Raw genomic sequence first — 72,089 nt, 5'->3', positions numbered from 1 at the left:
TAATCTTTAAAGAAACTAAAAAATCTAGAAACAGAATTTTTGATAGCATGCCTCATCAGTAAACAAATTTGAGCATATTCCATCTAATACTACCCTAGCAGCTGTGAAGAGATGGTTGAAACCACATATAGTAAGCCTAGAGCTCCAAGATCTCAGAAAAAGTACGAGAACTGAGAAAAACACGTGTGAGTCAGAAGAAAAGAATATTCCCAAGACTATGGAGACATAATAAAGTATTCCCAGAGACTCCAGATCACCTAAAGAATCAGAAAAGTACAAAAAAAGAGAAAAAAACACTTCAGTTAAGAAAAACATCAATATTTCCAAGACTCTGAGGAACACTAGTATAAGCCTGTAACTCATGACAGACCTGGCTGGCATAAAAGATGGTATGAACCCACTACAATAACCAGGTGAACCAGGTGAAGCAGAAAACCGATTCCTTAGTAAGCCCAAAAGGCAAGAAACTGATGAAATCATCATTGAAGTCAAAACATCCCCAATGACAACAGTGATATTAAACCTTTTAAAAACTACACAACAAATCGTGAAATCAGATCACCAGCAGTCAACAAGAAATTTGGTAGTGCTACCAGAGAGAAGCCAGAGCCTCTGAGAAGCATCAATAAACATCTAAGGAATTCTACTAAAAATAGCCCCAACAGAAGATCCCCATGAGAGTGCCAGAGTGGCCAGGTGGATGGAAATCTGGCAGGTTAGAAGAGCCTTGTGAAGACTCCTTGGGTACACCCAGAGATACACAGATATTACCATGCTGTGACAGAAGTTGACCCAGGCATTCCCATCGATGCAGACACATTACAAGAAAGGCAGTTTCCTAAAAGACCTGTCGTAAAAGAATTGCAGATGAACCTTGAGGATGCAAAAGCCAATGGAAGGTGACTCTACCAAGTGTAAAGAAAGGTTGATTCACCAACTAAAAATAAGGTAAGAGCATTAATTACATTATCATAAAATGTCATCTTGACTGTATATTCTCAACTTCTGTATATTAATTTGGAAGAATATAATTTATAAAAATTGGATACTCCTTTTCAAAGGAATTTGAATCCAAACTAATTCTATGTGATAGTAAAGGAAAAAAAAAAAAATGTGATTTTTAGAGAGACTATAGTAATTTGAAAAAAAAAAAAAAAAACCTAGCTAACATTATTTTTCACATTTTAAGAAGAATATCTAAGGAAGGGAAGGAATGGTATTTATCTTCAAATGTGTGAAAAAGGGCTCAGAAAAAGGGCGGGCAGATCAATTCTGTGTATTTCCAGTCACTGCTACCAGGACCACTGCAGAGAAATAGTATAACAAATCCCAGGAATTTTAAAAATTAGAGCAATATAAATAAAGGGTGGGTATCCTTGAGAAGTACATAACTATCAGGATTGTTACAGAGATTTCTCCATTATGAGAAGTCTGACTAAATTCCAGAAATCAGGTTTTTCCTATTTAGATTTAGAAATTTTTTTTTTTATAAATGATTTCTAAACAATTAGGAGTTCATGTATTGTCCATTTAATATGGCATTTTACTACAGTGGAAATTGTTGTAATTAGATTTGACTTAGATCACTTTCAAGCTTGGTGATTGAAATTTATCTGAAATTCCTTATTTCTGGTTTATCAGTAGAGATTTTTTATTTTCATTTCTTTGTAGGAACATACTGTCAAGGCATTACCTTGAATATCTTAGATTACTTAGAAAATAAATTAGTGTAAAGTTTTGAAATGAATTCCCCCTTGAATTTACATATGATTAGGTTGTACTTCATGTTGGGTTTTGAAAATTCCTTTGCTTATGATCAGAATTTTCTAGACATCTTCTGGTATCTTTGGGATGGACAAGAAGACATCAGTCAAGAAAACTCCTTTGGTAATCTTTGTGAAGATGGTAAGTAGTCAGTTTCCTTTACATGTTATTTTTCTAACACCATATTTAGGAGTTTGGGTAAAATTGGAGGGTTTTTTTTTTTTTTTTTTGGAATCACTGAAATCCCCGAGGTATAGGTTACTGTTGTAGCTGTTCATCTGTAATCTCTTGCCCCCAGTGTAGACTCCCTGAGATTTCCAGGGACTAGCTGAAATCAAAGACGAGTTGTCATTTCTGTATGATGCTTTTGAGAAATTTACCGTGTATTCAGCATTCGGCAAGGCATGGCTGACCCTGTTTCCTTAGACTACAGCCCACCCACTTCCCTCCTTCCTACGTTACTGTGGAGCACATCCTGGACGCCTTGCTATTGGAACTGTAAATACTCTGGCTATATCTGAAAAGTAAGCCTCTTAATGCATAGAACATCATTATCATACCTAAAACATGAGCAGTAATTCCTTAATATCATTAGATCGCCAGTCAAAGAACAACTTTACAATTTTCCAGTGAGTAGCAGGATGCAAACAAGTTTCACACAGTGTAAGTGGCTGATATGTTTCTGAAATCTCTCTCTGTTTAAATCTCTTCCTCCCTCTCCTCTCTCCAGTTTATTTTCTATTTAAGGAGCAGGTTTATTTGTCCTGTGTAGTTAGTCACATTTTAGATTTTGCTGTGTCCCTGTGAGGGTTTTTCACACCCTTCTCTCTTCTCTGTATTTCCTATGAGTGGTACTTAAAAGTAGGACTTGTTCATTTGCTTTTTTCTTGTTACCAGAGGAATTATTCAGTGTAACACTACAGTCCATTCAGAAGAATAAAAAAAAAGTGTAATAGGACATATTCTTGTATATATTTTATACTATCAATGTTGTTCTTGTTTTTTATTGTGGTTTAAATGAATTTACAACTTACAATTCAAGTCAGTTTCTCATTCAAAAAAGTATACACACACATGTTACCCTAGTTGCTCTCCCTACAATGTGACAACACACTCCTCCTCTTCAACCTGTATTTCCCTTGTCCATACAACCAGTTCCCATCCCTCTTTGCCTTCTTGTCTTGCCGTCAGACAGGAGCTGCCCACATAGTCTCATGTGTCTACTTGAGCTAAGAACCGCACTCCTCACCAGCATCATTTTACGTCTTATAGTCATGTCTAATCTTTTTCTGAAGAGTTGGTTTCAGGAATGGTTTTAGTTTGGGGCTAACAGAGACTCTGGGGGCAATGACCTCTGGGGTCCCTGCAGTCGCAGGCAGACCATTAAGTCTGGTCTTTTTCCAGAACTTGAGTTCTGCATCCCACTTTTCTCCTGCTCCATCAGGGATTCTCTATTGTGTTCCCTGTCAAGGCAGCATTGGTGGTAGCTGGGCACCATCTACTTCTTCCAGTTTCAGGTTGATGGAGTCTCTGGTTTATGTGGCCCTTTCTGTCTCTTGGGCTCATATTTTTCTTGTGTCTTTGGTGTTCTTCATTCTCTTCTGCTGCACGTGGGTTGAGAGCAATTGATGCATCTTATATGGCCACTTGCTAGCTTTTAAGACCCCAGACGCCACTCACCAAAATGGAATGCAGAACGTTTTCTTAATACACTTTGTTATGCCTGTTGACCTAGATGTCCCCTGAAACCATGGTCCCCACACCCCCAACCATGCAACTCTGTCAAAGTGTTTGGTTTTATTCAGGAAACTTCTTAGCTTTTGGTTTAGTCCAGTTGTGCTGACTTCCCTTGTATTGTTTGTTGTACTTCCATCCACCTAAAGTGATTATTGCCTACTAATACCCTTTTCCCTCCCTCCCCATCCTGGTAACCATCAAAGAATATTTTATTCTGTGTTTAAGCTTTTTCTTGAGTCCTTATAACAGTAGTCTCACACAATATTCGTCCTTTTGTGACTGAGTAATTTCACTCAGCATAATGCCTTCTAGGTTCATCCATGTTGAGATATTTCACAATTTATCATTGTTCTTTATCTTTTTGTAGTATTCCATTGTGTGAATATACCATAATTTCTTTATCCATCCATCCGTTCAAGGACACCTTGGTTGTTTCCATCTTTCTGCTATTGTGTACAGTGCTGCAATGAACATGGGTGTGCATCTATCTATTTGTGTGAGGGCTCTTATTTCTCTGGAATATATTTCAAGGAGTGGGATTGCTGGATTGTATGGTTCTTCTGTATCTAGCCTCTAAAGTAAGTGCCAAATCTATTTTCAAAGTGCTTGTACCATTTTACATTCATACCAGCAGTGTATAAGTGTTCCAGTCTCTCCACAACCTCTCGAACATTTATTATTTTGTGTTCTTTGGATTAATGCCAGCCTTGTTAGGGTGAGATGGTGTCTCATTCTAGTTTTAATTTGCATTTCTGTAATGGCTAATGATTATAAGAATTTCCTCATGTATCTTCTACTCTGTCCTATAGGGTCGCTATGGGTCGGAATCGACTTGACGGCACTGGGTACTGGGTTGGGTTATGCGTTAGCCACCCAAATATCTTCTTTGGTGATAGTGACTGTTCATATCATTTGCCCATTTTTAAAATTGGGTTGTCTTTTTGTTGTTGAGGTTTTGCAGTATCTTGTAGATTTTAGAGATTAGACTCTGATCAGCTTTGTCCTAGCCAAAAATTTTCTTCCAGTCTGTTGGTTTTTTTAACTCTTTTGGTAAAGTCTTTGGCTGAGCATAAGTGTTTCATTTTTAGGAGCTCCCAGTTATCTAGATTCCCTTCTGGAGTTGGAGTATTGTTAGAAATGTTTCATATACTCTTTATTCTAAGTATTAGGGTTCCTAGCATTGTCCCTATTTTTTCTTCCATTATATGTGTCGTTTTAGATTTTATATGTAGGCCTTTGATGCATTTCGAGTTAGTTTTTGTGTATGATGTGAGGTATGGTTCTTGTTTCATTTTTTTGCAGATGGATATCTAGTTATGCCAGCACCACTTGTTAAAGAGACTATCTTTTCCCCGTTTAATGGACTTTGGGCCTTTGTCAAATATCAGCTGCTCATAGGTGGACGATTTTATGTCTGGATTCTCAATTCTGTTCCACTGGTCTATATATCTGTTGTTGTACCAGTACCGGCTGTTTTGACTATAGTGGAATAATAATTTCTAAAATCAGTTAGTGTGAGGCCTCCCACTTTGTTCACTTTCAGTAATGCTTTACTTATCCGGGGACCCTTCCCTTTCCATATGAAGTTGGTGATTTGTTTCTCCATCTCATTAAAAAATGCCATTGGAATTTGGATCAGGATTACATTGTATCCATAGATTGCTTTGGGTAGAATACACATTTTCACACTGTTGAGTCTCCCTATCCATGAACGAGGTGTAAGCTTTTCCAATTATGTAGGTTTCTTTTGCTTTCTTGTGGTAGTGTCTTGTACTTCTCTTTGTATAGGTCTTTTACATCTCTCGATAGATTTATTCTTAAGTATTTTGTCTTCTTGGGGGCTATTGTAAATGGTATTGATTTGGTGATTTCCTCTTTGACGTTTTCTTTGTTGGTGTAGAGGAATCCAACTGATTTTTGTATGTTTATTTGTATCCTGATACTCAGGCTCAGCTCTTCTATTAGTTCCAGTAGTTTTCTTGTGGATTCTTTAAGGTTTTCTGATCATATGATTTGCAAATAGAGATACTTTTACTTCTTCCTTACCAATTTGGGTCCCTTTCTTTCTTTTTCTAGCCCATTTGCTCTGGTTAGACCTCCAGCACGACGTGGAATAAGAAGAGTGACAAAGGGCATCCCTGTCTGGTTCCTGTTCTCAAGGGGAATGCTTTCAGACTCTCCATTTAGGATGATGCTGGCTGTTGGCTTTGTATAAATGACCTTTATTATGTTGAGGATTTTCCCTTCTATTCCTATTTTGCTGAGAGTTTTTATCACGAATGTTGTTGGACTTTGTCAAATGCCTTTTCTGCATCAATTGATAAAATTATATGGTTTTTTCTTTTGTTTTATTTATGTGATGTATTACATTGATTGTTTTTCTAATGTTGAACCATCCCTGCATACCTGGTATAAGTCCCACTTGGTCATGGCGAATTTTTTTTTTGATATATTGTTGAATTCTATTGGCTAGAATTTTGTTGAGAATTTTTCTGTCTCAGTTCATGAGGAATTATTTGTCCATAATTTTCTTTTTTTGTGCAGTGTCTGCGCTTGGTTTTGGTATCAGGTTATGCTGCCTTCATAGAATGAATTCGGGAGTATTACATGGTTTCCTTTGCTCTGAAATACCTTTAGTAGTAGTGGTATTAACTCTTCTCTGAAAGTTTGGTAGAATTCTCCAGTGAAGCCGTTGGGGCCAGGGCTTTTTCGTTGTTGTTGGGAGGTTTTTAGTTACCTTTTCAATCTTTTCTTTTGTTATAGGTTTATTTAGTTGTTCTATCTCTGTTTGTGTTAATTTGTGTAGGTGGTGTGTTTCTAGAAATCTGTCCTCTTCCTCTAGGTTTTCAAATTTGTTAAGAGTATAATTTTTCATAGTATTCTGTTACGACTCTTTTAATTTCATTTGGGTCTGTTGTATATTGCCCATCTCGTTTCTTATTTGGGTTATTTATTTCTACTCCTGTTTTTCTTTAGTCAGCTTGGCCAGTGGTTTATCGATTATGATGGTATTTTCAAAGAACCAGTTGTTGGTCTCTTAACTCTTTCAATTGTTTTTCTGTTCTATATTTCATCTACTAACTCTCCAGTTTTTATTACTTGCTTTCTTCTGGTACCCGAGGTCTTCTTTTCTTGTTCTCTTTTTATTTGTTCAACTTGTAGAGATAATTCTTTGATTTTGGCCCTTTTCTTCTTTTTGGATGTGTATTTCTATTGCTATAAATTGACCTCTGAGCATTGCTTTTTCTGTGTACCAAAGGTTCTTGTAGAAAGTGTTTTCATTCTTATTTGTTCTATGAATTTCTTTATTCCATCCTTAACTTCTTCTATAACCCAGTAGTTTCTGACCAAGGTGTTGTTGAGTTTCATGTGTTTGATTTTGTTCCCTTACTTTTTCTGTTATTGATTTCTACTTCTGTAGCTTTGCAGTCAGAAAATGTGTCTTGCAATATTTCGATGTTTTGGATTCTGTTAAGGCTTGTTTTATGACCTAATATGTGGTCTATTCTGGAGAATGTTCCATGTGTGCTGGAAAAGAGAGTATACCTGGCTGCAGTTGGGTAGAGTGTTCTGTATGTGTCTATGAGGTCAAGTTGGTTGATTGTGGCATTTAGATCTTCCATGTCTGTACTAAGCTACTTTCTGGATGTTCCATCCTTCCCCAAAAGTGGTGTGTTGGTCTCCTGCTATTAATGTGGTGCTGTCTATTTCTCTTTTCAATGCTGTTAGAGTAGGTTTTATGTATTTTGGAACCCTGTTGTTGGGTGTGTAAATATTTATTATGGTTATATCCTCCTGGTATATTGGCCCTTTAATCGTTACATAGTGTGGTGGATTTTACTTTAAAGTTTATTTTGTCTGAAATAAATATTGCCACTATTGCTCTTTTTGATTGATGTTTGCTTGATATATATTTTTCCATCCTTTGAGTTTTAGTTTGTTTGTTTCTTTAAATATTAGGTGTGTCTCTCGTAGGCTGCATATAGACAGATTTTTTTTAATCCATTCTGTCACTCTTTGTCTCTTGATTGGTGCATTTAGTCCATTTACATTCAAGATAATTATTGATAGGTATGAGTTTAAAAAAAATGAGTTTAGCTCTGTCATATTGATGTGGTTTTTTGTGTCTGTTGTTGACTTTTTCCACTTAATTTTCTGTGCTGAGTTGTTTTTCTTTATATATTGTTTTTTGCTCTTTTTCAGTGTTCTTGCTTTTGTATTTGCTGAGTCTTTATGTTTCTCTTGTTTTTTTTTTTAATTTTTATTTTGATGTGTAGGATTGTTAGTTTTCCTTGAGGTTGCCTTAATATTTACCCCTATTTTTCTAAGTTTAAGTTCTAAGTTTTCTTTATATCACCTTGACTTCCTCTCCATATGAAAGATCTATGACTACGTTTTTTAGCCCCTCTTTTTTTGATTTAATGTTGTCATCTTTTACATAATGTCATCTCTCTTTCCCTGCTTTGAGGGTTTTAGCTTTATTTTTGTGATTTCCCTAACTGCATTGGTATCTGGTTGCTCTGTCCTGTGTTCTAATTTTGGTTTGTTATCTGATATTGATTTCCTAACCAGAGGACTCTATTATTTATTGTAATTTTGGTTTTGTTTTTGCAAATTCTCTAAACTTCTGTTTATCTGGAAATGGCCTAATTTTGTCTTCATATTTGAGACAGTTTTGCTGGACATACAATTTTTGGCTGGCAATTTTTTTTTTCCTTCAAGTCTTTATATATATGGCATCACATTGTCTTCTTGCCTACATGGTTTCTGCTGAGTAGTCCAGGCTTAGTGTTATTACCTCTCCTTTGTAGGTGACTTTTCATTTATCCCTAGCTGCTCTTAAAATTCTCTCTTTATCTTTGGTTTTGGCAAGTTTGGTTATAATATGTCTTGGTGACTTTCTTTTGGGATTTACCTTGTGTGGGGTTCAATGAGCGTCATGGATAGCTATCTTCTCATCTCAAGTTTTCTGCCAACAAATCTTCAACAATTCTCTTTGTATTTTCTGTAATCACCCCCGCTTCTTGTACTCCAATCACTCGTAGGTTATTTCTTTTCATAGAGTCCCAGTTAATTTTTAGAGTTTTTTTTTAATTCTTTTATCTGATTTTTCTGCAAATACGTTGGTTTCAAGTGCTTTATCTTCAGCCTCACTAAATGCTGACTTCTATTTCCTCAGTTCTGCTTCTATGACTTTCTATTGAGTAGTCTAATTCTGAAATTTTATTGTTAATCTTCTGGATTTCTGGTTGCTGTCTCTCTATGGGTTCATGCAGCCTATTAAATTTGTCATTTTGCTCTTCTCTCATCTTCTTACATTCCTCTAATGTTATGTCTGTGTGGTCCTTGGCTTATCCTGCGTTTTGCCTGATCATCTTCCTGATAGTTTGAAGAGCTCTGTATATTAATCTCTTGTATTCTACCTCTGGTAATTCCAGGAAGTTGTCTTCGTCTGGGAGATCTCTTGATTCTTTGCTTGGGAGCTTGCTGAAACAATCATGGTCTGCCTCTTTATGTGATCCTATATTGACTGTTGTCTCCAAACCATCAATAAGTTGTATTTATTTATTTATTTAGTTTGCTTACTGTGTTCTAGCTTCTTGTTTTGTTTTGCTATGCCCTGATAGGCTGCTCAAGTGAGCTAGTTTGATTACTAGTGCCCTTGAAGCTCTAACATCTTGTCCCCAGATGATTAGAGCTGTTACTAGGTTTAGGAGCTCAGGAGTCTGTTTACTTTTCTTGTATGGGTTCAGCTCAGGTGTCCAGGTAGTTGGTCACCAAGTGTGTGATGCTGGCTCTCACCCACAGTCTTAGACAAGCAGGGGTGATTGCTGTAGGCACTGGTATCTGGCTGCAGTAGGTAGTCACATACTAAACAAGACGGGTAAGAACTGTCCCTGTGTGTGAGGAAAGCGTGTCCCTGTTCCCTAGAGCACCTAGGTTGGCGTGTTTTGCCACCAGATTATGGGCACCCAGTGCTGTTGTTTTTAAGGACTGGGAGGCAGCACTTATCCTTGGACCCCTGTTGCAGATGGCTAGGTGGCATGGGGAAACCACCAGTCCTCAAGCCCCTGATGTGGGTAGATGAAGACCCTGCTTAACAGGCAGAGCAGTCTGAAATGTCACAAACCTGCCTCTACACCATATAACTGAAACAGTTGAAGTTAGACTTCAGGTATATACCCTGTTGTACCATGCTAATGAGGGCCTATGCTGTTGAAATGGGCTCACCCAAGTCTATGCAGGGGTGAAGGCATTCAAAGTCTGTCGGCTGCTTATGCCTGTGCCTAGGCAAAGGAGCTGTTTATGCCCTGAGTTCCCAGCTTAAGGGAGCCCGCAGATTTTTTTTCCCATTTGTTAATTTGTTTCTTCTCCAAGGGCAGGAAATGGCTCAGGACATGAAGCAGTTCCTATTTGCAGTCCAGGGAAAGCTTCTATCACTGATGCTGGCTTGGGACTTGGTGCAAAGCAAGGAATGGTCAGTTAAATGGGAGAGAATTTATTCCAAAGGGGTGTTTTTTGGTCTGTGTGTTGGATTAGATGGAAGTACTTATCTTTTACTGAAAGCGTCACTTTTTGCTGATTCTGGAGGCGTGACTGAACTCTCCACCGCTCAGTCTCTCCCAACGTGGAAAATGCATCCTGAATGTCACACTTGTGTTACTGTGATGACGCCAGCAGATCCAGCCTGCAGGGTGCCAGTTCCTGCAGGGTCAGGTCTGGCCACTCCTCTCTGCTTCTGAACCGTCTCTCCCTCCCCTTGCCACTCAGTCTGATTCCTCAATTTTGCCTTTGATGTTCAGGGCTCCTAGATTGTCATATATAACCAATTCACTTGTTTTTCTGTGGTAGTTGTTGTAAGAGGGCCCACCAGAAGCATCTACTACCCCACCGTCTTGGCCCAGCATCTTTTTATTTTTTCATAAAATGCAATCATACAGCACACGCTTGGTTTAGAAATTGAGTTTTTCCTTCACATAAGACAATAGCATCTGCATTGCTCATTTAATCCTCTCATTCTCCCTGAGCTGGGAAGAATGGACTTGGTGGTCTTTCTGAGTCTTCATTTTATTACAGCAGCTTCTCAATATGAATTCAAGTTTGAATAGGTTGTCTGAGTTGACACCACAACTTGTATCAAGTTGAAGAAAAATTTTCTAATTTGTACATTCCAGATTTCAGCATTTAAATTAATAAATGTCATAATTTCTTTTGAATATGGGTGATGGTTTCTTATACATGATGAGAAAATAGTGGCCTAAGCCTTGTGTGGTCACATCTGCTTTCCCCTTCCCCCCTACTTATTATTCCCTTCCTAATTGTTTGCAGGCATTCATATAACATCCTGGCTGCAGGGGAAGTATGATGGTCAGAGCCACAGTGGACACAGCTATAAGGTAGGTCTAACTAGAGGATACTGAGCCTGAAATGCTGGACCAAGACGTTAGAATTTCATTTCACATGCGCTGGGGGCTGTTGAAATGTTGTGAGGAGCAAAGTGGCATACAGAAAATTCTGTTCTAAAAGCCTTAATCTGGGAGCCTTGTGTGGGGCTCAGGAGAAGAAAGACAGATGGCTAAGAAGGACATTAAGACTGTCCAGACTTGTGGCCACGAGGGCCTGAGCTGAGAAGGGGACAATGGGATGAGAAAGATGGGAGGCAGTATGGGACTGTGGATGGAGAAATGTCCAGATTTTGCTGAAGAGTAGACAGCATGCCCTTCCCATTGTGCACCACTGGAGAATTATAGGAGTCTGGCCCTCCTATAAGAGTGGCACATGGGTGAAGGGTGGCACTACAAATGAACACAGGGAAGTTCAAGGAAACAACTGACCTGAGGTTAAGGTTGATGGATTAGATTTTGGAGATAGACCCATAGACCCAATGAGTGCAAAAATTGTGAAGGATGTTAGGATTCATCTGGGTTAGTAGCTGGTGAAAGGATCCCCACGGTCTTCTAGTGAGGACCAGCCTGGAGCTGTGGTACATGGCTACCAGGGAAAGGCTAAAATGCCTGGGGTCTTCTTTTTGCCCCCTCTATGACCTCACCCCACTCAAAACACAACCATATGTTTATTCATTTGAATAAAGCACTATAGGTTAAAAGAGGACATTTAGAAAACCACATCAAATTTTAAAGTTTGGAATCTGACTTCCTTGGAGGAGAATAATTTTTCCAAAATCACACAGGGCCAGTGCTTCCTCCCCTAACACAACTGATTTGGAATAATTTCAAAAGACCCAGTGATAATGTCCAGGAGTCAGTGTGAAACACACAACTGACCATTGAGGCAGCCATGGTGTGCTTGTTTGTTTCATCACAAACATAGGATGTGGACCTGCTGTTCCCTGTCCCTGCCAGGAGCTAATAGGATCCCAGACACATTGTGCATATCCTACCACAGGAAGGCTCAAAAAGCCCATGCCTGCAGACAAGTGAAGAAGAATGTGAAAGAGAAAGGGTACTTGAGAGACAGGAGGCTTAATAAGAAATTGAGGGATGAGGGAATGGTTTCAACACTTTTTTTTTCGCTTGTTTGTTTCAACTCTTTCGAGCCTAATTTCATTTTTCTATGTTTTCTTCTGAGCAAGAATTTATAACATATCCCGTTTTCAGGAAGGAGCTGCAGCAGAGAACAGGGTTCATAGGCATGATTTTTCAAATCAAAGAGTTCACTAAACTGCACCCCTACTTTGAAAACTCAGATCTAGATTCCCATTTCCCAGTACCTTTTTTTTCCTTGAGAAATAATTATACCTAATGCCCTATACCCCTTGCTGTCGAGTTGATTCTGACTCATAGTGACCCTACTGATATTAAAACATATCACAAGCTATACACAAGGAATCAGAATTTCTTAGGAAGGAACCAGATATAGACAGAAAAACGACAGACAGCTAGATATATAGAGAAAAATAAAGAGACAGATTGACTGACTGACAGATATGCTTATCAAGTCAGGGAGTGGTTTCAAAGTCTGGTAGGGAAAAGAAAGAATTTCTGTGCTGAAAACACTCTTAGAGTTGCTTGTGATAAATTTAAAATTATTTTATTTTATTATGGATGTAAATTTTTGTGTTAATGTCCAAATTCTAACGTAAATTTTATTTTATAAACTGTACTCATTTTATAAATTTATTTTCACTCATTCAAATCTACTTTTATGGTAGAAACAAATTAAAAAAATGACAATTGTATATCCAGGTGAAATGAAACAGCTAAGTAGAGACCAAAAATGAAAGCTCACAGAAGAAAAGCAGAATCAGAAAGATGTTTACCTGTGTTTTATTGACTATGCAAAGGTGTTCAACTGTGTGGATCATAACAAATAATATATAACAGTGCAGAAAATAGAAATTCAGGCACACTCAATTGTGCTCATGAGGAATGTGTACATGGATCAAGAGGCAGTCATTGGAATAGAACAAGGGGATACTGCATGGTTTGAAGTCAGGAAAGGTGTTCGTCAGGATTGTATCCTTTCACCATACCTATTCAATCTACATGCTGAGCAAATAATCTGAGAAGCTGGACTACATGAAGAAAACGGACCATGAGGATTGGAGGAAGCCTGGTTAACAACCTTCGTTATGGAGATGACACAACCTTTCTTGGTGAATATGAAGAGGATTTGAAGCACCTACTGATGAGGATCAAAGACCACAACCTTCAGTATGGATTACACCTCAACATAAAGAAAACAAAAATCCTTACAACTAGACCAATAAGCAACATCAGATAAACAGAGGAAAGACTGAAGTTGTCAAGGATCTCATTTTACCTGGATCCACAATCAACACCCAGGGAAGCAGTAGTCAAGAAATCAAAAGATGTGGGAGGCAGGGCCAAGATGGCAGAGTAGTCAGACACTTCCAGTGGTCCCTCTTACAACAAAGACCCGAAAAAAACAAGTGAATCGGTTATATATATGACAAGCTACAAACCCTAAGTGTCAAAGGCAAAGTTAAGAAATCGGACTGAGTGACTGGGGAGGAAGAGACAGTGCAGAAGCAGTGAGGCGAGGCTAGTGGTAGTATTCCAGGACACCGCTGCTTCAGCAACAGAAAGCACGCGAAGTGGGGCACCCCGACCCACTCACATGACTGCCACAGGGCTGGCGGTGGCATTTAGGACACAGCTGCTTCAGTGAAAGAAGGCAAGCGAGGTGCCACAGCCCCACCCCCTGGTGCGACTGCAGAGCCAGTGCACACCATCTGCACATGCCTCTGGAATCTGAGATAAATCAGCGGTCCCAGCACATAATAAGTGATTTTCTCTAATTTACCACGTGGATCTAATAGCTCCTCCTTTTGACAGAACTCTCTTCTATCTATCTGATCCCTCCTCCCTCTGCCCCAGCCAGCTTCATTAACACTTGATTTCCCTGGGCCTGAGATAGGTCCTGCTGCTCTCCCTGAGCCATTCCCCTGGCCTTGGAGAAGGAACAAATTAACCAAAGGGGGAAAAATACTCTGCCGACTCCCCTAATCTGGAAACTCAGAGCAGAAGTGGCCCCAGTCCAGGCACAGGTGGTCCATAGATTTTGTCTTCACCCCAGCATAGATCCATGTGGTCCCATTATAGCAGATAGGATCTAGCAGTTATATTGCAAGGGTGAATCTGTTTGAGGACTGGCTGTAACTGTTTCAGCTGTGCGGTGGAGTGGCAGAGTTTTTGACGTTTGATACCGCTCTGCCTATTAAACAGGGCCCTCACCTACCCACAGCAGGGATCTGAGGGCTGGATGCCACCTAGCCACCTGTGACGGGGCTCCAAGGATAAGTGGTGCCTACCAGACGTTACAGTTAGAAGCACTGGATGCCTAGAGTACGGCTGCAGAGTCCACCCACCAGAGCTCTCTAGAGAACAGGAATGTGCCTTCCTCACAGACATTCGGGGGAAGATTGTCAGCCCCCTACCTTCCTCAGAGTGTGACCCCCTACAGCTACCAGAAACCTGTGCATACACCAATCACCACTGCTCCTCTAGGATTGTAGATGAAAGCCTGTACCACACACTTGGTGAGCGACTACTGGGACACCTGAGCTGAATCTATACAAGAATAGTGAATGGATTCCTAGACTCATATACCTGGTAACAGCTCTAGTCATTGGGTAACAGGACGTTAGTTCTTCAAAGACTCCAATAATCAAGTGAGCTCACTCTAGCAGCCTATTTGGGTCTATCAAAGCAGAACAAAGCAAGAAGCTAGGACACAGTGAGCAAACATAAAACTGATTAATGCAATAAATTATAGATGGCTCGGAGACACCTGTCAATATCAAATCACATAAAGAAGGAGACCATGATTGTTGCAACAAACTCCCAAAACAAAGAATCAAGGACTCTTCTGGATGAAGACGTATTCCTGGAATTACCAGATGTAGAATACAAAAGATTAATATACAGAACTCTTCAAGACCTCAGGAAGGAGATCAGGCAAAATGCAGAACAAGCCAAGGAGCACAAAGATAAAGCAGTTGAGGAAGTTAAGATTATACAAGAACAGAATGAAAAATTTAATAGGCTGCAAGGATCCATACAGAGACAGCAATCAGAAATTCAAAAGATTAACAATAAAATTTCAGAATTAGACAACTCAGTAGGAAGTCAGCAGAACAGAAGAGAGGAGATGGAAGTCAGAATTAGCAAGATTAAACATGAAACTTGTGGCAACAATACACTCAAAGAAAAATCAGATAAAAGAATTAAAAAAAATGAAGAAACCCAGGAATCATGTGGTACTCTATCAAGAAGAATAACCTATGAGTGATTGGAGTACCAGAACAGGGAGGGATAACAGAAAATACAGAGAGAATTCTTGAATATTTGTTGGCAAAAAATTTTCCTGACATCATAAAAAGTGAAAGGATATCTATCCAAGATCCTCATCGAACCCCATATACAGTAGACCCCAAAAGAAAAGCACCAAGACATATTATAATCAAACTTGCCAAAACCAAAGATAAAGAGAAAATTTTAAGAGAGGCCAGGGATACACGAAAAGTTACCTACAAAGGCGAGTCAATAAGGATAAGCTCAGACTACGCAGCAGAAAAACTACAGGCAAGAAGGCAATGGGATGACATATATAAAGCACTGAAGGAGACAAACTGCCAGCCAACAGTCATATATCCAGCAAAACTGTCTCTCAAATATGAAAGTGAAATTAAGACATTTCCAGATAAACAGAAAGTTAGTTAATTTACAAAATACCAGATCAAAACTACAAGAAATACTAAAGGGAACTCTCTGGTAAGAAAATCAATAATATCAGATATCAACCTAACACTGGAACACAGGATAGAGCAACCAGGTATCAACCTAGATAGGGAAGTCACGAAAATGAAACAAGATAGAAAAACGCTCAGAGAATCAGTGATGTCATTGTGTAAAATATGACAACATTAAATCAATCAAGAGGGACTACATGAACTAGTAGTTACAGATCTTCCATATGTAGAGGAACTCAAGGAGATACAGGGAGATACAAGTAAGGTTTAAATTTACAAATATAGGGGTAAATATTAATGTAACCACAAAGGAGACTAACAGTCCTACACATCAAAATAAAATACAAGAAAAACATAAAAACTCAGCAAAAACAAAATCAACAACAATGAAAAAAAGCAACACCCAATTTACAAAGAAAAACTACTCAGGACAAAAAACTAAGTGAAAAAATGAAACTGTCAACAACACACAAAAAAAGACATCAAAATGACAGCACTGAACTCATGCCTATCTATAATCACGCTGAATGTAAATGGACTAAATGCACCAATAGACAGTTGCAGAATGGATTTAAAAAAATGATCCGTCTATATGTTGCCTACAAGAGACACACCTTAGACTTAAAGGCACAAACAAACTAAAGCTCAAACGATGGAAAAAAAACATATCAAGCAAACAATAAACAAAAAAGAGCAGGAGTGGCTATACTAATTTCTGACAAAACAGACTTCAAACTTAAATCTACCACAAAGGATAAGGAAGGTCACTATATAATGATTAAAGGGACAGTATACCAGGAGGATATTACCATATTAAATATTTATGCACCCAATGACAGGGCTTCAATATACATAAAACAAACTTTAATAGCATTTAAAAGCAAGATAGACAACTCCACAATAATAGTAGGAGACTCCAACACACGACTTTCAGTGAAGGACAGAATAACCAGAAATAAGCTCAATAAAGACATGGAAGATCTAAATGCCACAATCAACCACCTCGACCTCATAGACATATACAGAACACTCCACCCAACAGCATTCAAGTATACTTTCTTTTCCAACACACATGGAACATTCTCTAGAATAGACCACATATTAGGCCATAAAGCAAGACATAGCAGATTCCAAAACAACAAAGTATTACAAAGCATCTTCTGTGGCCATAAAGTCATAAAACTAGATGTCAATAGCAGAAAAATCAGGGAAAAGAAATCAAACACATGGACACTGAATAACACTTTGCTCAAAAACAAATGGATTATAGGACAAAATTAAGGATGGAATAAAGAATCCAATGAGAATGAAAACACTTCCTATCAGAAACTTTGGGATACAGCTAAAGCAGTGCTCAGAGGTTGATTTATGTATAAATAAATGCACACATACAAAAATAAGAAAGGGCCAAATCCAAGAATTATCACTACAACTTGAACAAAATAGAAAGAGGGCAACAAAAGAAAGCCTCAGGCACCAGAAGAAAGCAAATAGTAAAAGTTAGAGCAGAATTAAATGAAATGGAGAACAGAAAAACAACTGAAAGAGTTAACAATACCAAAAGCTGGTTATTGAAAAGATTAACAAAATCAATAAACCACTGGCCAGACTGACAAAAGAGAAACAAGAGAAGAAGGAAAAAAACTGAGCAAGAAATCAGATGGGCAATGTCACAACAGACCCAACAGAAATTAAAAGAATCATAACAGAATACTATGAAAAACTGTACTCAAATAAATTTGAAAACCTAGAGGAAATGGACAAATTTGTAGAAACATATTACTTACCTAAACAAACACAAACAAACAGATACAGAACACTGAAATAAACCCATAGCAAAAGAAGAGATTGAAAAAGTAATTTAAAAATCTCCCAACAAAGGAAAGCCCTGGCCCTGACAGCCTCACTGAAGAAGTCTACCAAACTTTTATAGAAGAGTTAACACCACTACTACTAAAGATATTTCAGAGCACAGAAAAGGATGGAATACTCCCAAACTCATTCTATGAAGCCAGCATAACCCTAATACCAAAACCAGGTAAAGACACCACAAAAAAAAAAAAAAAAGAAAGAAAGAAAGAAAATTACAAGCCTATATCCCTCATGAACTTGGACAGAAAAATCCTCAACAAAATTCTAGCCAACAGAATTCAACAACATATCAAAAAATAATTCGTCATGACCAAGTGGGATTCATACCAGGTATGCAGGGATGGTTCAACATTAGAAAAACAATTAATGTAATCCATCATATAAATAAAACAAAAGACAAGAACCACGTGATCTTATAATTGATCCAGAAAAGGCATTTGACAAAGTCCAACACCCATTCCTAATAAAAATTCTAAGCAAAATAGAAACAGAAGGAAAATTCCTCAACATAATAAAGGGCATTTATGCAAAGCCAACATCCAATACCATCCTAAATGGAGAGAGACTGAAAGCATTCCCCTTGAGAATGGGAACCAGACAAGGATTCCCTTTATCAACACTCTTATTCAACATTGTGCTGGAGGACCTAGCCAGAGCAATTAGGTTAGATAAAGAAATAAAGGGCGTCCAAATTAGTAAAGAAGAAGGTATCTCTGTTCGCAGATGACATGATCTTATACACAGAAAACCCTAAAGAATCCTCAAGAAAACTACTGAAACTAATAGAAGAGTTTAGCAGAGTATCAGGATACAAAACAAACATACATAAATCGGTTGGATTCCTCTACATAAACAGAGAGAACGTCAAAGAGGAAATCACCAAATCAATGCCATTTACAATAGCCCCTAAGAAGATAAAATACTTAGGAATAAATCTAACCAGAGACATAAAAGACCTACCCAAAGAAAACTATAAGAAACTACTGCAAGAGACCTACCTAAGTGGAAAAACATAACTTGTTCATGGATAGGAAGACTTAACATTGTAAAAATATCTATTCTACTCAAAGCGATTTATAGATACAATTCCAATCCAATTTCCAATGACATTTTTAATGAGATGGAGAAACAAATCACCAACTTCATATGGAAGGGAAAGTGGCCCCAGATAAGTAAAGCGTTACTGAAAAGAAGAACAAAGTGGGAGGCCTTACACTACCTGATATTAGAACCTATTATGATGCCACAGTAGTCAAAAAACCTGGTCCTGGAACAACAGACGCATAGACAAATGGAACAGAATTGAGAATCCAGACATAAGTCCATCCACATATGAGCAGCTGATATTTGACAAAGGCCCAAAGTCAATTACATGGGGAAAAAGACAGTCTCTTTAACAAAAGCTGCTGACAAAACTGGATATCTATCTGCAAAAAAATGAAAGAAGACCCATACCTCATACCATGCATAATGAGAAACTCAAAATGGATCAAAGACCTAAATATAAAATCTAAAACAATAAAGATCATGGAAGAAAAAATACAGAAAACACTAGCAGCCCTAATACATGGCATAAACAGTATACAAAACATGACTAACAGTGCACAAATACCAGAAGAGAAACTAGATAACTGGGAACTTCTAAAAACCAAACACCTATGCTCATCCAAATACTTCACCAAAAGAGTAAAAGGATTACCTACAGACTGGGAAAAAGCTTTTAGCTATGACATTTCCGATCAGCGTCTGATCTCTAAAATCTACACGATACTACAAAAACTCAGCTACAAAAAGACAAATAATCCAATTAAAAATGGGCAAAGGTTATGAAGAGGCACTTCACTAAAGAGGACATAGAGTTAACTAACAGATACATGAGTAAATGCTCACGATCATCAGCCATTACAGAAATGAAAATCAAAACTACAATGGATCCATCTCACTCCAACAAGGCTGGCATGAATCCAAAAAACACAAAATAATAAATGTTGGACAGGTTGTGGAGAGACTGGAACACTCATACACTGCTGGTGGGAATGTCAAATGGTACAAGCACTTTGGAAATCGATTTGGCATTTCCTTAAAAGGCTAGAAATAGAACTACCATACGATTTAGCAATCCCACTTCTTGGAATATACCTTAGAGAAATAAGAGCCTTTACACGAACAGATGTATATACACCCATGTTCATTGCAGCCCTGTTTACAATAGCAAAAAGATGGAAGCAACCAACGTGCCCATCAACGGATGAATGGATTAAAAAAATATGGTATATTCACGCAATGGAATACAACACATCGATAAAGAACAATGATGAATCCGTGAAACGTTTCATAACATGGAGGAATCTGGAAGGCATTATGCTGAGTGATATCATTCAGCTGCAAAAGGACAAATACCATATGAGACCACTATTGTAAGAACTTAAGAAACAGTTTAAATATAGAAGAAAATATTCTTTGATGGTTACAAGAGTGGGAGGGAGGGAGAGAGAGGAGTATTCACTAATTAGATAGTAGACAAGAACTATTTGAGGTGAAGAAAAAGACAACACACAATACAGGAGAGGTCAGCATAACTGGAAAAAAAAACAAAAGCAAAGAAGTTTCCTGAATAAACTAAATGCTTCAAAGGCCAGCATGGCAGGGGCAGGGGTTTGGGGACCATGGTTTCAGGGGACACCTAGGTCAATTGGCATAATAAAATCTATTAAGAAAACATTCTGCATCCCACTTTGGAGAATGCATCTAGATACTTAAGTGCTAGCAGGCAGCCATCTAAGACAAATCAACTGATCTCAACCCACCTGGAGCAAAGGAGAATGAAGAACACGAATGACACAAAATAATTATGAGACCTAGAGACAGAAAGGGCCACATAAACCAGAGACTACATCAGCCTGAGACCAGAATAACTAGATGGCGCCCAGCTACAATCGATGACTGCCCTGACGGTACACAACAGAGAACCCCTGAGGGAGCAGGAGAACAGTGGGATGCACACCTTAAATTCTTGTAAAAAGACCAGATTTAATGGTCTGACTGAGACTAGAAGGAACCCAGAGGTCATGGTCCCCAGACCTTTTGTTAGCCCAAAGAGGAACCATTCCCAAAGCCAACTCTTCAGACAGGGATTGGACTGGGCTATGGGATAGGAAATGATACTGGTGAGGAGTGAGCTTCTTGGATCAAGTAGACACATGAGACTATTTAGGCAGCTCCTGTCTAGGCGACAGGAGATCAGAGGGCAGAGGGGGTCAGAAGCTGGCTGAGTGGACACGAAAATAGAATGGAAGGAAGGAGTGTGCTGTCTCATTAGGGGGAGAGCAACTAGAAGTACATAGCAAGGTGTGTATAAATTTTCCTAGGAGAGACTGCCTTGATTTCTAATCTTTCAGTTAAAGAACAATAAAATTTTTTTTTAAAACGAGACTTAAGAGGCACACCAGCCCAGAAGCAAAGATCAGAAGGCAGGAGGGGACAGGAAAGCTGGTAGTAGGGAACCCAAGGTTTAGAAGGGAGAGTCTTACCATGTCGTGGGGTTGTTAACCAATGTCATAAAAATCTATACTGTTTAATGAGAAGCTAGTTTGTTCTGTAAATCTTCATCTAAAATACAACAAAAAACAAAAGAAAAAATGAGCATGCAAAATAAAAAAGGTACTGTAGTGTACATGAAGAATAATAATTATTTTTAGTAATAAACCATATAGTATTATACTACTGTCAACAATAAAAATGCAAAGTGCTATGCATGAACACTTAATAACAAAAATAAAGATAATACAGAGACGCTACTTTCAGTTAGTTTTCAAGTAGTGTCTGAATATTTATGCCAGGGCCCTTTTGTGCCTGGCAGCTTGTGTTTGCTGCTCTTATGATGGGAGCAGGTCTCATGACAGCTGCAGGGCCAACTAGTTCTTCCATGGATCAGGCAACAACTTTAACCCTCCCGGTCCCAACCCCTAACCCAGGGAGTTGGAGTAGTATCTCCCCATGTGGGACCATCAAGCTAATGGCAAATCTCCATCACAGGGCAAGTTCTGCTTTGAAGTCAGTAAAAGTGAAGTTGTTTCCACAGTAAAGGGAGAAAACGCTGATTTCATGGAATCAAAGAGAAACTCTAAACATCAGCATCTTAGCCATTGCAGCAGTGAGCATATTTGCTGGTCCAAGAGACACAGAAGTGGAAAGAAATGACCAGGGGAAGGAAAAAATGATGGTTGAAAATAAAGCAATACTTTCTATGTTTAATATTCCACGGAAATATAAACATTAGACATAAAAGGTAGTTTTAGGAAACTGGGTGAAAATGTGAACATGTCTGAGATGTCATTAGGAAGGGGGAATGAAGTCACAGGGAAATACTATCCCTTAATTCAGCCTGGAATTTCCTATTTCAGCCTCATTTTTTAGAAAACTCCCATAATTTCTGGGCCTACTGGATTTTTCAACTACTCACTGTAAGCCATAGCACCTACTGCTCCATCCCTGCACCAGCAGAATCCCCTAGGTCCCTGGTTCTGTACCTTGCGCACCACTTCCCCATTGAACTCCCTCCCCGACAATCAGCACCTGACACCCAACACCTACGGGTACAACTGCGCTTACATCACCACAGCTGCGTTACTGCTTTATCCTCTAGGCCCTAGGCTCCTGCTGCAATCTTTTGCACTTGCTTTGTACGCATTTATATTTTCCGTGCTTATCTTGATAAAGAAAATTCAGAAAAGTTATGTTTTCATTTCCCCCCATATCCAACACCCAAAACAATGTCTTGCAAATTACAACTGTCCAATAAATTCTCACACGATTGACAACTGAATGAATGAATAAGTATATGAATGAAGAGTTAAGGGCGTCTGGGAAATTACAGATCTGTTTTAAAATCCTATATTCAATTCTTTTTTGCTGTGCAAAGTCGAGCAAATTTCTTAACTTCTCTAAGGTTTAGTTTGCTTTTCCGAAAAAGAAACGTCCCTGTGTGGATCAAATGGTTTGTGCTTGACTCCTAACCTAAAGGTAGGAAGTAGAAACTCACCCAGGGGTACCGTGAAAGAAAGGTCTGGTGATCTGCTTCCGTTAACATTACAGCAACAAAAACCATATGGAGCAGAACACTCCGTCATACGTGGGGTCACCATGAGTCGGCATCAACTCGATGGCAACAGGCTTTATGATTTTCTGAAGAATGGGAAATCTAATAAACTGAATTAATTGTGATATTGGATGGTTAAATATTAAGATGTCTGTAAAGAACAGAATCTGAGACATTAAAGGTTTGATGTTATTATTCTGTCTTAGAAAATTAATACTCTGGAAGGTTAATAATCTAACGAGGTAGTGAGTGAGGCATGACCATGGTGACAAGTGATGAGGCCCACATCACCAAAAATCAAACCTCAGAACACACCCCCAGCCTATTTTGGGGTTATTCTCCAGTTCTTTAAAGGAATATTTAGCTTTTTCATTTAGATACTAACTTGAATCTCATATACTCTGGATCATCCCAATGGGAACTATGGAATTCAGTCTTGCCATTTCATTTCACTGCCTACATTTATGTCTGTGCTTATAATCATGTTTACTTGAAATTTCATTACTTTTACTTGAGAAAACAAAATAGAAAAGAGGTCAATGCAATACTATGAGTGATGTTCTTACCAAGTGAAAGTGAGATGAACTTACAGAGCAAATGAAGATTTTATTTTTTGCAAATGAAAATTGCAGAGAGATGCACATAAAGGCAGGTAGAGGGGAAACTGAGTCAGGGGACACAGGAGACATCTACAGCTAGCAGGCACTCCTGTGTCCCCGCACCATCATCTTCGTGTCAGAAAACAGCACCATCAGTCATGAGTGTTCATTTAAATTTCACTAGTTATACTAAATGCCTATTATAGAGTAGGTACTCTGCTCAACTCTGGGAATCTAAAGGTAAATGAGACTCAGTTCAAGTCTCCTCCAAACACAGTGTAGCCATAGGTGGACATGAAAGGCTTTCCATAAAAACCAGTTCTACTTGCACAGCAATTTAAAAGGCTGAAGAATATCAAACTAAGCTGGCAATGCAACTTTTACAACATCTCATGCCGACAATGATATCACTAGAGGAGGAAACCCATTGCCGCCGAGTCGATTCTGACACACAGTGACCCTATAGAACAGAATAGAACTCCCCCATAGGGTTTTCCAGGAGCACCTGGTGGATTCAAACAGCCAACCTTTTGGTTAGCAGCCGAAGCTCCTAACCACTACCCAAACAGAGCTTCCAGAGGAAGAAACAGCACTTATGATATGCACAACCCTACACTTCGATCAGCATCTCGATCCAGAGCTTAGCGTTCCAGGCTACAAGGAACAAGTGCAGGAATCTGGCTTCCATGGGAGGCTGGAGTCTGTAGAGCACCACACTGTCTGCTCTGGCGTTCCCTAGAAAAGGCTGGGAGAAAATAGACAAAAGAGATCACTGTATTTGCAGAATATCCTCTTCACACTGTCACCTCTCACGACACTGAGCAATGCGTGGTTCATTTTGTTAACATGCAAAGTGCTGCCTTCTTTAACAAAACTGCTGGTGTTTAACAGAGATGTGACAAGTTACCCTTAATTCAGGGATTAGCTACCATTGTCTAAGCTTCCTTATTTCCAAGGTAGTTTAAATTTCATGGAGCCCCTGGGTCGTGCAAACAATTAACAGGTCCACATGATCAGCTACTAACTGAAAAATCAGAAATTGGAGTCCACCAGAGGCACCTGGGAAGAAAGGCCTGGAGATCTACTTCCAAAACATCAGCTAATGAAAACTCTATGGAGCACAGTTTTGCTTTGACACTGGGGTTGCCATCAGTTGGAGTCAACTGGAGTAACTGGTTAAATTTCATTGGTACCATTAAACCAGCATCAAAAACCTAAATTGCTTAGAACCGAAAACAAAAACAAATCATAGGTACCCTATAGAACAGAGTAGAACTAACTGCCCAATAGGGTTTCCAAGGATCAGCCAGTCGATTTGAACTGCCGACCTTCTTGTTTAGTGGAACACCAAAAATTAGTATAATGGAATATATTTATTGTGAGTACCTAAGATTTGATTCAGGTAGTGCCACCTGAACATGTTGGGAAGGCATTCCAAAGAGGGGACAGTGAAAACAGATTATATAGGTCATCATTAGGTTAATTTCTCAGAAGATAAGATCAAAGCACAGCGTAGATTACAGAAACAGTCACCAAGACATGCTATACATCCTAAAACAGTCTTTAGTCAGATGCTGGAGTTTCTGCTTCTGAAGTTGGCTGCATGTAGGTAATTTTCCAAAGGAATCCAATGCCCAAGGCCAAACTTCTCTGCTAAGCTGTTCCTACTAAGCTATTATTTGACCTGAAGGTGACTCCAGGGAACCAACTCCGTCAAGGTTCAAAAGGACGCCTAAGGTTGGCTGGCCTGTGTGGGTCACTCCAATTCCATGAACACAAAAACCTGGATTCCAGGAAAATCAAAGTTATTTTGCCATTAGCTATATACATGGTACCCTCAAAAGGCTTGCTTTTAGAAAGCAAACAAAAACTAAATTATTTTTTCCTAATCTCAGATTAATCAGGATACTCCCATGTAATCACACCATTAAGTATAATTAATCAGAATAGTAACTTGCAAAAAACATGCAGTAATGTAACAGACAGGGTTAAACCGTTCCCACTCCTCCCACGACCCCCTCTCCCAGACCTGCGAGTTCCTGGTAAGACATTCTGTGTAACAACACAAGGTCATCTTACTGCTTCTCTGCTCAACATCAGCTTCACTACTCACTCACCAGCAGCTCCCCCCATTCACACATGAGCGATATGCCAGAAAGCTGTCCTTAGATAAACTTCATGTGTCATAACCTCAACATGTCATATTGCACCCCCACTGCACCCCCATACATGCTAATTAGTTCTGGAAATTGCCCGCTATTTCCAAAAACTTCATGAATTATGCATAAGAGTTCCCTATCCTGAATCCTATAACTGCCCTTAAATCCCCAACAACAGGGAGCTTGATTTGAGGCTTAGACTCTAAGCTGCTTGCTTGACTTGCTTGTAATAAAGTCCCCTTTCTCTTTCGCAAAGGCCTGGTTTCTGTCAATTGACTCGAGGGGTCACACCAGGCAGGACCCATTCCCATCAGGTTACAGTAAGAACCCTAGACCCTAGAATTTGAGAGCTAGAGGGACATGAAAAGTGTTGTAGTTCAAAACAACTTATAAACGCAAAACCAAAATCTAGGCAGGTAAAAGATTCTCTGAAGAGGTAGGTAAGGCAGCACTTAGCACAGCCAGGACTAGATTTCAATCTCAGTGTTTTTGAATCAGTCAGTCCCCACAAACAAGGCTGCTCCCAGCAAGGCCCGTCTCATGCAGCACCTAAGAACTAAAGGTACCTGCAGGTAGCTTCTGGAGAAATCAAGGATAACACGACCACATTACCTGCCTCAGAGGGAGGAATGCGTTTCCCAGCAGTCTCTGGGCTCTAACTACACAAGGGCATAATGAGAGCAAAGGAAGTTTTTTACATGATTTTTGCATCCATTTTCTGTTGATATTTTTGCGTAAGGGAATTTTAAAACAAGATACCTGAGAAGATCTGAAGTGTCTGATTTGAGGTTTGGGCGCTCCTCCTCTGTGGCTAGTACCACGTCCACCCTAGGAACAGCCATTTTCCCTATGGTTTCTAAGAGAGGAATGTCCGGTAATCATGAGGTAACTACACTGTGACCTCCCCGCCCCCATCACAGGCCCTTATAATCAACACACTATAACTAATCAAAGAAAGAGGCTTATATCCTTTCAAGGCAATCGCCTTATGAGCTTGCACTACAGGAAGTCTTGCCTTAGGAGTTCCTGCCACCAGAAGTCCTGTCTTAACAGTTCCTGACACAGGAAGTCCCACCTTAAAATAATCTTCTACCAATCAAGTAACACCTTGGGATGATATAAGCCTGTAATGACCAATCAAGTGATGCCTTTCAATGATTTAAGTTTGTGAATAACAATCAAGTACTGTACTCAGGACCTTTTTTCCCCACTTATAAAATGTTACTGTTTAGTCACCATATTGGATTATTGAATTCCACATCACGGAGTTCAGTCTATTCCCAGCTAGAGCTGTCTCTTTTCTTTCAGTAAATCTCTCAATTTTACATTAATCAGAGATGAATAGTTACTCTAGGATATTTTTTAAAGAACAATTAGCATGTATGCCAAGAAAGGGTAGAAATTACCGTATGCACAGGTTCACATAGATCTCTCACTGATGACTTGATTAGTAAATAAGATAAAACTATATGCTCCTTCAGAAGTGACAATGTTGAACTTCACCTGAGCCTGTGATCCCAGAAAAATCCTTCCACCTTTGGTGTTCCTGGATATGGCTTCCTACAAAGACCCACCATTTGACTTAAATGACACTCACAGATGGCCCCCATGTTTATCTATGACAAGGCCAGGTACAGACCTTCAAAGTCCCACTCGTAGGCTCATAATTGATTGGCTGAACTGCCTATCCCCACTGATCAATTACAATAAAATGTTTGCTAACCAAACTTTAGCTACGCTTCTCTCCTTCCCCCAGATCCCTGAAGTTTGGGCCACCTCAGCCTGAGCCAGCATACAGCCCCTCCTGACACCAGGCTGGCCTCAAGGTAACACATTACCTGATGACAGCACCCTCCTCATCCCACTTTCACACACCTGATTTTTTCTAGACTTTTCTACTTCTCTCTATGTATAAAAGAAAAACCCCTTTTGCTAACTGGAGTCCCTGGGTGGTGCAAATGGATAGCTTGGCTGCTAACCAAAAGGTTGCAGGTTTGAGCCCACCCAGAAGCACCTCAGAAGAAAGGCCAAATGATTGACTTCTGAAAAATCAGCCACTGAAAACTCTGTGGAGCATAGTTCTACTCTGACAAACATGGGATCACCGTGGGTTGGAATTGACTCGTGGGCAACTGATTTGGCTTTTGCTTAACTCTTGAGAAGCTTCCTGAAGTAAGTCTCAGAGTGTTTTCTTTTCCTTGTTGCAATAGACCCACTTCCCCTATTGCAATAGTACCTATTTCTGCTTTGAAATTATACTTTTGAATAAAGCCTCTCCTTACTATGTCAGGATTTCTTTTTTATTTGACAGAGGGAAGGGAAAACTTAGAAAATACAGCATCAACATTAACACACAGGGTCTATTCCTAATAAGCCTTTTCTGCGAACTTGGCAAATCTCTCTGTACTAGTGATTCTGAAGATATTCTGTGCATTTTACATAAAAAGGTGAGTAAGTATTAAAAATAACAAAAATTCAACAAAATGTGAATATAAGGTTTATTGTGAGCAGTTATTGTATATGCACACAGGGAGACCATTTTTTGCTTTAGTTTCTTTTTTAAAATTTTTATTGTGCTTTAAGCGAAATTTTACAGATGAAGTCAGTCTCTCATATAAAAATTTATATACACCTTGTTGTATTTCCATGTATATTCAGCCAGCTTCTGTCCCCCTCTGCTTTCTCATCTCCCCTCCAGACGGGAGCTGCCGACATATCTCATGTGTCTACCTGATCCAAGAAGCCCACTCCTCACCAGTACGATTTTCTATCTTATACTCCAGTCCAATCCCTGTCTGAAGAGTTGGCTTTGGGAATGGTTCCAGCCTTGGGCTAACAGAAGGTCTGGGGATCATGAACTCCGGGGTCCTTCTAGTCTCAGTCAGATTATTAAGTCTGGTCTTTATATGAGAATTTAAGGTCTGCATCCCACTGCTCTCCTGCTCCTTCAAGGGCTCTCTGTTGTGCTCCCTGCCAGGGCAGTCATCGGTTGTGGCCAAGCACCATCTAGTTCTTCTGGTCTCAGGCTGAGGTAGTCTCTGATTTATATGGCCCTTTCTGTCTCTTGAGCTCATAATTACCTGGTGTCCTTGGCATTCTTCATTGTCCTTTGCTCCAGGTGGGTTGAGACAAACTGATGCATCTTAGATGGCCACTTGCTAGCATTTAAGACCCCAGACGCCGCTCTCCAAAGTGGGGTGCAGAATGTTTTCTTAATAGATTTTATTATGCCAATTGACCTAGATGTCCTCTGAAACCATGGTCCCCAAACTCCTGCCCCTGCTACCGTGGTGTTCAAAGCCTTCGGTTTCTTCAGAAAACTTCCTTGCTTTTGGTTTAGCCCAGTTGTGCTGGCCTCTCCTGTATTGTGTGTTGTCTTTCCCTTCACCTAAAACAGTTCTTGTGTACTATCTACTTAGTGAATACCTCTTTCCTTCCCTCCCTCTACACTCTCATAACCATCAAAAAATATTTTCTTCTCTGTTTAAATGATTTCTTGAGTTCTTACAATAGTGGTCTCATACACTATTTGTTCTTTTGCAACTGACTAATTTCACTCAGCTTAATGCCTTCCAGGTTCTTCCATGTTATGAAACGTTTCACAGATTCATCATTGTTCTTTATCAATGTGTTGTATTCCATTGTGTGAATATACCATAATTGATTTGTCCATTATCTGTTGATAGGCACGTTGGTTGCTTCTGTCTTTTGCTATTGTAAACAGGGCTTCAATGAACTTGGGTGTGCATATATCTGTTTTTGTAAAGGCTCTTATTTCTCTAGGATATATTCCAAGGAGTGGGATTGCTGGATTGTATGGCAGTTCTATTTCTAGCTTTTTAAGGAACCGCCAAATCGGTTTCCAAAATGGTTCTACTATTTTACATTCCTACCAGCAGTGTATAAGTGTTCCAGTCTCTCCATAACCTCTCCAACATTTATTATTTTGTGTTTTTGGATTAATGTTGTCCTTGTTGGAGTGAGATGGAATCTCATTGTACTTTTGATTTGCATTTCTCTAATGGCTAATGATTGTGAGCATCTCCCCATGTACGCATTAGCTACCCTAGTGTCTTCTTTAGTGAAGCTCCTGCTCATATCCTTTGCCCATGTTTTAATTGGGTTAATTGTCTTTTTGTTTTTGAGATTTTGTAGTATCATGTAGAATTTACAGATCAGATGCTGATCAGAAATGTCATAGCGAAAAACTTTTTCCCAGTCTCTAGATAATCTCCTTGCTGTTTTGGTGAAGTCTTTGGATGAGACTAGGTGTTTGATTTTTAGGCTCCCAGTTATCTAGTTTCTCTTCTGGTGTTTGTGCATTGTTAGTCATATTTTGTATGCTGTTTATGCTATGTATTAAGGCTCCTAATGTTGTCCCTATTTTTTCTTCCATGGTTTTTATCATTTTAGATTTTATATTTACATCTTTGATCCATTTTGAATTAGTTTTTGTGTACGGTGTGAGGTATGTGTTATGTGTCTTTTTTTGCTGATGGATATCCAGTTATGCCAGCACCATTTGTTAAACAGACTGTCTTTCCCCCATTTAACTGACTTTGGGCCTTTGTCAAATATCAGCTGCTCATATATGGATGCATTTATGTCTGGTTTCTCCATTCTGTTCCATTGGTCTATGTATCTGTTGTTGTACCAGTAATAGGCTGTTCTGACTACTGTGGCGGTATAATAGGTTCTAAAATCAGGTAGTACGAGGCCTCCCACTTTATTCTTCTTTTTCAGTAATGCTGTACTTATCTGGGGCCTCTCTCCCTTCCATATGAAGTTGGTGATTTGTTTCTCCATCTCATTAAGAAACGTCATTGGAATTTGGATCAGAATTGCGTTGTATCTATAGATCGCTTTTGGCAGAACAGACATTTCTACAATGTTGAGTCTTCCTATCCATGAGCAAGGTATGTTTTTCTACTTATGTAGGTCTCTTGGTTTCTTACAGTAGTGTCTTGTAGTTATCTTTGTGTAGGTCTTTTACATCTCTGGTAAGAGTTATTCCTAAGTCTTTTGTCTTCTTGGGGGCTACTGTAAATGGTATTGATTTGGTGATTTCCTCTTCAGTGTTCTTTTTGTGTTGGTATAGAGCAATCTAACTGATTTTTGTATGTTTATCTTCTACCCTCATACCCTGCTAAACTCTTCTATTAGTTTCAGTAGTTTTCTTGAAGATTCTTTAGGGTTTTCTGTATATAAGATCATGTCATCTGCAAATAGAGATACTTTCACTACTTCCCTACCAATCTGGATGTGCTTTATTTCTTTATCTAGCCTAATTGTTCTGGTATAGGGATACCATTTTGATTCCAGAAAAAACAGTGGTACAAAGAAGCTAGATACAATGAGGCTAAAAAAGAAAAGAGGAGGAGGAAATTTAGAAGATCAACCATTGGCTAATCTTAATATGAGTGACTGAACCCTTCCCTCCCTCTTTTATTGAGATCAACTGACATCAGGTAAGAAGGCTGTCTCTGGCCCTCCACCCAAAGATATCTTTTGAAAGTCACATTCAGCAAGCCAGGCTTTGAACAGGAAAGAAAAGACTAGCAACTTTGGGTTAAAGAAGAGTAGCTGGCATGATCAATCCTGGTCAGGAACTTTCTTATAGTGAGTATTTAGTTTTGTGCATTAGAAAATCCTAAAAATCAATATATCTACTCTCAGTTTCTCTCTTTGACAGTAGATTTCATGGAACAACAGTTTCCTAATAGGTCAAATGTTTGAAAACTGCAATTGTTCCTTATGATTTCAGACTCAAAGGCCCAAGTTTCTGCCCTTGAAGCTTTATATTTCCCTTTTTTTTGAATCACTGCAACATAGTCCTAATCTGATTTATCATCCTGTTTTCACCAGATGCTGCAGAAAAGTTATAACACCACAAACTGTAATGTTGCTTTTTAAGAGACAAATCCAGTCCCATCCAAGGGACCTATCAGTTTATGTTCTGAAAACAAGACCTAAGGGCTCTAAGTTCTTTTTGAAATCTACTGAAAAGAGTTAAAATTATCTTAATTCTATGCAAAAATATAATGCAGTGTTTTGGGGGTGATTTACCAAATTCTGTGCATCTTAAGCTCGCAAATTAAGCTACATGACCCAGAAAGTGGAATACAGAGCCTCCATTATTTAACAGTAATTAAATCAGGGAGCATAGAGAGTTGCTGCCTTCTAAGCTCCTCTTTCAGTGGAATGACTGACTCTCCTCGATGCCTGGGGCCTGCAAAAGGTACAAATACATGGAATAGACCAGATATAAGAAAGACGTGAGTAATTAATTCAGTCAAGAATGACATTTGCCTAGTTATTTTTATTTTGCTTTTTAAACATTGCATCATGCTTAATAACTGTAGGGGTGAATACAAACCAAAAACAAGGAAAAAAACAAAAAACAGACACATATATTTCTGCCCACCCTTGTGCAAAAAGAAAAAGAGTACCAGTCTCTCTTTTTTCTTTTCTTTTTTTTCTAACAGCATTTCTTTAGAGTGCTTGCAAGTTGAAATTCTTAGCGACCCTATAAGGACAGAGTAGAACTGCCCCAAAGGGTTTTCAAGGAGTGGCTTGTGGCTTTGAACTGCCAAGGACATTTTGGTTCTCTGCCAAGCTCTTAACCACTTCACCACCAGGGCTCCTTTGAAATGCATATATATTCTTTTAAAGGACTAAATAAACTTGCCAATTTTACAACCCAGGAAGGTTTTCTCAAGAACCTAGGATCCATCTCTTTGAAATGTAAATAACAGAAAGATAGCACCCCTCTCTGCATGGAAGTTTAAGGTAGGTACCAGTTCCTGTCAAGTCAGTTTGGAACTGGTGGTAGACTGGTTAAGAGCTTGGTTGCTAACCAAAAGTTCAGCAGTTCGAATCTACCAGCTGCTCCTTGGAAACCCTATGAGGTAGTTCTACAAACCACAGTTTCTGCAGTAATCAGCCCTCAAATGGTTAGGACTTGGTCAATAACTGCCAGCTTCCTTAATTTTTTGCCTTCACTCCCAACTTGGGATCAGAGAAACATACTCCCCTGACCAATTATGTAGGTTGCCCCGCTTCTCTTTAGTCTTCCTCCAACTTCCCATGCCAACAATGTCCAATAAGAGCACACCCTATGCAGCCTTTTTTTCCCACTATTAAACTTTCCCTCTCCACTGCCTGCCTTTGAGTCTCTGTAAAATACACGTGATGGTGGCTGACTCCTTTGTCATAGCCAGCTTCGAATAAAGTGCTTTTGCTTGTTCTCACTTGAGTGGCCTTTGTTTATTTTCACAAATGAAAATACTATAGAAAACTCAAATACCTTGGTGAGTTCAGTCAATTATAATGCCACTGTATTTCTCAGATTTGGTAACATTTCCTCTCTTGCTAGCAAACGAAATGCCAGCTCTGAATCATTTAATCTTTTCTGTCTTTTTCAGCTACAATGTAATCTTTACCTGCATCAGTGCCATTTTGCAAATGCTAACAATTGCTATGCCAATTGCAGGTGAAACATTTACCTCCCCTGCATGCTTCAAAAGAGAAATTCAGAATGTCTGTCCACAACCTTTAAGCTGGACATTGAGGCTGACCTGGGTAAAGAAGCCAAATCCCAGCTCTACCACTTCCCAGCATGTGGTCTTAGCTGTTACACTCTGCTGTAAGCTGCAGGTTGTTCATCTATAAATCTGGTTTAGTAAACCCTAACTCTAAAGGCTGGAGTAATAATTAAGTGAGATAATACATAAAAACAGTCAGCCCATCACCCACCTCCATGTAAGCATACTGCAATTGGTGCCTTCCCAGGTTGTACCTATGGTTGCAGTTGATGTTTTAATTACTGTCTTAGGCTGGGTTTTCTAGAGAATCAAAACCAGTAAAGCTTACAAATATATATAGAGAGGAAAATTTACATCAAGGAAATGGCTCACATGTTTATAGAAGCTGGAACATTCCAAGTTCATGGGTCAGGATAGAGGCTTGGTTCTCCTGATTCAGGGAGCTACAGGGGCTGGAGAACCCAAGTTTGGCAGGACAGAGAGCAGAGCTCTTGTTCACAGGCTGTACAGATTGATGGACTCCAAGATCAGCAGGGAGGACCAAAGGTAAGCTGCTAGCTTGAGCACGAAGAACTGGAAGTCAGACGAACAGGAGCCAGCTGCAGGATATAAAGCCAGCAGAAGACCAGGAATCTTGCCAGAATGTCCAGTTCTATTCAATGCAGTCCACCTGACCAACCTTTTACTCACAGCAGATCCTATTATGGAGGTGTTCACATTATGTCAGATCTCATTGTGGAAGTGATCACATCATAATACGACTGCCAAACTACATCACAACTGCCAAACCACTGAGAATCATGGCCCAGCCAAGTTGATACACAACCTTGACCATCATAGTTACTGCAGTTAGCAGGGAAGGTATCTGTCAGGGACAACTCATCCGCCAGACTCTGAATCCTATTATTTATAATCCATGACATGTTCAATGCCCAAGACAACCAAGCAAACAGTCAAGAGAAGAACAGCAGCTCCTACACGCTCTTTGGTCCCCAAAGAATAATTCATCCTACTAGAACTAGAGTCAATATTTATTCAACTGTAGGTGACACATTTTGTAAACCTCAGTATGAATTACATAATAAAAGTTTTCCAAGGAAATCTACCTATAATTGTTCTATTTTCTTTATATTTATTCTTTTCCTTTCTGAATTAATTTACTTTTGAATACAAACTCTGGAAAGTATACTTATGATTGAAAGGGTCTAGTTTAATGGAATTAATGTAAAAGAATTAAAATTAAGAAGTTTAAATATGCATAATCTATTTTAATAATATAGCAATAGTAAAGCATTAAAACACATTCTTTACAACTTCTGAGATCTTTACACTAAGCAAAAAAAATCATGACATGGTATTGTTTGTTGCCATTGAGTTGATTCTGACTCATGTCTACCTCCTGTGTGCAGAGCAGAGGTTTTCAAGGCTGTGGTCTTTTCAAAACAGATTTCCAGGCCAAAGCTTTCTGAATACGTTCAAACCCCTAATCTTTCGGGTAGTAGTCTAGCACTCAACCTTTTGCACTACCCAGAGACCTGTTCCTGACATATAGTTTTATATACGTTCAGATGATTGACTACATTACTCATACTCATTGCTGTTGAGTAAATTGCGACTCATAGCTACCCTATAGGACAGAGTAGAACTGCCCCATAGGGTTTCCAAGGCTGCAAATATTTACAGAAGCAGACTGCCACATCTTTCTCTTGTGGAGAGGCTGGTGGGTTCGCCTGGTGAGTTCCAACTGCTGACCCTTTGGTTACCAACCAAGCGCTTTAACCACTGTACCACAAGCGCTCCATATATATATATGAGGTTTTATATATATATATATATATACACACACACTTATTTTTTCATTAAAAAAAGAACTTCAGTGTAAGGCACTGTTGTCCAAGAGTTAAATGAAGAGTAAAAGTCCACACGATACCACCTCACTATAATGTTTCTCAAACACATCATTTACCCTTCCACAGACATGAGGGTAATAATAGCACCCACTCAGGAAGCTATTTGAAATGGTATTCCTCTCAAAGCACTAACTGGTGTTTTTCCTTAAAAAAAAACAAATAAAAAATAAAACTTAAAAAAAGATTATGTTATACTAACAATAATTACAGAAGAACTAGTCTTGAGAGAGGGGGAGAAAAAACAAACAGAAAACTGTACCAGCTATTCCAGCCTAGAAAAAGCTTTCTAGTAGTTCCCAAGTTTTTGTAAGAGTCCCAAGGAATACATTTCCTCTGTTGTCTAGTAATCCCCACGATAAGAAGGGATAAATTTAGAAGTGTGCCCTTGGTTCAGATGGTGTTTAATGAGAAGTTAAGAGCTACCTGTGCAACTGGGCTCAAGAACCAGATTTCTCTTGGTCCTCTGAGGATTCAAAATACTCACCTAACGTCACATCAAGGACAGGATCACAAATTTTTAAGACTATCTTAATTTACTATCATGAAATACATTAGCACTGAAACCTCAGGAAAACTGGATTCATGAATTATCAGAAGTCTGCAACGTGGCTTTTAAACAAAAACAGGCACTTTGCTCTTTAGTGCTTATCTGCTCTTTTGCAATAATAGTTTTCTGGGATAACCGATCCTCCCATGGATAGCAAGACACCTAAAAGACACATTTTTTTCAATTTCTTACCAAAAGTTCATCTAAAGGTAAAAAGTCATCCAGGAAAGTAAAACTTTAAGTAGATAAAGTATTGTTTATATGCACTACACCACGCAATCCACTCAGGGTTTTAACAGTTTTAAAAATTAAACCACGGTACGGGTGAACAATGACTGGTGTAGTTTCGATGAGGTATTACTTTGACATTTTAGTCTCAGAAGGGGTTTCCCCAGTATCCAACGTCTTCAACAACCAGAAAAGATCAGCAGCTTCTCATATCCTAAGGAGTTCAATACAGAATGCCTGAACTTCTATAAACAAGTCCTGCACATTAATAATTTCGTTACAGATCAAGGATTGGAGGAAGACACAGACAAGGTGCACCAAATGACCCTTAAATTGTTCACAAGTAGAGATGCAATTGGATATATAAAGGTGGATAAATTCAAGAGGTAGATCAACAGCTGTAGTTAACTGATTTACAACTTCCATTGAATGTAAGGACATGTCGATATTGACCAGCACTTAAAAATACTCGGTTATCTGGTTCAACTGCATTAATTTCAGCAACATTTCTATAGCAGCTAGAGACTTGTTTTCCACGAGATCAGGAGGATTGGCTGGAGTCAGGCCAATATGATAAACAAGTTTTGCATTTTTTTTCAACTCACCAAGGAATGTGTTTGTTGAGGAGAAGATAAGGGGTATTTGAAGGCTTTGGCCATTATCTGCTTCATCTCTATACCAGTGCTATTCTTAACAGACATTGACTTATCCCACTGAATTGCATGGTCGGTCTCCGTTGGATTTAGCCATGCCAACTCATCCTCACAAACATGGAGTGGAGGTGTTAGAAAAACGCTAGCCGAAAATGGCTTTCAATAGGTGGTTTTGGTCCACTGACTAAAGCTTCTGTGTTTTGAGAGGCAACCAAACTGTCAAATCCAAAAATGGAAGAATTGAGGTCTGGGTCACTGAGAATGCTAGGGAAGCTAGCTTTACTCTGCGTTGGCAATTCTGACTGGCACTCAGCTAAGGCTACTTGAAGCCCACTTATGTCCACACACTGACCCCTGTTTCCAACACCCATGAAAGCAATCTGGCGAGGTGCTTTTAGAAGAGTTCCCTTGATGGTTCCAGCATTAGCCGGGAAAGAAAAAACTGTTCTGTTGGAGTTATAGGAGGTAAAAATCCTGAGAGTCGTGGTCAGTCTGGCTCCTGGCCACCACGCGCAGGCTTCACAGGGTTGAACAGGTGCCTGAAACTGGTAACAAAGGGGTTGGCTGCAAGCAGATTGAAGTTGTCAAGGATTTCATTTTACTTGGATCCGCAATCAACGGCCATGGAAGCAGCAGTCAGGAAATCAAAAGACACTGGGCAAATCTGCTGCAAAGACCTCTTTAAGTGTCGAAAACAAAGATGTCACTTTGAAGACTAAGGTGCACCTGACGCAAGCCATGGTATTTTCAATCACATCGTATGCACACAAAAGCTGGATGATGAATAAGGAAGGCCGAAGAATTGATGCCTTTGAATTGTGGTGTTGGTGAAGAATATTGAATATACCGTGGACTGCCAAAAGAACAAACAAATCTGTCTTAGAAGAAGTACAACCGGAATGCTCCTTACAAGCAAGGATGGTGAGACTGTGTCTTACGTACTTTGGACATGTTATCAGGAGGGATCAGTCCCTGAAGAAGGACATCATGCTTGGCAAAGCACGGAGTCAGCAGAAAAGAGAAAGACCCTCAATGAGGTACACTGACACAGTGGCTGCAACAATGAGCTCAAGCATAACAACGACTGTTAAGGATGGCTCAGGCCCGGGCAGTGTTTCATTCTGTAGTGCATAGTGTTGCTATGAGTCAGAACTGATTCAATGAGACATTGCTGTTACCCTGTATTGGGCTTTGTTTTTTTTTTTTTTTGATCTTGCTTTGTTTTTTTGGATTTCTTTGTCTGGGTTGACTTCTGGTTGATTTGCCCAGTGTTCTAGTCTTGGGTTGATACCTGATATTATTGATTTTCTAACCAAAGAACTCCCTTTAGTATTTCTTGTAGTTTTGGTTTGGTTTTTACGAATTCCCTAAACTTCTGTTTATCTGGAAATGTCTGAATTTCACCTTCATATTTAAGAGACAGTTTTGATGTATATATGATTCTTGGCAGGCAATTTTTTTCCTTCAATTTTTTAAATATGTCATCCCGTTACCTTCTTGCCTGCATGGTTTCTGCTGAGTAGTCCGAGCTTATTCTTATTGGCTCTCCTTTGTAGGTGACTTTTCTTTTATCCCTTGCTGCTCTTATAATTGTTTCTATCTTTGGTTTTGGCAAGCTTGATTATAATATGTCTTGGTGACTTCCTTTTAAGATCTACCTTATGTGGAGTCCGATGAACATCTTGGATAGATATCTTCTCATCTTTCACAATATCAGGGAAGTTTTCTGCCAACAAATCCTCAACAATTTTCTCTGTATTTTCTGTTATCCTCCCTGTTCTGGTACTCCAATCACTCGTAGGTTATTTCTCTTGATAGAGTCCCACATGAGTCTTAAGGTTTCTTCATTTTTTAACATTCTTTTATCTGATTTTCTTCAAATATATTAGTACCAAGTGATTTATCTTTGAGTTCAGAAATTCTAGCTTCTATTTGCTCAATTCTGCTCCTCTGACTTTCTATTGAGTTATCCAATTCTGTAATTTTATTGTTAATCTTCTGAATTTCTGATTGCTGTCTCTCTATGGATTTTTCCACCTTATTAAACTTTTCATTATGTTCATGAATAATCTTTCTAATTTCCTCAATTACTTTATCTGTGTGTTCCTTGGCTTGTTCTGCATATTGCCTCATTTCCTTCCTGTTGTCTTGAAGGGAGGCTGAGAACATTTCCCTTGAGAAAAAGAACAAGACAAGGATGCCCTTTATCACCACTCATATTTAGCTTTTTGCTGGAACTTGTAGCTAGAGCAATAAGGCAAGAAAAAGAAATAAAGGACATCCAAATTGGTAATGAAGAAGTGAAATGCTCCCTCTTTGCAGATGATATAATACTATACATAGAAACCACAAAAGCCTCCATGAGAAAACTACTGGAACTAATACAAAGATACAGTATAGGCACAGGATACAAGATAAACATACAAAAATCAGTTGGATTCCTATACACCAATAAAGAGAATGATGAAAAGGAAATCAGGAAAACAATACCATTTATAATATTCCCTAAAAAAATAAAATACTTAAGAATAAATCTAACCAGGGATATAAAAGACTTATACAAAGAAAACTATAAAGATATTTCATTCTTTCTGAAATTAAGAGGATTTTCTTCATCAAAGGTTTTTAGACAGTTTTGGTCTTTTTGCATCACATGGTGAAATTACGAAGACTTAGATGATATCTGTGTTAAAAGAGCATTAAAAATAATTTTTTTTGTGTATATTCATTTTCCCACTCTTGAAAATACTGAAGTTCAGTTTGTATGTACTGGGGTGGTGGTGGTAATATTTAATAATTGTAACAATAGCTCTCTTTCATAGGGCCCTCCCTCTGTGCCTGTTTCTGTACTTACCACTTCACATTTATTTAATCCTTCCAAAATCTGTATGTGATTGATATTATTATATCCGTTAACTGACCCAGTTTGATGACACAAATTTTCCAAGATACCATAGTTGGTAAGTGACAGAGTCAGGATCTGAGCCCAGACAATCTGTTTTCAAAGATAGATCTTTTATACCATGGCCTCTTTCTGAACTAAAGATTGTGCCCAGTGCCTGAATGAGTGGACAACTCCAAGATGAAGAGTCTCAATGTCTTATCAGCTGAGTCAGTGAACTCTTCCTTATTTATGGCAAATTGTCTATTATGTTGTCTAGTGGCATCCTACAGGATTTACGTGGATCTTTTTCAGTGCAGCCAACCAAAGCTAAGGTATGGATATGGATAAGCTATCGCAGCTGCCTTCCCTGCTCTTGCACCATCACTTTGTGTCCTACCTGTGCCCGGTGGACCATCTGCTTCAGGCACTGCCACTTCCAGCATTGGGTTGAAAGCTGGAAAGGCTATGAAAGAGATGGGGCTGTAGCAAGGAGGTCTAGGGAAGCAGAAAGGGGAAGTCATTGGGAAAGTTTTTATGGAGTCAGAATCAAGGCTCTAAAGCAGGTTTTCCAGTTCTCAGTGCTGCCCAATAATTGCGTCTTTCCATTGATTAGTCTGTTCTTTAGTATTCTATTCAACAAATGTTTATTGAGTGCTGCTATGTACCAGGCACTGTTCTAGGCAGTAGGTATCCAGCAGTGAATGAAAAACGGCAAGACTCTGCCCTCATGGAACATACCTCCTATTGTCAGGAAGACAGATAGTAAATAAACAGACAAATAAGATGGTGAAATGTGCTTTGGAGAAAAACATGAAGCTGCATAAGAGGAAAGGGAATTCTAGGAGAGGGTGAGAAGGTAGATGGGGGAAGGAGGATTGCTTTTAATGTAGGGTGGAAGGGAAGGTGTCTATGATAAGGTGACATATGAGTTGAGCACAGGCCATGGGAATGGCTGAAGGAAGACCATTTCAGGAGAGGGCACAAGTACAAAGGTCCTGAGGCAAGAGCATACCTGATGTGTTTGAGAAACAGTAAGGAAACCAGTGAGGCTGTAATGGAGCAAGGGGAGAATGCAGTAGGAGGTGATACCAAAGTAGTAATGGAAGCCAGATCATGTAGGAATTGTCAGCCACTTAAAGGACTTTGACTTTTCCTTTGAGAGAAAAGGCAAAGTTTAAGTAGAAGAGTGACATAATATGACTTATGTTCCATACAAGCATTCCCTTCCACCACACTTTACCTCTGCATGAACATTAACAAAACTTTACATCCAAAAGAATACAGTTCCTTTTACCTATACATCATGCTGGCTTCCAACAGAAAATTACAAGGCATACTATAAAGCAAAAAACAATCTGAAGAGAAAGGGCAGGTATCACAAGCAGACTCAGACAATGCCAGAGGTGTTAGAATTATTAGACTGGGGATTTCAAATAACTATGACTAATATGTTAAGGGCTCTCATGGAAAAAGTGGACAACATGCAAGAATAGATGAGTAGTCTAACCAAAAAAATTGTGAACAATAAGGAAATGTGAGAAATCAAAATTTGCAACAGAAATGAATAAGGCATTTGATGCACCTACTAGTAGACTGGAAATAGCTGAGGGAAGAATCAGTGAGCTTGAAGATATTTCAGTAGCAAATTCTCAAACTGGAAGTCAAAGAGAAAAAAAGACTGGAGGAAAAAAAAGGACTATCCAGGAACTGTGGGGCAATCACAAAACATGTAACATATGCGTAATGGGAATACTAAGAGGAGAAGAGAGAAAGGAACAGAAGAAAGACTTGAAGCAGTAAGGACTGAGAATTTTCCAAAATTGTTGACAGACACCAAACTACAAATCCAGTAGGCCCAGAAAACACTAAGCAAGATAAATTCAAAACCAAAACCCGTTGCTGTCGGGCCGATTCCGACTCATAGCGACAAAGCAAGATATATACGAAAAAATCTGCACCCAGGCATATCATATTCAAATTACAGAAAGTCAAACAAAAAGAGATAGTAACACCTCTTCCTTATTAATTGTTAGAACACATAGATGAATCAGTAAGGATATAAAAGGTTTGAATAGCATTATCAACCAAATTAACCTAATTGCCATTTATGGAGTGGGAATTAGGTTAATTGCAGGTTAGGTTAACCATTGCAGAGTCTAATTCTTTGCAAGTATACATGCAACATTCATCAAACTAGACCGTATAACCCAAATTCTAACTCAGTGACCCCATGTGTTACAGTAGAACTGTTTCATAGGGTTTTCTTGGCTCTAATCTTTATGGAAGCAGATTGCCAGGCCTTTCTTCTGTGGTGCCACTGGGTAGATTTGAACCACCAACCTTTAGGTTAGTAGACAAAAGCAAACCTCTTGTGCCACCTAAGGACTTTAGATACCCATTGCTATTGAGTCAGTTTTGACTCATAGCAACCCTAGTACTGGGTATAAGTGCCTCATAGGGTTTCCAAGGCTGTAGCCTTATGGAAGAATACTGCCACATCTTTCTCCTACAAAGTGGCTGGTGCATTCGAACCTCTAAGCCTTCAGTTAGCGGCCGAGTGCTTAACCATTGTACCACCAGGGGACCTTAAGTACCTTATACTGTTGAGTCGATTCTGATTCATAGTGACTCCATCGGACAGAGTAGAAGTGCCCCATGAAGTTTCCATGGAGCCACTGGTGAATTCAAACTGCTGACCTTTTGGTTAGCAGCCACATCCCTTAACCACTATGCCACTGCCCTAGAACAGCTTTCAATACATTTAGGAGGATCGGCATCATAGAGTATGTTACCTGACCACAATGCTATGAAATTAGAAACCAATAACAATAAAATATCTATAAATTTTCCAAATAGTAGAAAATTAAGCAGTGTACTTCTAAATAATTCTTGGTTCAAGGAAGAAATCACAAAGGAAATTAGAAAATACTCTTTTTAGTATAATAATATGTTTCTAGTGAAGGCTTACATAGCAGTTTAGGTTCTCATTCAACAATTTCTGCACAGATTGTTCAGTGACTTTGGGTACATTCTTCATGATTCATGAACTTTCTCAATATTTCTGTTATGGTTGTTCCACTTTCATTAATCTAGTTGCCCTGCCTCCTTGCATTCTTACCTTGGTTTTAAAGTAATTGTTGACTATTTGGTCTCATAAAGATGATTTTTTATAGGATCACAGTAGTCATGGGTGGTATTCTTTATTTTAGGAGCCTATCTATTATTTAGCTAAAAGATAACCTCAGGGTCTAGTTTCAGTTCAAGGTTTAAAGAGTATCTCAGGACAGTAGTCCTCCAGTCTCATCCAGTCGAGTAAGTCTGGTTTTTGCTTAGTTTTTTATGGATTTGAGGTTCTATTCCACATTTTTGTCCCATACTATCAGGGTCCATCTACTGTGGCCCTGATCAGAATGGTCGGAGGTGGTAGCCGGGCACCATCTAGTTTTTTTTTGGTTTCAAGGTAGATGAGGTCATGGCTCATGTAGACTATTTGTCTTGTAGACTAGTTTCTTCTTTGAGCCTTTGGTTTCTTTCTTTCTTTTGTTCTGGATGAGTAGAGACCAACAGTTGTATCCTAGATAGGCAATTGCAAGCTTCCAATAATCTAATTTCCCTGACTCTTACATTCTCATCTTTGTTTTAAAGTAATTGTTTACCATTTGCTCTCATATAGATGATTTTTTTAAAGCGGCACATTACTTATGAGAGGTATTCATTATTTTGTGAGGCAATCTGTTATTTAGCTACTGGCATTAGTTTCAGTTCAAAGTTTGAAGAGTATCTCAAAGCAGTGATTTCAGGGAGTCCTCAAGTGTGAACCAGTCCAGTAAGCCCCCCTCTTTTTCTGTATTTGATGATAAATATATATATTTTATTTAATTTTTATTTTGCTTTGAGAGAAAGTTTACAAATCAAGTCAGTCTCTCTCATAAAAACTTATATACACCTTGCTACCAAAACCAAACCCACTGCCATTGAGTCGATTCCGACTCATAGGGACCCTATAGGGCAAAGAAGAACTGCCCCATAGAGTTCCCAGGGAGCACCTAGGTGGATTCGACCCACTGACCTTTTTTTTTTTTATTAACTTTTATTGAGCTTCAAGTGAACGTTTACAAATCAAGTCAGACTGTCACATGTATGTTTATATACATCTTACTCCACACTCCCACTTGCTCTCCCCCTAATGAGTCAGCCCTTCCAGTCCCTCCTTTCGTGACAATATTGCCAGCTTCCCACTCTCTCTATCCTCCCATCCCCCCTCCAGACAGGAGATGCCAACACAGTCTCAAGTGTCCACCTGATATAATTAGCTCCCTCTTCATCAGTGTCTCTCTCCCACCCGCTGTCCAGTCCCTTTCATGTCTGATGAGCTGCCTTCGGGAATGGTTCCTGTCCTGTGCCAACAGAAGGTTTGGGGACCATGACCACCGGGATTCCTCTAGTCTCAGTCAGACCATTAAGTATGGTCTTTTTATGAGAATTTGGGGTCTGCATCCCACTGATCTCCTGCTCCCTCAGGGGTTCTCTGTTGTGCTCCCTGTCAGGGCAGTCATCGATTGTGGCCGGGCACCAACTAGTTCTTCTGGTCTCAGAATGATGTCGGTCTCTGGTTCATGTGGCCCTTTCTGTCTCTTGGGCTCTTAGTTGTCGTGTGACCTTGGCGTTCTTCATTTTCCTTTGATCCAGGTGGGTCGAGACCAATTGATGCATCTTAGATGGCCGCTTGTTAGCATTTAAGATCCCAGATGCCACATTTCAAAGTGGGATGCAGAATGTTTTCATAATAGAATTATTTTGCCAATTGACTTAGAAGTCCCCTTAAACCATGGTTCCCAAACCCCCGCCCTTGCTCCGCTGACCTTTGAAGCCTTCATTTTATCCCGGAAACTTCTTTGCTTTTGGTCCAGTCCAATTGAGCTGACCTTCCATGTATTGAGTATTCTCCTTCCCTTCACCTAAAGCAGTTCTTATCTGCTAATTAATCAGTAAAAAAACCTCTCCCTCCCTCCCTCCCTCCCTCCTCCCCTCGTAACCACAAAAGTATGTGTTCTTCTCAGTTTATACTATTTCTCAAGATCTTATAATACCCACTGACCTTTTGGTTAGCAGCTGTAGCACTTAACCACTACTCCACCAGGGTTTCCTATACACCTTGCTACATACCCCCAATTCCTCTCCCCCCTAATGAGACAGCCTGCTCCCTCCTTCCACTCTCTTTTTACGTGTTCATTTCACAAGCTTCTAAGCCCCTCTACCCTCCCATCTCCCCACCAGTCAGGAGGTGCCAACATAGTCTCAAGTGTCCACCTGATCCAAGTAGCTCGCTCCTCACCAACATCCCTCTACTACACATTGTCCAGTCCAATCCATGTCCGACGAGCTGGCTTCTGGAATGGTTCCTGTCCTGGGCCAACAGAAGTTCTGGGGACCATGATCATCGGGGCCCTTATGAGAATTTGGGGTCTGCATGCCACTGTTCCCCTGCGCCCTCAGGGGTCCTCCACTGTATTCCCTGTCAGGGCAGTCATCGGTTGTGGCCGGGCACCATCTAGATCTTCTGGTCTCAGGATAATGTAGTCTCTGGTTCATGTAGCCCTTTCTGTCTCTTGGGCTTGTAATTACCTTTTGTCCTTGGTGTTCTTCATTATCCTTTGATCCAGGTGAGTTGAGACTCATTGATGCATCTTAGATGGCTGCTTGCTAGCATTTAAGATCCCAGAAGCCACTCTTCAAAGTGGGATGCAGAATGTTTTCTTAATGGATTTTATTATGCCCAGGGACTTAGATGTCCCCTGAAACCATGGTCCCCAAACCCCTGCCCCTGCTTCACTAACCTTTGAAGCATTCAGTTTATTCAGGAAACTTCTTTGCTTTTGGTTTAGTCCAGTTGTGCTGACGTCCACTGTATTGACTGTTGTCCTTCCCTTCACCTAAAGTAGTTCTTATCTACTATCTAAGTAGTAAATATCCCTCTCCCACCCTCCCTCCCTCCCTCCTCTCATAACCACTAAACAATGCATTTTCTCATTTTAAACTATTTCTCAAGATCTTATAATAGTGGTCTTATACAATATTTGTCCTTTTGCAACTGACTAATTTCACTCAGCATAATGCCTTCCAGGTTCCTCCATGTTATGAAATGTTTCACAGATTCCTCACGGTTCTCTATTGATGCGTAGTATTCCATTGTGTGAATATACCATAATTTATTTATCCATTCATCCTTTGATGGGTACCTTGGTTGCTTCCATTTTTTTGCTATTGTAAATAGTGCTGCAATAAACATGAGTGTGCATATACCTGTTAGTGTAAAGGCTCTTATTTCTCTAGGATATATTCCGAGGAGTGGGATTGCTGGGTCCTATCATGGTTCTATTTTTAGCTTTTTAAGGAAGCGCCGAATAGATTTCCAAAGTGGTTGTACAATTTCACATTCCCACCAGCAGTGTATAAGTGTTGCAATCTCTCCACAGCCTCTCCAACATTTATTATTTTGTGTTTTTGGATTAATGCCAGCCTTGTTGGAGTGAGATGGAATCTCATTGTAGTTTTGATTTGCATTTCTCTAATGGCTAATGATCGAGAGCACTTCCTCATGTATCTGTTAGCTGCCTGAATGTCGTCTTTAGTGAAGTGTCTCTTCATATCGTTTTCCCATTTTTAATTGGGTTGTTTGCCTTTTTGTGGTTGAGTCTTAGCAGAATCATGTAGACTTTAGAGATCACGTTCTGGTCGGAGATGTCATAGCTGAAAATTTTTTCCCAATCTCTAGGTGGTCTTTTCACTCTTTTGGTGAAGTCTTTAGATGAGCATAGGTGTTTGATTATTATTAGTTCCCAGTTATCTGGCTTCTCTTCAGTTTTTTTAGTAATGTTTTGTATTCAGTTTATGCCATGTATTAGGGCTCCTAACGTTGTCTCTATTTTTTCTTCCATGATCTTTATCGTTTTAGACTTTATGTTTAGGTCTTTGATCCATTTGGAGTTAGTTTTTGTGCATGGTGTGAGGTATGGGTCTGGTTTCCTTTTTTTGCACGTGGATATCCAGTTATGCCAGAATCATTCCAGCATCATTTGTTAAAAAGACTGTCTTTTCCCCAATTAACTGACACTGGGCCTTTGTCAAATATCAACTGCTCGTATGTGGATGGATTTATATCTGGGTTCTCAATTCTGTTCCATTGGTCTATGTGTCTGTTGTTGTACCAGGCTCTTTTAACTACTGTGGCTGTATAATAGGTTCTAAAATCAGGTGGAGTGAGGCCTCCCACTTTCTTCTTCTTTTCCAGCAATGCTTTACTTATCCAGGGTTTCTTTCCCTTCCATATGAAGTTGGTGATTTGTTTCTCCATCTCATTAAAAAATGCCGCTGGAATTTGGATCAGAATTGCATTGTATATATAGATGGCTTTTGGTAGAATAGACATTTTTACAATGTTAAGTCTTCCTATCCATGAGCAAGGTATGTTTTTCCACTTACTTATGTCCCTTTTGGTTTCTTGTAGTAGTACCTTGTAGTTTTCTTTGTATAGGCCTTTTACTTTTCTGGTTAGATTTATTCCTAAGTATTTTATCTTCTTTGGGGCTACTGTGAATGGTATTGATTTGATGATTTCCTCTTTGATCTTCTTTTCGTTGATGTGGAGGAATCCAAGTGATTTTTGTATGTTTATCTTATAATCTGATACTCTGCTGAACTATTAGTTTCAGTAGTTTTCTTGAGGATTCTTTAGGGTTTTCTGTGTATAAGATCATGTCATCTGCAAACAGACATATTTTTACTTCTTCCTTACCAATCTGGGTGCCCTTCATTTCTTTATCCAGCCTAATTGCTCTGGCTAGGACCTCCAGCACAATGTTGAATAAGAGTGGTGATAAGGGGCACCCTTGTCTGTTTCCCATTCTTAAGGGGGATGTTTTTAGAATGTCTCCATTAAGGATGATGTTGGCTGTTGGTTTTGTATAAATGCCCTTTATTATGCTGAGGAGTTTTCCTTCTACTCCTATTTTGTTGAAAGTTTGTATCATGAATGGGTGCTGGACTTTGTCAAATGCCTTTTCTGCATCAATTCATAAAATCAAGTGGTCCTTGTATTTTGTTTTATTTATATGGTGGATTACACTAATTGTTTTTCTAATATTGATCCATCCTTGCATAACTGGTATAAATCCCAGTTGGTTGAGGTCGATTATTTTTTAGATATGTTGTTGAATTCTATTGGCTAGAATTTTGTTGAGGATTTTGCATCTATGTTCATGAAGGATATAGGTCTGTAATTTTCTTTTTTTTGTGTGTTGTCTTTAGCTGGTTTTGGTATCAGGGATATGCTGGCTTCATAGAATAAGTTAGGGAGTATTCCATCCTTTTCTATGCTTTGAAATACCTTTAGTAGTAGTGGTGTTAAGTCTTCTCTGAAAGTTTGGTAGAACTCTGCAGTGAAGCCGTCAGGACCAGGGGTTTTTTTTTTTTGGGGGGGGGGAGTTTTTTGATTTTCAATCTCTTTTTTGTTATGGATCTATTCAGTTGTTCTACTTCTGTTTGTGTTAGCTTAGGTAGTTAGTGTGTTTCTAGGAATTCATCTATTTCTTCTGGGTTTTCAAATTTGTTAGAGTACAATTTTTCATAGTAATCTGATAGGATTCTTTTAATTTCAGTTGTATCTGTTGTGATATGGCCCATCTCATTTCTTTTTTGGGTTATTTATTTCCTTTCCTGTATTTCTTTAGTCAGCCTGGCCAATGGTTTTCAATTTTGTTGATTTTTTCAAAGAAGCAGCTTTTGGGCTTGTTAACTCTTTCAATTGTTTTTCTGTTCTCTAATTCATTCAATTATGTTATAATTTTTATTATTTTTTTTCTCCTGGTCCCTGAAGGTTTCTTTTGTTGCTCTCTATTTGTTCAAGTTGTAGGGACAGTTCTTTGATTTTGGCTCTTTCTTCTCTTTATATGTGTGCATTAATTGATATAAATTGACCTCTGAGCACTGCTTTAGCTGTGTCCCAAAGGTTTTGATAGGAAGTGTTTTAAGTTGCGTTGTATCCTATGAATTTCTTTAGTCCCTCCTTAATGTATTGTATAACCCAGCCGTTTTTGAGCAGGGTATTGTTCAGTTTCCAATATTTGATTTCTTTTCCCTGGTTTTTCTGTTATTGATTTCTACTTTTATGGCCTTATGCTCTGAGAAGATGCTTTGTAATATTTCAATGTTCTGGATTCTGTACAGGTTTGCTTTATGACCTAATATGTGGTCTATTCTAGAGAATGTTCCACGTACACTAGAAAAGAAAGTATACTTTGCAGCTGTTGGGTGGAGTGTTCTGTATAAGTCTATGAGATCCAGTTAGTTGATTGTGGCAATTAGATCTTCGGTGTTTTTGTTCAGCTTCTTACTCGATGTCCTGTCCTTCATTGAAAGTGGTGTTTTGAAGTCTCCTACTATAATTGTGAAGGTGTCTAATCTCACTTGTCAATTCTGTTAGAGTTTGTTTTATGTATCTTGCAGCCTTGTCATTGGGTGCATAAATATTTAATATGGTTATATCTCCCTGGTAAATTGTCCCTTTAATCATTATGTAGTGTCCTTTTTTATCGTTTGTGGTGGATTTAACTTTAAAGTCTAATTGGTCAGGAATTGATATTGCCACTCCTGCTCTTTTTTGATTGTTGTTTGCCTGACATATTTTTTCCATCCTTTGAGTTTTAGTTTATTTGTGTCTCTAAGTCTAAGGCATGTCTCTTGTAGGCAGCATATAGACGCATCATGTTTTTTTATCCAGTCTGTGGCTCTCTGTCTCTTTATTGGTGCACTTAAGCCATTTACATTCAGCATAATTATAGATAAGTGTGAGTTTAGTGCTGTCATTTTGATGCTTTTTTCTGTATGTTGTTGACGATTTCATTTTTCCACTTCCTTTTTTTGTGCTGAGAAGTTTTTCTTTGTAAATTGTGTGTTCCTCATTTTCATAGTAGTTGAATTTATTTTTGCTGAGTTTTTATGGTTATCTTGGTTTTTATTTTGAAGTATGGAATTGTTAGACCTCTTTGTGGTTACCTTAATATTTACCCCTATGTCTGTAAGTAAAAACCTAACTTGAATCATCCTATATCGCCTTGGTTTCCTCTCCATATGGAAGATCTATGCCTCCTGTATTCAGTCCCTCTTTTTTGATTATTGTAATCTTTTACGTAATGACATCAATGGTTCCCTGTTTTGATCTTTTTTTATAATTAATTTTATTTTGTGTTTGTGATATACCTATCTGAGTTGATATCAGGATGTTCTGTTTTGTGACCTTGTGTTGTGTTGGTATCTGATATCATTGATTTTCTGACCAAAGAATTTTCTTTAGTAATTCTTATAGCTTTGGTTTGGTTTTTGCAACTTCTCTAAGCTTGTGTTTATCTGTAAATGTCTTAATTTCACCTTTTTATTTCAGAGAGAGTTTTGCTGGATATATGATTCTTGGCTGGCAGTTTTTCTCCTTCAGAGCTCTATATATGTCATCCCATTGCCTTCTTGCCTGCATGGTTTCTGCTGAGTAGTCTGAACTTATTCTTATTGATTGCCCTTTGTAGGTTACTTTTCGTTTATCCCTGGCTGCTTTTAAAATTTTCTGTTTATCTTTGGTTTTGGCACATTTGGTGACAATATATCTTGGTGATTTTCTTTTGGGATCTGTCTTGTATGGGGTTCGATGAACTTTTGGATATATATCTTTTCATCTTTCGCAATGCCAGGGAAGTTTTCTGCCAACAGATCTTCAACTATTCGCTCTGTATTTTCTGTTATCCCTCCCTTTTCTGGAACTCCAGTCACATACAAGTTATTCTTCTTGATAGAGTCCCACATGATTCTTAGGGGTTCTTCATTTTTTTTAATTCTTTTATCTGATTTTTCTTCAATTATATTGGTATCAATTGACTTATTTTCCAACTCCCCCACTCTGCAAACTAATTCCTCGATTCCACTCCTCTGACTTCCTACTGAGTTGTCCAATTATGTACTTTTATTGGTAATCTTTTGGATTTCTGAATGCTGTCTCTCTATGGATTCTTGCAGCTTATTAATTTTTCACTATGTTCTTGAATAATCTTTTTGATTTCTTCAACTGCTTTATCTGTGTGTTCCTTGGCTTTTTCTGTAGATTGCCTTATTTCATTTCTGAGGTCATCCCTGATGTCTTGAAGCATTCTGTATATTCGTGTTTTATTTTTATATCTGGCAACTCCAGGAATGTATCTTCATTTGGGAAAGATTTTGATTCTTTGATTTGGGGGTTTGTAGAAGCAATCATGGTCTGCTTCTTTATGTGATTTGATATCGACTGCTGTCTCCGAGCCATCTATAAGTTATTGTAATGATTTATTTTATATTTGCTTACTGTGTCTTATCTTCTTGTTTTGTTTTGTTTCAATACACGCAGATGGGCTACTAGAGTGAGCTAACTTAATTATTGGAGCCTTTGAATTGCTTATTCCTGTTACCAGCTGGTTTGAGCTGTTACGCAGTATATGAGCGTATGTATCTATTCACTATTCTTGAATCGAATCAGCTTAGGTGTTCTGATAGTGGGTCAGCTAGTGTGTGGTGTAGGCTCTCTGCTACTGACTTAGAGGAGTAGTGGTGATGGTTGTATGTACCGGTTTCTTGTAACAGCAGGGGGTCACACTCTGAGGAGGGCAGGGTGCTGACAGCCTTCCCCCAAGTGCCAGTGAGGTAGGTGTGTCTCTATTCCTAAAGCACTTTGGTAGGTGGGCTCTGCAGCTGTACCTTAGGCACCCAATGCTTGTACCTCTAAAAATTGGTAGGCATTGCTATCCTCTGACCCCTTTAGCAGCTGGTTAGGTGGTGTGGATGGAACCTCAGCCCTCAGTTCCATGCTACAGATCAGTGAGCTCTCTGTTTAATAGGTAGAGTGGTCCAAAACTTGCCTTCCCACTGGTCAGCTACAACAATTACAGCTGATCTCTAAAAGAATTGCCTTTGCATTAAAATAGCCACCTGGTTCCAGGTAGGGGTGAAAGCCAAAGACTGTGGATCTCTTATACCTGGATTGTGCTTGTTCTGTAATGCTATTCCAGTTTAGAGAAATCAGGAAAGGATTTTTCACCTGATTGTTAGTTGCTGCTTTTCCAGGCCAGGATGGGTTAGAAAAGAAAAAAAAAAACCTGCAAAGCACTTCAATCTCTGGCCCAGGGAATTCCAATGTTAATGAAGCTGCCTGGGGCAGGGAGGGGAGGGATCAGATAGATAAAAAAAAAAATTAGATAAACTTACTTCTCTTGTTTCATGAGGACTGTTTTATCTGAGATTCCGGAGGAGTGTGTAGCCTGTGTGTGCTGGCTAGGTCCCTGCGGAGATTGCCCAGGGGGTTAGCGCTGCAACCTTGCTTGCCTTGTCTCAGGAAGCCACGATCATCTCCATAGCTCTGCTTCCAAGACTCCGCAAGGGTTCAGGTCTGGGACGTGGCTTGCCCGGCCCTGGAACTGGTCGCTTCTTCAGCGATCGGTTTCTCATTCCCCTGAGGGCTCAGGGCTGGGGAGGAGCTAGCCTGACTCTGGGACTGCTCCTTCCTTCAGCGCGTGGATTCTCACTTCCCGTCACTCAGGTCAATTCCCTAGTTCTCAGTTTGATGGTCAGCGTTCCTAGATTGCCATGTACGTAATTGCTTCACTTGTTTTTCTGAATCTTTTGCAAGAGGGGTCAGCTGGAGCTTCCACCTAGTCAGCCATCTTGGTCCCCCCCAATTTTTTTTAAATGAGTTGAAATTCTGTGCCACATTTATCTCCCATGCTATCAGAATCCATCTATTGTGGCCCTGATCAAAAGGGATGGTAGTGGTATCTGGGCACCATCTAGTTCTTCTGGCCTCAGAATAGATTAGCTCGAGGTTTGTGTAGACTTTGTTTGTCTTGTAGGCAAGTTTCTCCTTTGAGTCTTCGGTTTTCTACATTGTCTTTTGCTGCAGATGAGTAGAGAACAATAGTTGTATCATAGAAGGCCACTCACAAGCTTTGAAAACCACAAACACTACTCAGCAAATGAGGATATAAAACATAACTTTATGAACCATATCATGCCAAGATGTTCTATGAGACTCTGGTCCTAATAACTTCAAATCCAGAAAGCCAATCCTGTGGGTTTCATCTCAGTGTCCTCTTTTTCTGATAGGGTGATCTGACCTTCTTTATTTTCCCCCATGTCGTGTGCAACATCAAACACACCAGAGGGTGTCATGTGACCATGATGGACCCCAGTTGACTCCACATAGGCCTCCTACCTTACTTGTACCCACTCAAGGACTTCTGCACCTTATGGCGACTCTCTTTTCTTTTGGTGGATTCTACCGCTTAAAAGTGTACTGACACCTCTTTCCTGGAATAATCAAGTAACTTCTCTCTACTACAAATGGATCCCTTGTAGCCTGGCCAGTCTGCTTTATATGTTCAGTATAGCATTATTCCCAACATGACAACTGTACTTTGCAGTAATTATGTACTCTTTTTTTGGCGGAATGGTGGTTGGCCTCCTTTTATATTGTAAAATACCACGTATTTTAAATACGATATTTAATAATTCATGCTAGGTTTCATAGGTTTCTTTTCCTTTGGTTTTGAATATTCTTTTTCTTGTTGCTTTGTTTTTAGCAGTGACTCCCTATGCTTTGTGCCTTCAGTTCTCCTAGCCATTAATCTGCTCTATATCTTTGTGTGTTGTAGATTTTCCTGTAAGCGGGATCAAGCAATAATTGTTCTTGGGATTTCAGTTATTTCACACAGAACAATGTTTTCAAGGTTCATCCATTTATTGCAAGTAACAGAACTCCACTGCTCTTGTCACTGCATAATATTGCATGTATCTATTTGTCATGTTTTGCTTATCCAATCATCTTTTGATGGATACTTGGGTTGTTTCCACCTTTTTCATTCAGTGAATAATGCTACAATGAACATGAGTGTCCAAGTACCTGTTTCCTTACTTTCAGTTCATTTGTGTACATGCCTGGGAGTGGAATAACAAGATCATATGATAATTCTATGTTAAATTATTTGAGGATCCACCAAACTGTATTTTACAGTGGCTGCAGCACGTCATATCCCCAGTAGCAATGCACTCCCAGTTTGTTCACGTCCTCACCAAATCTTTTTTTTTTTTTTTTCCTTGTTTGTTCGTTTTTATTCTGGCAACATCCATCGATGTGGTAAGGAATGATACCTCTCTGACTAATAATGTTGAACATCTTTTCATGTGCTTACTGGCCATTTGTATATTTTCTTTGGAATAATGCCTTAACGCCTTTTGTCCATTTTTAAGATAGATTGTTGGTGTTTTTGTATTTAGCTCAGGCAGTCTATGTATCTGGATATGAAACCTTTAAACAGAGTAGAGATTCCGAGTACGTTCTCACAATCAGTAGTTGTCTTCACTTTCTTGATAATGCTCATTGTTGCACAAAATATTTAAATTTTCACCGAGAGAAATTTATCTATTGTTTCCTGTGTCACATCTACGAAAATGTGGGACAAAAACCCTAAAATATAACCCTGGGTTATATTTCTAAGGGTTTTATGGTTTTAGCTCTCATATTCAGGTCATCGATCCTTTTAGAGTTAATTTTTGTATTTGATGTAGAGTATGTGTCCAACTTCATACTTTTAAATATGGAGATCCAGTTGTTCCAGCATCATTTGTTGAAGGGACTATTCTTTGCCCATGGAATGGGCTTGCATCATTGTTGAAACAAATTGGCAAAGATGTATGAATTCATTTCTGGGCACCCTATTCCTTTAGTCTCTATGTCTATCCTAATGCCAGTACAAAACTGTTTTGTTTACTGTGTGTTTGTAGTGATACTTTAAATCTTGAAGTGTGAGCCCCATACTTTCTTCTTCTTTTCTAAAATTGTTTTGTATATTCAGAGCCCTGTGTGTTTGCAATATTTCTGTTATACAGACTTGGTAGATGTTTTTGAGTTCTTGCGTGTTTCTTTTTCTCTGTTTTACTGAATTTGTAAGTGGTAAGACATGAATTCTGGGATTTAGGAGAGAGGAATAGGAGATTCTCAGCATCTCGACCCAGGACTGAAAATTCCACATTAAGATGGCATGAAGGAGATTGCCGGAAGGGCTGGTGATGAACAGAGCTGGGAGATCTGGGGCTCATTTTTGTGAGGTCTATGTCATGGGTTGGAGAGAGAATGTACCCTGAAGAACCAAGTCCTCCTACGATGGAGAAAAGTGAAACATGCTTGGCTGTGCCCTGGCTGCCATCAAGGGCACAAGGAGGGTCAAGGTAGCAGAGTCCATAGCATCACAGTTTTGGGAGATGGGCAGGGCCGGCATGTCCCTGGCTGCCATCAAGGGCACAAGGAGGGTCAAGGTAGCAGAGTCCATAGCATCACAGTTTTGGGAGATGGGCAGGGCCGGCATGTTCTCTGAATGAAGCTACTTTCCCAACATCACAGTGCTCATCTATAGTGTGGAGGTGCCTTTTTATAATAAGAACTCCCCACACAGCCATTTAATGAGACCATGGGTAAAGAGGTCTCATCACAGAGACAGATGACAATCCTCTTCCTGTTCAAAAATATAAGAAGTCCTCAGGGGCTTCTCACCAGCTCTACCCTGTGGCCTCCGAATGGTGACTGCCAAAATCAGCAGACTCTGAAGCTGTTCCTCACTAAGTACCTGAAAGACAACAGGGAGTTGAAGCAGAATCTGAATCCATGCTCTAAATGTTGGTTGAGAAGATGGTTACACGATGATATTTAAAATTCTCGAAGTTCACTAAATTATAAATTGAAATGGGCAAGTTCCATTGCACGCAAATTACACTTCAGAGGAAATGAACTGTAACGGAAAGAATTCTTTTTTTTTTAACTGTATCAATGCCTGATTTGTAACAGTAAAAGTCTATACAATTTGAAAACATGGGGAGTCCCCGGCACAAAGGAATAAGGAGCTGGCTAGCGATCGAAAGGTTGGTAGTTTGAGCCTACACAGAGGCTTCCTGAAACAAATGTCCAGTGATCTCCTTAAGAAACTCAACCACTAAATACCCCATGGAACACTGTTGTGAAATGCATGGGATCGCCATGAGTCAGAATTAACCCAACAACACTGGCTTTTTTTTTTTTCTTTTGGAACCAACCTCCTGGCTTCCTCTTACTGACTCGTGACCTTGGATGAATTGTTCCCCATATGTACAATGGGAATGGTCTCTAAATCATTAGATAATTTTGACATTTAACTATATCTTTAACAATCACTGAGAAAAATCTTGCATGAAATATTCAGCAAATGATAGCAGATAGAAATATTATTGTTGTTTTGTGTAAATGTCCTAGTCCAAGTGAAGACAAGGACATTCTTTCTGCCTTTAGAAAAGCACAGTCAACAGGGAATAGGAACACAGGAACAGTGACATGCAGTGCAGGGTGAGGGCATGATAAAGTCATAACGGTTAGTGGGTCCTGCTCCCAGGGTGTTTGGCGTGGGTGTGCGAGAGTGGGCTGGGGAAAGGGCAGTGCAGTGAAAGGAGATGTGGAGGCACCAGGATTCATGGTCATATTCGGTCCCAGCACTGGAGTTGCTGTTGTGACAAAGGAAAAGTGCAAATGGAGGTGGAGGAAAGGCAACCAGGTGTTAGGTCATCCGAATTCCCTGCCTGGTCACTGCGAATTACCGCAATGAATCTCAAGTGATGAGTGGCAGTATGGAAGGAGGAAATGGTAAATATTGGAAAAGTCCCTGCAGTGAATTTTATGTTCCTTCCCTCCAGTTGAGAAGTTTCCCAGTAGAGAACTTGTGAGCAGTTCAGCCAGACCCCCAGGCCTCTGAGTACCCAGAAATAAAAGACCCAAGGTGTCACTGACTCTCAGAGCCTGTCTCAGGAATCCCTGACAGACACCCTGCCATCCTCATATGCTCTTTCCAACACATGGAACAGGGTTGACATCCACTCTGTCTGAAATGCCCCCAGCAAGCTCAATAGCAGGAAAGGGACCTTCTAAAGTGAAAGACATCCTCCAGACTTTCTTGAAGGACTGAGCCTTCAAAAGAGTGGTTTCCCCATCTGCTACCTAGCGTTTCTTTTCATGATGCATGGTATAAAACCCCTTTCCTTTTTTGCCAGCATCCTGTTTCATTTTTCCCATCTGCTTCTTCATTCTCCCCTGGTGGGATGTCCTTGGTGGTATCAAGGGTTTACTCCTTACTCCTGCTCAGAGAGCTTGTCCCCAAGGGAAGTGTCAAATTTGAATTTCCAAAGGTTGAGGGGGTGACAGGGGTCTGATAACACACTCCCTCCCCACCATCTTACCTCCTGCTGAAGTCATCTCCACAGGCTTGGTCACCGACCACAGCTGTCTGGCAACCTTCAGCATGTGAAGTTGCCACGTCCTGGACTCAGCATGATCTGGCTCCAACAGATGTTCAGAGATCCAAGGAAAGGAGGGAGAAGTTTCAATCTAGACAGGAGTAGAAAGTAGGACTCAAGACATTCTACAGTGGGGGAGGGGCGGAGGGCATGTTGGGATGAGGAGACATTCCTGAAGGGGACCTGAAAGGCAAAATGTTACCAAAAAAACCCACTACCGTCTGTTTCCTTCAAATTACATTGCCAACACAAGTGGTATGAACCTCTTAGGGCCATTTTTGGGTTCTTTTTCTTATCCACAGCACAAGTCTACTCTAGACTTCTTACCAACGTATCTACTTTTGTGCCCCTAAACTCACCCTGCTCCTTAGCTCAAGGTGGTAGATTCTTGCATTATTACAAGGGCACCAATACTTCATGAACAAAATTTGGGAAACGTTGTCTAATGAAGGCTGGGGTCCACATGGCAACAAGGAAACTCAGTGTTTGAAATTAGGATTGTCTCAGAAGTTCCATTATGTTTCAGGTGTGTATGCACACAGTGTGTGTATTGATTTAGGAATAATATTGGAGTCATTATTCCCTCTCCTTGAGTACAGAAAAAGTGACCCAGCTGGAGCTGGGCTCACAAGGGCTTGCAAGGACTCACAAGGACATATCAACTGTGCCCTGAGGCATAAAGACAATAGCTAAGATAATCTTGGAAAATATCTTTTAGGGAGACTTTTGGAAAAGCCAAAACAGAAAAGACTTTCCACTCTTATCTTTTTCTATTAACATAAAAAAAAACAGTGAATAGAAATTTGTTGGACCAATGAAGACCTGCCTAACTGTCAATACTGAAACCTGTACCAATGATTGTTGAGAGGGACAGTTCACAATGTAGGATCACAATTTCTAGCCAACCTGTGAACAGGTGAAGCTTTCAATGGTTTTGCCCATGTTGTAGTGTTAATATATACAGATGACTTTGTAATGTTCTTTGGACTCAGATAGGCATGGCTGTGGCAGCATGCTTGTCCATTTTCCCATTCTTGCTTATTCTGGAATATTTCCTTGGACTTGGGCAGACATGGCTCTGCCACCATGCTTGGCTGCTTTTCAACTTTTGCCTCTTTGAATGTATGCCGAAAAAAACTTTCTTTTTGCTCTTACTAAACTTTGTGATGTTTTCACCTACAACATCATTGTTTAGGAAGCAGTCCTTGTGTCCCAAAATTCCTGTCCACTACTGAAAGCTCTGGGAGCTCCAGCCTGACCAGCCTTACTCATGATCCTCTTTCCGGATAAGCTCCACGGCCTCAAAGGAAGGCCAGCAGCCTCTAATTCCATGACCAAAAGTAGATTCCTGTTGCTTCTCGGGTTATTTCATTTTACATTTGTGTTTAAGTTTGTATTTCTGACAATGAATGTAATTCAATAATTGTACATAATTATTTCAAAAGTCAGACAGTTCCAGATAGCTTCTTCAGTGACAACTCCTCTCCCGGCACCTTTGTCTTGGCAACCAAATGTTGTTCCCACATTACCTAGTGTGTAGGCATTAAGGAAATAACACTGGCTGTCATGTATTCCTAATCACAACACAGAAGAAAAAGTAAACTGAAGGGCATATATTGAGGACCTTTTCCTTAGGAGATCTCTTTCATTCATTCCTAGAAGATTTGTAGAGCCAGGGAACACTGAGAGTATGATATAGTGCATGTAAAAATGCTAATACAACGTAGTAGGAATTGCCAAAGGCAGGTGATGTGAAAATCGAGCATTTCTTATTGCAAGGCAGCCTCGGATGTTTGAATGAACAGCAGGGCTGCCTGATGCGAAACTGACCCTTGGGTGACGGATTTCTTCCTTTTTAGAGGCAGCACAGCTGTCTGCCCTGTCTGGTAGGAAGGCTGGGAGGTTAAATCTGGAATCAGGGGCTTTACAAAGAGCAAGCTTGAGAGGGTTCACATGTCAATCGAGTTTATTTCTCATTTTAGGAACGGCCTCTTAAGCAGCAATCTTTGGATTTGGACTACGTGCATTTCTTAAATGGGAGTGTATTTGCTTAGGTCTTATATATCAGAAAGTATAACGAATCCTGGAGCTTTATTTGATTCCATAAATATTTTAAATTTTCTTTTTATTGTGGTCAATATATATGTAACAACACACGTGTGATTCCCACCTTCTTCACATGCACAATTCAGTGACACTGTGTTCATCATGTTGTACAAGCACCACCACTGTCTGTTTCTTAGTGTGTTACTTTTTAAAAAATAATATTTTACTGTGTTTTAGATTCCCATTCAACAATTTCTCCACAATTTTTTCGGTGACATTGGTTACATTCTTTGCAATTCTTGAACATTGTCCTTATTTACGTTCTGGTTTTTCTGTTTCCTATAATCTCGTTTCCCGGACTCTGACATTCTCATCTTTGTTTAAATTGTTGACCGTTAGGTCCCATATAGGTGATTTTTAAGGAGCACAGTGTTTACAGGTGATGTTCATTATTTTGGGAGCCAGTCTGTTATTCAGGTACAAGGTGACCTCAGGGGTTTGATTCAGTTCAAAAATTGAAGAGTATTTCAGGGCAATAATTTCGGGGAGTCCTCAAATCTGAACCAGTCCAGTAAACTTCTTTTTTTAAATGAATTTGAGATTTTGTTCCACATTTTTCTCCCATTCTGTCAGAACCCATCTATTGTGGCCCTAATCACAAGGAATGGTAGTGATAGCTGGGCACTAGCTAGTTTTTCTGGTCTCAGGGCAGATGAGGCCGTGGTTTCTGTAGACTATTTGTCTTGTAGACAAGTTTCTTTGAGTCTTTGGCTTCCTACATTCTGTTTTGCTGCAGACGAGTAGTAGAGACCAATAGTTGTAACTTAGAAGGCCGCTATCAAGCTTTTGAAATCCCAGACACTATTCAGCAAACTAAGAGGTAAAATATAACTTTATGAGCTATGTCATGCCAGTGGACCAAGATGTTCTGCGAGACTCTGGTCCTAACACTTCAAATCCAGAAAAACAATTCCATGAAGTGTTCGATTATAACTAAGAAATATTTATTACTATTTCCTCTATGAGATTTATTATATATATTAATATGTGTGCATAGAATCCAATAGATGTATATACATGTATGTTTACACCTATATACACACTTATGTATGCTTATATATACTTACTTATACACATATATGCCTACATGCATATATATATATATACACACACACTTGCATATATATTTTTCGGTTGTTTTTGCTTATCTTTCAAAATTATGTATTACATGCTATCACCAACAAGTTTTTCCTTATGTACATTTTACTGACGTGGTTTGCCTTCATCAAGCTGTATACATTTCACTGTCATTTGGTGTTACCTTTTCCATCACCAGAAATAACAAGTGTTTACTATCTAGTGAGTGAATTTTCATTTTCCCCCACCCCATCTCTGGTAACACTAATGAACATTATTTTCTATATATTTTTATTTGTTCATATTTCAAAAAAGTAATAACATACAATATTTGTTTTTTGCGCCTGGCTTATTTCACTCAAGGTAATGTCCTCCAGGTTCCTTCATGTTCCAAGGTGTTTCAGGAACTCCTGGATTACTGAGTAGTATTTCCTTGTACATATGTATGACAGTTTACTTATCCATTAATTGATCGATGATCACTTGGGTTGTTCCACCATTTTGCTATTGTGAATAGTGCTGCGATGAAAAAGGTGTCGTTCTGTCTTTTTGTGTCACTTCTACTAGATCCCTAGGGCATATATCTGCAGTGGAATTGCTGGGTCATATAGCAGCTCCACTTCCGGTTTTTTAAGGAACCAGTAGGCTGTTTTGCAAAATGGCTGTATCATTTTATATTTTCACCAGCAATGGACGAGGGGTTCAGATTTCCCCATGACACCTCCAACACTTGTTATTTTCCATTTTTTAGTGTTTTTTTCTTTTAATCTTAGTCATCCTAGTGGGAATGAAATGGTATCTCTTTGTGGTTTTGATTTGCATTTCCCTGATGGCTAATGAAGTTGAGCATCTTCTCATGTGTCTGTTGGCCATCTGAATATTCCCTTTGGTGAAATGCCTTTTCATGTTCTTTGGCCAGTTTTTATATGGTTATTTGTCTTTTTGTTATTAAGTTGTAGAAGTTTGCTATGTATTTTAGATATTAGACTCCAGTCACTTATATCCTTCCCAAATAATTTTTCCCATCCTGTAGGCTGTCTCTTCCCTATTTTTATTGTCTTTTGATGAGCATAAGTATTTAACTTTTTGTGAGGTTCCACTTACATATTTTCTGATGCTTGTGCATTCATTATTGTGTTTGATAATCTATCACTGAAAATCAGTTTGGTCCAAAAGGTTTACTCCTATATTTTCTTCCAAGAACTGTATGGTTTTAGGCTTAAATTGAGGTCTTTGATCCATATTGATTTAATTTTTGTGTATGGTGTGAGGTATGGTTCTTGTTTTATTTATCTGCTTGGGGAAATCCAGTTTAGCCAGCACCATTTGTTGAAGAGACTACTCTTTTTCCTTTAAATGGATTTGGCTCACTTGCTGAAAATCAGTTGACCATAGAGGTTTGGATTTATTTCTGGGTTTTCAATTCTATTGCCTTGGTCTGTGTGTCTGTCATTTAACCAGTACCAGATTGCTTTGATTTACTGTAGTTTTGTAATATGTTTGGAAGTCAGGAAATGTGAGGTCTGCTACTTCATTCTTTTTCAAAATTGCTTTCGCCATCCGGGATCTCTTGTCTTTCAATAGAAAAATGAGGAATTTTTTTTCCATTTCTGTAAAGAATGGTCTAGGAATTTTGATTAGGGTTTTGTTCTATCTGTAGATCACTTTGTGTAGTATTGACATCTTGATTATATTAAGTCTTCCAATCCATGAGCACAGAATGTCTTTCCATCTATTTAGGTCTTCTTTAGTATCTTTCAGCTGTATTTTATAATTTCACTGTAGAAGCCTTTTACATCTCGGGGTACGTTTATTCCTATATATTTTATTCTCTTAGATGCTATTGTAAATGGAGTTGTTTTCACTTCATAAATATTTATTTTGGAATAAAAATTCCATAAATTTTATTATCCGACTTGTATATGCTAAGGATGCATCTTAAGCCATTCAGCTTGTGAGGAGAAGGACCTAGGCGAGGCCAGAGGCTACTTTCTGGGACCTGCCTCTCAACTGTCTTAGTCAAGGTAACAAGTACATTTCAGACAAAACCTTGGTACATCAATATTTATTGTGAAATGTCTATGTATTAAATAAATGCAGCATGAAAAATACTGTGTGACAGTAAATACAGTAGGAAAAACCTAAGAATGGAGTCAGAAGAAAGCATATCTTACAGTGTTTCCCAGGTCTAAAATTCTTTGGCTGTGCTGTTGTGTAAAAGAACTTTCAAAGTGAATAGGAAAAAGAAACAGTATTTTTTGAAAGTCCATTCAGAAGAAGAAACAAATGTGGTCCAAAGTGTATCTAAATGTGTAAGAGCACTATTCCCAATTCGAGGATACTGTATTTTAAGCGGTGCCAAGTGATTAAGAGCCTGACTACTAACCCAAATTTGGCAGTTCAAATCCATTATCCACTCCTTGGAAACCCTATGGGTCAGTTCTACTCTGTCCTATAGGATTGGTGTAATTCGGAATGGACTACATGGCAAAGGGTATGCTTTAGGTAAGGAGCCCTGATGGTGCAAGGTTAAGCGCTGTGCTGCTAACCAAATACCAGCAACTGAGGCTCTGGCTTTAGAGAAGAAAGAGCAGGGAATCTGCTCCCCTAAAGATTACAGCCTAGGAAACCCTAATCGGCAGTTCTACTCTGCCCTATAGGGTCTCTGTGAGGGGGGATCGACTCCATGGCACAAAACAGCAATGACCACTATTTTTACAAAGCATGAGTGGTGGCTTCAGACATGCTCCTTTGGCGGAAGGGCTAACGTGGAGCTTCCGGGTGAGGAGGTGTAGTCTACTTTCCAAGAAGCCTCAGAATGCGCCCCAGATGCTCTGTATTCTGCTCCTGCACTGCTCTCCATAAACCAATTGCCTTAGAGTCGATTGCGACTCATAGCGACCCTATAGGACAGGGTAGAACAACCCCATAGGGTTTCCAAGTAATGGCTGGTGGAATCAAACTGGTGACCTTTTGGTTAGCAGCCCTAGCACTTAGCTAATGCACCAGCAGGGCTCAGGTGATCCCATTCCCGCCTTGCTTTAGGAGGTCACACATGCGCACCCTCTCCTGAGACTGGAACTTCTACACTCTAAAGGCCTCAGGCACCAGTTGCAGAAGGTCCTCTTCAGGGAGACACGCAGGCATGAGCAGGGAATGGCAGGGTCCCTAAGGGTAGGTCTAATGGCTGGGCTGGGCTGTCGAGGGCGAGACCTCAGACCCTGCAGACAACAGTGTACTGCTCTTCCACTTTCTCCTGTCAATTCCCTTACAAACAAAGGTAAAGGCTACTCAAACTCATCCTTAGTAATTTTGCTACTATGCTTTACTCCCCTATAGGGGCTCTGTTAGAAATGTGTCTATATGAATTCACAGTTTGGAGGCTGTGTATGTGTTGAATGGGTTCTCGGGAAGTTTGTATTTGTATTAAGTGTGTGCATTGGGGGTGTCTACATGAATATTTGGGGTTTAATATGAGTGTATTTTTGTGGGAGTGTGCAGGACATGAGATACAGGCATGTGCACTCAAAGACTTGGAGGTGAGCTGTTTACAAATTGTGGCTCAGGGGAACACTTTGGGTCTGGCTCTTCTGCCATGAATTCTGGGTCTTTGTGTGTACATAATGGCAGGTTTGGAATGGGTTTCTCTGCTTTCCATTGGGGCATTTGAGGGAGTGTACCTGTGTATATTAGTTTGGGTGTAGGACCAGTTCTTTTTCTATATTTGGGGAATGAGGGAGAGTCACTGGTGTGTACTCAGGGCATGTCGTATGGTTGTGTTGCTTTGGGTGCTTTTCTGGAGTTGCACATGCATCCTTCCATGTTTATTTTGGGGTTTCTATGATTCTGTATTCTGGAAAATTGGGGATTGATTTCTGTTTGAGTATTTTGAATTGTTGGATTATGTATAGGCAGGCATTGTGAGGTTACATTAGTACTGGAAGATACAGGGTCATATTTTAGCATAGGTTTAGTATCCTGGATACTTTAGGCTATAATTGGGGTATGAGGACAGCTGTATATGTAATGAGTTTGTGTGTTTCATGAAGGGGCATGGCAGTTTAGATGACTATTTTCTAGGGCTATGTGTAATATTTTTCAGTAGGGAGTATGGTATTTTCTGGGAAATGAGGATGGGTGTATATGACGAAAAGATGGGGTTCTGTATTTGCACAGAGAGTGGGGAATTGTATTTACACATTTTTTTAGAGGCATGTTGATATGGTTATGTGTGAGATTTTGAGAAACATGGGATATGGGACCTGGAATGGAGTTTCAGTGTATTTCTATAGGATGTGTAAGAGCTATTTCATTGTGAGTGGGGAGTATATACTGGTGTATGTAAGTCATGAGTGGATGCGTGAATTATTCTTGGAGTATTCTACCTGTATTTCTTTGGAGAATGTTAGGGTACGTCTATGTGTGTTTGGGTATATGTGGATGTTGGGAAAGTGAGCCTATGTTCTAGAGTTGTGCTATAGTGTTTTGGGTCATGTATATTTTGAGGAATTGGGGATATTTGTGTCTGTGTGTGTGCATGTGTGTGGCGTCTGGTATTTGTGCACACCAGGGTACGTAGGGGAGTAGGTTGTGTGCGTATATTAGCTAGAGTGCTAGGATTGGCGGTGTTTTAGAGTTTTATCTGCATCTCTGAATGTGTGGGGCGTACACCCATGGTTGAGTTTTGGGTGAGTGTATGTGGGTTTTGTCTGTATGAAAGCAGTCAGAGTTCCTCTTTGTGCCTATTCTGGCCTACTTCTTGCAGAATTTGGTGGTATAGCTTGTATTTGCATTTTCTGTGTTTGTGTGGTGTATTTATATATATTTATTATATATATTGTATGTGGCTGTGTTTGTATTTGGTTCCATTGGTTTCCTAGGGTGTTTATTCTGGAGGATGTAGGAGGTTAAGTATGTATATTTGGAAACTGAGAGGGTTTACATAAATTGTGCATGCTTTTTGGGAATTGTGTATTATATGTGTTTTAGAGATGTGGAATTTTGTGTCGTCTGTATTACGGTGGCTTATGAGATGACATTTTGACCCTGATGGTGATAGATAGTTTGATTGTGTGTACAGTGGTCACTGAGTATACATGGGTACTCTTGGTTGTACATGTGCCTGTTCAGGCAAGTGTGGAGAGCACATATATAGTTGTAGGAATGGCTGTGAATATTCACGGACCATAGACTTTCAGTAAAACTCTAGGCAGTAAAAGGTGGTATGTATATATATTCAGGGTATGGCTAGTATTTGTATGTGTTTGTTCAGGAGTTGTGAGTTGTGTGTTCTGGATGTATATAGCGATATTTGGTTTACATATTAGGGGTGGGAGTTAAGGGTTCTTCTCGTGGTGCAGGTGGAGTGTGTGTATATACTCATAAGAAAGTAGATCAGTTATGCTGGAATCAGTTCCTGTTAACTTGGGATAGTAGATGGAGCATATGTGTGCTATCTCTATGATTTTTTTTTTTATGATTAACAAATAATCTGACAAGCCAGAGTATATGAAGAAGAATGGACATCAAGATTGCAGCAGTGTCATTTACAACCTGGGATATGAAGACGACACAACCTCGCATGCTGAAAATGAAGAAAACTTTAAGAACTACCTGATGAAGTTCAAAGATCACAGCTTCAATGTGAATTACACCTGTACATAAAGAAAATGAAAATTGTCACGTTGGACTAACAAAGGAAATAGAGACATATTTGAAGTTGTCAAGGATTTCGTGACTCTTTCATCAACATTCAGTAACCAAGGAAGGAGCAATCAGGACATCAAAGGACGTGTTGTATTGGGCAGATCTGCTGCAAAAGACCCCCTTAAAGTTATAAAAATGAAAGAGGTCACTTTGGTAAGAAAGGTGCACCTGTGGCAAGCCTGGCTTGGAAGTCCCACCAAAAGGCTGCCCCTCAGAGCTGGGGAGCCTTTCTAGAGTCAGAGAGCACCAGTAACCAGGAGGTAGGAAAATATAATGTTAGTACCTGGGCCTGGGAAGAGAGGGCCCAAGAACCCTGAGTTGAGGGGACCTCAGTTGGCTGAAAAACAGCCAGATACAGACCTTCACAGCCAGAATTTCTCCAACCGTGGCTGTGGGCAGTGTGAACCTTCTGATGTGCTCCTGTGCTGGGAGACCTGAGATCCAGGTGAAGGTCTCAGTGAAACCTGAGCAGGTATGTGGGGCTGGGCCTCACTCTGGTGGCTCAGGGGATCTGACAGGTAAGGGAGATGAGGAACTGGGTGTGTGTTCCTTGAACAATCTGGAAGAATATGACAGATCCCTCTTGTAGTAGGGCTTCCCAGCCACACCCCTTGTCTCTTCTGTCACAGGAGGCCTTAGTACCCCAAAGAGAGAATGTACTCACTTTCTGTGGTGTGTCTCATCTCTTGGTGCTGATCTCCACTTTCCCTGGTAGGCTTGGTGCCAGTTCAGTGGGAGTGGAAGAAGCAAGGCAAGGGTTAAGGTCAGATAAGTGAAAAGGGAGGGCATGGGGAAGCACTGGCCCTGAGAGAGGGTGGGGAGGGTGGATCTAGAGAGCATGGGGAAGCCCACCTGTGAATAGAAATGACTCTTACTTTCCTGACTCCTTTCTTTTCTGAAGCCATTAGGATGCTGCTGGCACTGGGAGGCTCATGTCATCGTTCTGTTTTTTCTGATAGGGTGACTTGACCTTCTTTATTTTCCCCCATAATTATTATTTTTTTTTTATAATAACTTTTATTAAGCTTCAAGTGAACGTTTACAAATCCAATCAGTCTGTCACATATAAGTTTACATACATCTCACTCCCTACTCCCACTTACACTCCCCGTCTTGAGTCAGCCCTTTCAGTCTCTCCTTTCTTGACAATTTTGCCGGCTTCCCTCTCTCTCTATCCTCCCATCCCCCCTCCAGACAAGAGTTGCCAACACAATCTCAAGTGTCCACCTGATATAATTAGCTCACTCTTCATCAGCATCTCTCTCCCACCCGCTGACCAGTCCCTTTCATTTCTGATGAGTTGTCTTCGGGGATGGTTCCTGTCCTGTGTCAACTGAAGGTCTGGGGAGCATGGCCGCCGGGATTCCTCCAGTCTCAGTCAGACCATTAAGTTTGGTCTTCTTATGAGAATTTGGGGTCTGCATCCCACTGATCTCCTGCTCCCTCAGGGGTCCTCTGCTGAGCTCCCTGTCAGGGCAGTCATCAATTGTGGCCGGGCACCAACTAGTTCTTCTGGTCTCAGGATGATGTAGGTCTCTGGTTCATGTGGCCCTTTCTGTCTCTTGGGCTCTTAGTTGTCATGTGGGCTTGGTGTTCTTCATTTTCCTTTGCTCCAGGTGGGTTGAGACCAATTGCTGCATCTTAGATGGCTGCTTGTTAGCATTTAAGACCCCAGACGCCACATTTCAAAGTGGGATGCAGAATGATTTCATAATAGAATTATTTTGCCAATTGACTTAGAAGTCCCCGCAAACCATGCTCCCCAGACCCCCGCGCTTGCTCCGCTGACCTTTGAAGCATTCATTTTATCCCGGAAACTTCTTTGCTTTTGGTCCAGTCCAATTGAGCTGACCTTCCATGTATTGAGTGTTGTCTTTCCCTTCACCTAAAGCAGTTCTTATCTACTGATTAATCAATAAAAAAACCCTCTCCCACCCTCCCTCCCTCCCCCCCTCGTAACCACAAAAGTATGTGTTCTTTTCAGGTTTACTATTTCTCAAGATCTTATAATAGTGGTCTTATACAATATTTGTCCTTTTGCCTCTGACTCATTTCGCTCAGCATAATGCCTTCCAGGTTCCTCCATGTTATGAAATGTTTCAGAGATTCGTCACTGTTCTTTATCGATGCGTAGTATTCCATTGTGTGAATATACCACAATTTATTTAACCATTCATCCGTTGATGGACACCTTGGTTGCTTCCAGCTTTTTGCTATTGTAAACAGAGCTGCAATAAACATGGGTGTGCATATATCTGTTTGTATGAAGGCTCTTGTATCTCTAGGGTATATTCCGAGGAGTGGGATTTCTGGCTTGTATGGTAGTTCTATTTCTAACTGTTTAAGATAACGCCAGATAGATTTCCAAAGTGGTTGTACCATTTTACATTCCCACCAGCAGTGTATGAGAGTTCCAATCTCTCCGCAGCCTCTCCAACATTTATTATTTTGTGTTTTTTGGATTAATGCCAGCCTTGCTGGTGTGAGATGGAATCTCATCGTAGTTTTAATTTGCATTTCTCTAATGGCTAATGATCGAGAGCATTTTCTCATGTATCTGTTGGCTGCCTGAATATCTTCTTTAGAGAAATGTGTGTTCATATCCTTTGCCCACTTCTTGATTGGGTTGTTTGTCTTTTTGTGGTTGAGTTTTGACAGAATCATGTAGATTTTAGAGATCAGGCGCTGGTCAGAGATGTCATAGCTGAAAATTCTTTCCCAGTCTGTAGGTGGTCTTTTTACTCTTTTGGTGAAGTCTTTAGATGAGCATAGGTGTTTGATTTTTAGGAGCTCCCAGTTATCGGGTTTCTCTTCATCATTTTTGGTAATGTTTTGTATTCTGTTTATACCTTGTATTATGGCTCCTCGGGTTGTCCCAATTTTTTCTTCCATGATCTTTATCGTTTTAGTCTTTATGTTTAGGTCTTTGATCCACTTGGAGTTAGTTTTTGTGCATGGTGTGAGGTATGGGTCCTGTTTCATTTTTTTACAAATGGATATCCAGTTATGCCAGCACCATTTGTTAAAAAGGCTGTCTTTTCCCCAATTAATTGACACTGGTCCTTTGTCAAATATCAGCTGCTCATACGTGGATGGATCTATGTCTGGGTTCTCAATTCTGTTCCATTGGTCTATGTGTCTGTTGTTGTACCAATACCAGGCTGTTTTGACTACTGTGGCTGTATAATAGGTTCTGAAGTCAGATAAGGTGAGGCCTCCCACTTTCTTCTTCTTTTTCAGTAGTGCTTTGCTTATCCGGGGCTTCTTTCCCTTCCATATGAAATTGGTGATTTGTTTCTCTATCCCCTTAAAATATGACATTGGAATTTGGATAGGAAGTGCGTTAAATGTATAGATGGCTTTTGGTAGAATAGACATTTTTACTATGTTAAGTCTTCCTATCCATGAGCAAGGTATGTTTTTCCACTTAAGTATGTCCTTTTGAATTTCTTGTAGTAGAGCTTTGTAGTTTTCTTTGTATAGGTCTTTTACATCCTTGGTAAGATTTATTCCTAAGTATCTTATCTTCTTGGGGGCTACTGTGAATGGTATTGATTTGGTGATTTCCTCTTCGGTGTTCTTTTTGTTGATGTAGAGGAATCCAAGTGATTTTTGTATGTTTATTTTATACCCTGAGACTCTGCCAAACTCTTCTATTAGTTTCAGTAGTTTTCTGGAGGATTCCTTAGGGTTTTCTGTGTATATAATCATGTCATCTGCAAATAGTGATAACTTTACTTCTTCCTTGCCAATCCGGATACCTTTTATTTCTTTGTCTAGCCTGATTGCCCTGGCTAAGACTTCCAACACGATGTTGAATAAGAGTGGTGATAAAGGGCATCCTTGTCTGGTTCCCGTTCTCAAGGGAAATGCTTTCAGGTTCTCTCCATTTAGAGTGATATTGGCTGTTGGCTTTGCATAGATGCCCTTTATTATGTTGAGGAATTTTCCTTCAATTCCTATTTTGGTAAGAGTTTTTATCATGAATGGGTGTTGGACTTTGTCAAATGCCTTTTCTGCATCAATTGATAAGATCATGTGGTTTTTGTCTTTTGTTTTATTTATGTGATGGATTACATTAATGGTTTTTCTGATATTAAACCAGCCTTGCATACCTGGTATAAATCCCACTTGATCAGGGTGAATTATTTTTTTGATGTGTCGTTGGATTCTATTGGCTAGAATTTTATTAAGGATTTTTGCATCAATGTTCATGAGGGATATAGGTCTATAATTTTCTTTTTTTGTAATGTCTTTACCTGGTTTTGGTATCAGGGAGATGGTGGCTTCATAGAATGAGTTGGGTAGTATTCCGTCATTTTCTATGCTTTGGAATACCTTTAGTAGTAGTGGTGTTAACTCTTCTCTGAAAATTTGGTAGAACTCTGCAGTGAAGCCGTCCGGGCCAGGACTTTTTTTTGTTGGGAGTTTTTTGATTACCGTTTCAATCTCTTTTTTTGTTATGGGTCTATTTAGTTGTTCTACTTCTGAATGTGTTAGTTTAGGTAGGTAGTGTTTTTCCAGGAATTCATCCATTTCTTCTAGGTTTTCAAATTTGTTAGAGTACAATTTTTCATAATAATCTGAAATGATTCTTTTAATTTCATTTGGTTCTGTTGTGATGTGGTCCTTCTCATTTCTTATTCGGGTTATTTGTTTCCTTTCCTGTATTTCTTTAGTCAGTCTAGCCAATGGTTTATCAATTTTGTTAATTTTTTCAAAGAACCAGCTTTTGGCTTTGTTAATTCTTTCGATTGTTTTTCTGTTCTCTAATTCATTTAGTTCAGCTCTAATTTTTATTATTTGTTTTCTTCTGGTGCCTGATGGATTCTTTTGTTGCTCAGTTTCTATTTGTTCAAGTTGTAGGGAAAGTTCTCTGATTTTGGCTCTTTCTTCTTTTTGTATGTGTGCATTTATTGATATAAATTGGCCTCTGAGCACTGCTTTTGCTGTGTCCCAGAGGTTTTGATAGGAAGTATTTTCATTCTCGTTGCTTTCTATGAATTTCCTTATTCCCTCCTTGATGTCTTCTATAACCCAGTCTTTTTTCAGGAGGGTATTGTTCATTTTCCAAGTATTTGATTTCTTTTCCCTAGTTTTTCTGTTATTGATCTCTAGTTTTATTGCCTTGTGGTCTGAGAAGATGCTTTGTAATATTTCGATGTTTTGGACTCTGCAAAGGTTTGTTTTATGACCTAATATGTGGTCTATTCTAGAGAATGTTCCAAGTGCGCTGGAAAAAAAAGTATATTTTGCAGCAGTTGGGTGGAGAGTTCTGTATAAGTCAATGAGGTCAAGTTGGTTGATTGTTGTAATTAGATCTTCCGTGTCTCTGTTGAGCTTCTTACTGGATGTCCTGTCCTTCTCCGAAAGTGGTGTGTTGAAGTCTCCTACTATAATTGTGGAGGTATCTATCTCGCTTTTCAGTTCTGTTAAAATTTGATTTATGTATCTTGCAGCCCTGTCATTGGGTGCGTAAATATTTAATATGGTTATGTCTTCCTGATCAATTGTCCCTTTTATCATTATATAGTGTCCTTCTTTATCCTTTGTGGTGGATTTAAGTCTAAAGTCTATTTTGTCAGAAATTAATATTGCTACTCCTCTTCTTTTTTGCTTATTGTTTGCTTGATATACTTTTTTCCATCCTTTGAGTTTTAGTTTGTTTGTGTCTCTAAGTCTAAGGTGTGTCTCTTGTAGGCAGCATATAGATGGATCGTGTTTCTTTATCCAGTCTGTGACTCTCTGTCTCTTTATTGGTGCATTTAGTCCATTTACATTCAGGGTAATTATAGATAAATAAGTTTTTAGTGCTGTCATTTTGATGCCTTTTTATGTGTGTTGTTGACAATTTCATTTTTCCACACACTTTTTTGTGCTGAGGCGTTTTTCTTAGTAAATTGTGAGACCCTCATTTTCATAGTGTTTGACTTTATGTTAGTTGAGTCGTTACGTTTTTCTTGGTTTTTGTCTTGAGTTATAGAGTTGTTATGCCTTTTTGTGGTTACCTCATTATATACCCCTATTTTTCTAAGTAAAAACCTAACTTGTGTTGTTCTATATCGCCTTGTATCACTCTCCATATGGCAGTTCGATGCCTCCTGTATTTAGTCCCTCTTTTTTATTATTGTGATCTTTTACCTATTGACTTCCATGATTCCCTGTTATGTGTATTTTTTTTTAATTAATCTTAATTTGTTTGTTTTTGTGATTTCCCTATTTGAGTTGATATCAGGACGTTCTGTTTTGTGACCTTGTGTTGTGCTGATATCTGATATTATTGGTTCTGTGACCAAACAATATCCTTTAGTATTTCTTGTAGCTTTGGTTTGGTTTTTGCAAATTCTCTAAACTTGTGTTTATCTGTAAATATCTTAATTTCGCCTTCATATTTCAGAGAGAGTTTTGCTGGATATATGATCCTTGGTTGGCAGTTTTTCTCCTTCAGTGTTCTGTATATGTCGTCCCACTCCCTTCTTGCCTGCATGGTTTCTGCTGAGTAGTCAGAACATATTCTTATTGATTCTCCCTTGAAGGAAACCTTTCTTTTCTCCCTGGCTGCTTTTAAAATTTTCTGTTTATCTTTGGTTT

At 39.4% G+C, this 72,089-nt stretch overlaps 1 pseudogene; it reads right to left on the bottom strand.

Moving 5' to 3' along the window:
* Positions 1-34,048: 34,048 nt before the first annotated feature.
* On the bottom strand, positions 34,049-37,562 carry LOC135229342 (CCR4-NOT transcription complex subunit 11-like; annotated as a pseudogene).
* Positions 37,563-72,089: the final 34,527 nt, after the last annotated feature.

Source organism: Loxodonta africana, unplaced genomic scaffold (genome assembly GCF_030014295.1).
Source record: "Loxodonta africana isolate mLoxAfr1 unplaced genomic scaffold, mLoxAfr1.hap2 scaffold_261, whole genome shotgun sequence".
NCBI classification, from domain to species: Eukaryota; Metazoa; Chordata; class Mammalia; order Proboscidea; family Elephantidae; genus Loxodonta; species Loxodonta africana.
The sequence above is the reverse complement of the archived record's forward strand: the minus strand, read 5'-3'. Positions and strand labels throughout refer to the sequence as shown.